At 46.4% G+C, this 72089-nt stretch overlaps 2 protein-coding genes across 2 annotated transcripts in view; one reads left to right on the top strand and one right to left on the bottom strand.

Annotated features, from left to right (window-relative positions):
• The window catches only part of LOC139055776 (putative nuclease HARBI1), a 2141-nt gene extending 1984 nt beyond the window's left edge, over positions 1-157 (bottom strand). The window contains exon 1 of the mRNA XM_070533322.1: positions 1-157. This exon is cut by the window's left edge and continues 37 nt beyond it. Coding sequence (XP_070389423.1) covers positions 1-157 — 157 coding nt within the window.
• A 12646-nt stretch (positions 158-12803) lies between these two features.
• LOC135917722 (uncharacterized) lies at positions 12804-30495 on the top strand. Its single transcript, XM_065451291.1, has 7 exons — positions 12804-12987; positions 15324-15393; positions 17637-17683; positions 21172-21289; positions 23492-23553; positions 27494-27569; positions 30171-30495. Exons 1-7 carry the CDS (start codon positions 12871-12873, stop codon positions 30398-30400), a joined length of 720 nt encoding a protein of 239 aa, XP_065307363.1. The 5' UTR covers positions 12804-12870; the 3' UTR covers positions 30401-30495.
• Positions 30496-72089: the final 41594 nt, after the last annotated feature.

Raw genomic sequence — 72089 nt, 5'->3', positions numbered from 1 at the left:
GCAGCTCCTGTACTAGGTGGTGGTACTCTCCACACTCTGGACGCTTGTCAAATATATCCCTTATGTACAGAGACCTCTTCCTCTTGCGACGCAGACGACGCACCAACAAAGCGAGAATAATGTTTCGTCTTGCCAAGTGTGTCTGCGTCCGTGCCATCACCGAGCAACAGTCCGTTCCGCAGTGGCGATCGCGCGAAAAGATTTGTTTGGATGTTCCCCGACAGGCGGCACGGAGGGGCGCGTTGTTCTGCGCATGCGCTGCTCCAGCTGCGGCAGCTGCGCGGCGTTGTACTGTAGGGGGACGGACATATGCCTGGCGCGGTGTAGCCGACCTGGCGTGACGTAGCGCAACCACCGCGCACGCGCGCGCCGGGTCACGTCGAAGTGTATTGGCGCCTTTAGCTTCTGCTTCGGCGGCACGCACCTCTGGATTCTGACGGCGACGGCGCTGGGCCTCTGCTCTGGCAGCTCGTTTAGCAGCAGCAGCAGCAGCAGCAGCAGACGGAGGACTTCCATCGGTCGTCTCGCTCATGGCTCAGAAAGAACTGGCAGATAATTTCGCAGTGGCGAACGGCAGCGGCAATTTCGGCTCGGGCGGTGCACATATACAGATCCGCCGCCACCGATCTGGCTCTCTGATTGCCACCGCACAGGGCGAACGGCAGCGGCAATTTCGGCTCGGGCGGTGCACATATACAGATCCGCCGCCACCGATCTGGCTCTCTGATTGCCACCGCACAGGGGTTGCATTGGAGGAGGAGCGAAGAAAGGAATTAAGTTCGAGCCGGCGCTTTGACAACCGGAGACTCGCAGGAAGAGGGGGGAGGGGGCGGCGTGTACACCCAGCGGCAAACGATGGGGGCAGAAGCGCGCGCAGCAAGCGGACAACACGATAAAGGGAGGAGGGAAGAGATAGTAGCGACTGACTGATGCCGCTGACGCGGATAGTGAGTCAACCCCAGCTGCGGAGTTGGTTTCAGGGACAACGCCGCCGATGCCGACACAAACAATATGATACCCTCGCTTCCGCAGCGCTAAGAACCAGGTCTAGCCGTGGGAAGGTGGTCACGTATTCGTCGGCGTGCCGGGGCCTACGTGAAATAACCGGCGCGTCGGCAACTGAAGAGCACCCTATCCGCCACACAAGAACAGGGGGGGGGGGGGCCCTTTCCTCCTCTTTCTGCATGGCGGCGACGGTGTTCTATGCAGTCACGTTATCTTGACTCTCTAGCGGCGTCAGCGGCATCCAGCGGTATCAGTCGGTCGCTGCTAGCGCTGGCGGGATGAAAGGGGGGCGGAGCTGGTTACGAGGCCGACGACAACGCCGACGACGACGCGAAACCCAGGAACGGACGCCAAAGAGCTGCGCTCTAATAAAGACGATAACAAACATGAAGTTACGTGTATGTGTCGTTATTCAATCAATATAGCAATAACCATACATATCAATGTAGTTGTCTATATAGTCCTGCCAATACAGCTCCGCTGGTTATCCTCCTTGACAGAGTGGAAGGGCACTAAATTTCCTAATTTCTTCCGACGAAAATTTAAAAAAAGGTTTTGCGTATAAATCAACTTATACATTGCGACTTATTTTTCTTGCGTTACCAGCTATAAGCCAATGACGCGACCGATGCACTCGCGTGCATGAGCCAGATACGCCACCGAAGTGAGCGAGGCCGGCTGCGTATGTGAGCGTGCGCCTGTTAGGCGATCCGCCTTACTTTAAATGCGCAAGCATTTCTGTGGTCCCCCAACCCCAAAACCTGTCCGTCCTTCCTTTCTTCCTTCGCGTAAGACCATCGCTTTTCACGTGGAGCCAGCCAACTATTGAAGACGACGACGAACGCGCGAGCAGTGGCACGAAAATTTGACATTGGACCAACTTGGAAATCTGGGGCTAGGCCAAGTTACACTAGGGGGTAGGCCAACTGGAACACTGGGGGTTGGCCAACTTGAAATCTGGGGGTGGGCCAACTACAATTTGCGAGTAAGCCTTCTTAACTTAAGGGGTGCGTCTACATAAGTTTGGGGGTAGGCCAACTTTTCATTTGAGTGTGGTCCTACTTGAAAATTTGGGGTGGCTCATTGTTGAATTGAACGCTGCTGAGCATCTTTCGAATTATGAACACCTCGCGGGCAAGCCAGGGCGTGGAGATGCTTGGCGCGTTTACATGGGGCTCGCCTAAGTTGTTTGTAGGTTTTGCGAGGTTATGCTAGGTTTTGCTAAGTTGTTGATAGGCTTGGCTAAGTCGTTTCTAGGTTTTTTTTAGGTTATGGTAGGCTTGGCTAAGTTCTTTCTAGGTTTTACCAAGTTATCTCGGCGGGCTTGACGCTGGAAGTTTTCGAGCAGTCGCAGGCCGGGTTCCCTTTCTAGGCGACTTCGAGCGTTCAGGTGCCGACTCTCGCATTCCCTGGACTGAAACTTGGGATCCTAGACTCGGCATCGCCTCTTCTCAGCCGCAGTTTCGGCGCGGTGTTCCGAATCAGCTCGGCGGCGACGCATCGCTTCTCGCTTGGCAGTGTGGCGCTCTTCCTGGTAAGCCTCTTCTTCGGTCTTACCATGGCAGCAGCACGTAGGCACGGAGTAGAGAAGGCGAGAGGTGTACCGCAGCGCTGGCCCGACCTTTTAGTCGCATGTGACGTCATGACTCCGCCCTACGCACGTGGGGTGCGAGGAGGTTACGTGGCTCGGTGCTCTCGCAGGTGAATGCTAGGCCACACGAGGTGGCGCACAGCTGGGCTGAGGTTTCTGGTAATACTCCACGGCGGAACTAAATGCTTAAATAGCTCCGCTGTTAAAACGAAGTCACAGACGAGCCAAACAATGCTGACGCTTTAGTATACAAATTCTCAAATTTTCTCTAGTTTATTTTTTTTTTGTTCTCCCAGGATATGCTTGCTTTCCTTCGGCCCTTCGAAACGGCAGCACTGCGGTATTGTACTACGGCAAGGTGAGAAATTTTGTTTGACAGCCTGCGTAGTATTTCAAGCAATTTAGGCGCACTGCCCGGCCCCGAGCTTTGTGTCGCAGTTAGTGAAAAACAGCTCGGCTGTTGTGGTCAGTTAACTTGGCGTGTACTGAAGCGTACTGGGACATGTTTGCGAAGCTTTCTAAGTGCTCCAACATTATTGTATCTTATTTCCTTACTTTTTCGGCACGTTCGTCGCACCCGGCCTTGTGACAGGGAAAAGCAGTTCGGCTGTGGTGATGTAGTTAGTTTCACGTGTAGAGTGAATCTTACTGGGGCAAGTTTCTGGCGCTCTCTCTTACCCTCAGCATTATTGTAATTTCGTTTCATTTTATGGTACTTTTAAGGCACGGTGGCCGGACCCGGCGTTTTGACGCCGTTAGCGCAAAGTAGCTCACCGTGGTGACACAGTGTTTCACGTGTAATTAATAATACCCAGACAAGTTTCTCGCGATTTCTCTGACCCAACGGTTATTGTGACTAATTTCGTTACTGTTTTAAGTGGTTTCTGTAATAACGTCAAGTGCATTACGTGCTGCTTTGTCATCACACGCACTGATATCAACAGCGGATAAACAACTGCTGCCTATAAAAAGCGCGTCATAAGAATAAACGCTGATTCCTTGTTCTGCACCGGCCACTGTTCATGGAGGACGGCTTCTCGGTTGCCGCAGTCTACTACAGTGGCGATGAAGACTGGAACGAGGCGGCTTGCCACTTGCTGCTGAGGATGACTACTGCGTGTCGGGCGCTGCAATGGCGAAGGTGGAAAAAATTTAATTTTTGACGAAAGGAGTCATAGCTTCGAGTCTTACTTGCAAAGATATGAGCTTTAAGTCTCGGCAAATGAGATGGCTGAACGTAAGAAGCTAGCTGTATTGTTGATTGCCCTCGAGTATATGAGGTATTGAAGAACTTGCTAATACCACATTTCCCATCAAGCGGAACGTATAACGAGGTAACGGTTCTGCTGAAAAGTCGCTACAGTCCCTGAAAAACCGTGATAGCGGAAAGGTGCCGATTTAACTGGAGAGTGCAACTTGAGCAAGAGAGAGAAATCGAACTTGCGGTTCAGCCGAAGCAGCTGGCCAGAAGTTTCGAGTTTGGCAAACTTATAGATGAAGAGGTTAGAGACAGGCTAATCGCCCAGTTACGCTGCGCCGATGCAGCGTGAGCTGTTTTCAGCTGAAGAGCTGACATTCGACGAGGTATGCAAAATCGCGTGAAACCTGAACTAGCCTCCACACAGCCCTGGCAAATGACGTTAGAAGAGAACCAAGGTAGTTCATAAAGGCGCTCCGGAGTAGAAGTTGATGTTCTGAGGCAAGGCAGTCAGGCTAGGAACCACTATCGAGTCAAGAATCGCTATCGAGACTAGAGTGTTTCCATTTGCAGTAAACATCATACGGCGGAAAGTTGCCAGTATCACAAGTTTAAATGCCATATTTGCGGTGAGCAAGGTCACATGAGAGCAATGTGCAGACAGCGCACAAGCAGAGCGAAGGCACTGAATGCAATGATAGCCCGGCAGACGGTTTGGACTAAGAACAAGAAATTTACAGTATGCGATTAATAATTCGGCGTACTATGTCACTGTTCGGATGGAAGGACAAAGGCAGATAGACATAGGTGCTTCCGTCAGCGTCATGCCGAAGTCTGTTTTTCAGCACAAATTTCCACAACTGACTATCAAGAAAGCAACTGTTCCTTTAAGGACATGCACGGGGGAACTGGTGCCAGTCGCAGAATAAGCGAGCGCGCGAGTCGAGCACGGTGATCAAACTCATATTTTACCTGTGCTGACAGTAGATGACGGTGAAAGAAGGTTGCCATGTCTGCTTGGTCACTACTTGTTGAGAAAGCTTAAATTGAACTGGCAAGAAGTTGAAGCTGTAGAGCAAGACGATGCCGTGGATGAACTAAAGAAGAAATTTGAGGCAGTGTTTTCACCGTAGGTAGCGTTCATAGTGGGCTACAAAGCACAAATTCATTTGAAGCCAAACAGTAAGCCAGTATTTTGAAAGGCCAGTCCTGTGCCTTTTGCATCGAAGCAAGCTGTATCTGAAGAACTCTACGCCTTATCACGGACTGGGGTATTGAAAAAAGTCACCAGAAGCGACTGCAGGTCAATCGCGCTAGGTATTAGTGCGGGATAGTTTATTTAAATAAAATTATTGCCAACCATCTTTACAATCCTCCATAGAACCTGTGCCACGTGCAATTTCATAAAGTAGGCGAAGAACCCGTTGCACCAGGGACGTGTTTGATGCCGTTTGTGGTTACACACAATCAACAGAACAAATAACTTTTTTATTGTTCTCTTGTAATTTGTTTGAATTCGTATGTCTCCTTTTTTTTCTCATTGAATTTGTAACGCTCCAAAAGAATAGGTAATCGTTTTAGCACGCAATTCTTGGCCAATCTCCCAGTGTGGGTATGAGTCATAACATGAGGCCATCATCATCATCAAATGATCTGTTTACTTCGCTCTAAATGCTCATTCCGGACTTTTTGTGCCTTTATCTAACGCTGTGGCACCAGGTAAGCAGCAGTAGTTCCCATACGAAGCTGCACCAGACGGCATCAGCTGAAAAAAATAAATTACAAGCATGTGTCATTTTGGTATTTAGACCTTACAGGAATACTGCGTGTAGGGGGGAACATGCGAAAGTGGAAATGGGCGACATTAAAAACAAAAGCAATCCACTTTTACGTACATGGCGTCGAAATTACCCGACTCATTGCAAGCCATACTATAAATTCTGAAGAAAGCATCTGATTTCTAAGCGTTCCCCAATTTCCGGGAATTACTTCCTGCACTTTAAGAGCACAAATGCGCGGGCGACTGCTCGTTTCCAAAACAACTTGGCCTAAGCCGACGCGACAGTACGCTACATACAGAGGTAGCCACAACACAGGCTGCCAGTCATACCAGGCTAGACGCTCGCAGAATACCTTCTACTCGCACTCAAGAGAAATGCGTGGGTGCAAAGCTTGTTTTCAGTCGTTCAGAAGACATAATGTTCTTGGTTTTCGAGCTCCTCGGCATTATCTGTTGCGCGTTCTGCCGGCGCAAGCAACACACGCCAGTTTTATCACTCTTGGCAAATCGCTCGTCGCTTCTTAGACAAGCGAGAGTACCGAAAGAAAGTATATGTTACAGAAGTATATATATATATATATGTTACAGAAAGTATATATGTACAGAAAGCCTCACAAACTTGTCTCACTAAGATACAGTATACGCCAAAGTAACTGTCACAGTAAGTAAAGTCACAAATCCAGGCGCGGCAAGCGTGCCTCAAAAGTATCCCAGAAAGCAAAGAAATTATTTGCAGTCATTTTCGGGATCAGACAATGCGTCACGAAGTTGTCCCAGTATGATTCAGTACATGCGAAACTAACTGCGGCACACTGCCGAGCTGCTTTTCGCTAACTGCGTTTCGCTAACTGGTCAGAGAAAGTGCCACAACATGTCCCGGTAACGTACAGCACAAGCAAAACTGCATCACACGGCCTGTACCTCGGCCTCGGCCGAGGTACAGGCCGAGGCCGAGGACTGCGTCACAAAGCTGGGCGCGGCGAGCGTGCCCAAAAACTACCGAAATAAGTTAATATTGGAGCTCATAGAAAGCCTCGGAAACATCTCGCAGTACGAGTAATTACCTCAAATTAACTACCCCAGGACGGCCAAGCTGGTTTTGACTAACTGCGTCACAAGTCTCGGTTCCGTACCTCGAAAGCTGAAATTGCTTGAATTGCGTTGCAGACTGACAAACGAAATTTCTCGCCTTTCCCTAGTGCAGTAGTTTCACCGGTGCCGTGCCGGAACGCAGAAGGAACGTCAGAAGACGCTGGGAGCCCAACAAACATGCTACTTCCAAAAGATAGGGTCGCCGAACAGGCGAATTTCACATGCGCAACAGCCCTCGCTTGCTTCGGTGGCCTGTCTGGCGCAGGACGCAGGCATCTGTCGCGCCTCGCGTGTCATTAGCTTGTCGCTAGGTGACGCAAAAAAAAAAATAAGTCACAAAGTATAAGTTCATTTATACGCAAAACGTTCTAGTTTTGCGAGAAAGTATAAAAAGAATAGAAAGTTGTCCGTAAGTTCACTTCGCATTCTTCTTTTCCGGTGCTCACGTCAACTAACCGATGGGATTAACACTAGGCGTGACGTGTTTCCTATTGCCAGTTTTTTGTGAGTGTACCCTCTTGTTGAATTTCTTTCTCTATGCCGATACCGTCACTGCTTTTGAAACTACGCCACTGACGGCTAAGGATGTTGCTAAAGCGGCCAAGTATGTCTGCACGCTTAGCAAGGTTAACCGACATAGAGTGCAAGGATGGCCAGCACAAGCCAAAGACGCTGAACTGGTACCGTACTATAAGAGGCGCGCGGAGCTTTCGTTAGAAGCAGGATGCGTTACGTGGCGAAGTCGTGTTATTGTGCAAACAACTTTGCAACACGCGGTGCTGGGACTATTGCACGCCGTACAATCTGGGGTGTCACACATGTTCGTGCGTAGCCTATTATGGTGGCCAGGGCTAGATACAGACATAGAGCGGGCGGTAAAGAGGTGCAGCATCTCCCAAGTGATTCAAAACAGTGCTCCTCCTTCCCCGCTCGAACCATGGCCATAGCCCGCGCGATGGTGGCAGCGAGGGCATTCGGATTTTTTTGTTTGTTTGTTTTTTACTTTGAAAAAACTGTATTCCTTTTGTGCGTTGACTTGTTTTCAAAATGGATTGAGGTGTTTCCCATGCGCTCTATTAGAGCCGTGAAGACTATAGCGCGGTTGTGGAGTCTATTTGCTTCTTACGGATACCCCAACAATTAATTTCTGATAATGATCACACTTTACATCGCAGGAGTTCCAGGACTTCCTCGATGCCTGTGGTATCCGGCACACGTTCAGCCCACCTTGCCTTCCAGAATCCAATGGCGCTGCCGAAATGTCGGTGCAAACCGTTAAGAGGAGCCTTCGCAAGCAGCTGATGCACGACAACAAGGGAGGGAACAGCAGATCGCTGGGGGTGAGATTGAAAGGCTTCTTGCTGGTTTATCAGACAACATCTAGCACCGCAACAGGCAAGTGTCCAGCCGAACTGTTTCTGAAACGAACGCCACGCACGAGACTGTCGTTGCTAAGGCCATAGTTTCGATAAGATATGCAGAGCAAGCAGGAAGTGGAAAAACAGCAGCATGACGAAGAGATATCAATTTTTCGTTCATTCAGGGAAGAAACTGGGTATACCTGAAGACTGTCAGGTAAGAGAAGGTGTCATGGACGGAAGGGCGCGTGGGGCGGCCAGTTAGCTATGTGACCTATCTAGTAGAGATGCAGAACGCAGTCCTGTACGTTCGTGTTGACCATTTGCGCTCGCGAAGTTTCCAGCATGCAGAACCAAACGTTGGTGCGGGAGCCGCAGGAAGACCCGGGACCGAGGTAGTTGTGCGTCATCGAGAGGCCCCAACCGCGCTCTGGCAGGCGCATCATGAAGCGTACACGGCAGCACCTCTCCCCGAGGATGCAATAACACCGCACCCGCCACCACTAGACGGGAAGGAAATACCACTGCCTGCTGCCCACAATGACCATCCTCCGACGCAAGCCGAAGCGCCTTCCGATCCTCCAACAGTGCTGCGAAGACGTCAGCGTGCCCGGAAAGCACCAGACCGATATGGGTCTCACGATTTCCGTCACTGAAGGTGATTAATGCAGACGATGATCTTGGGGGAAGGAATGTGATAGCGCCTAGTGCATGACGTGCTACTTAGTCATCACATGAACTAATATCAGCAGCGGATAAGCAACCGCTGCCTATTAAATGCATGCCAAAAGAATGAACGCTGATTTCTTGTTTTGCACTGGCCACTGTTGTTTCTGGAGCACGGCTTCTCGGTTGCCGCAGTCTACTACACATTAGAGGTACGATGGCTGCACCTGGCGTTGTGATGACGTAAGCGAAAAGCAGCTTTGCCATGGTGACCCAGTTAGTTTCGCGTGCATGCTGCATCTTACTGGGGTAAGTTTGTGGCTCTTTTTTTTTTGTGGCGGAACGAGGCTTTATATTGAGCAAAACAAACATTTCCTCATTTCACAAGGCGTATTGCCTCTAATTTATGAAATTTCACATTGCACTTATTCGATCAAGGCATGTAAGGATGACTCGCAGTCATTTACTTTATTATAAAGAAGCCACAGTCTCGCCCGAAAGACGAAGCATCGATTGCGATAGCAAACTAGTAGATAGCATACGAAGTAAGGATAGTAGCTTTATAGGACATATAAACTCGCAAACATTTGTTTATTAAGTTAAAAAGCATGGTTTCACGTGCGCACAGGCAAACATAAACACATCTCACTCAATGAGCGCGAACACATGCTGTGGAAACGCTTGGTTGAGAAGTGTGGCAGCAGCAGAGAGCGAATGGACCTTCGTGCTGCGTCTCGCTTCAACGCAAACAAAGCGCGACAACACAGCGCGCACGAAACTATGAGCCTCCGGCGAATCTAGACTCTGCACTCATCGCCAGACCGCTTTCAAGAGTGCGCCCGCGTCATACTCAGCAGCCGGCGAAGTAACACGTCCCGCCATCCCTCACCCCCCCCCCTCGCTGCCTTGAGTGCGAAGGAAGACGGCGCGCTTCCTCCGCGCTTTCCTTCCTTGCGAGCGCGAGATTTAGGCTCCATCGTCGGCTCTCCTTCGCACGGTCTCACCCGCACATACGGAGTACAGTGCGAGGCGACGATGCTATCGCCCTTGAACTTTATGCGGAACATCACGGCAACCCAGACGTACGGCAGAAATGCTCCCGTAGTGTCTCTATTTTTACTGCCACAATAAAAGCGACCCGCACGAAGACCGTGCGTGGTTGAGCAGTAGAAGCAATAACAAGTGGCGCGCCGATTAGCGTAGCCGGCAGAACGCGTTCGAGTTGAGTTCAATACGCGAGCGCCCAACAGCGAAACCGCAAGTGGACTTTAGGTTTCAATGCTAGTGCCTCGGTGCGCTACAGTCAATGGAAGTGTCCGCTCTTGTTGAATGTCTTTCTCTGTGGTTATAGTTGACTGACGGTGTGTCTAGTACTTGCGTCATTGTACACGTCATGTCGCAGCCATCAGTGTATAAAATTAAAAACATTAATGTCCAATCGAACGCCGCAGAGCTGAGCGGTCCTTCGAGTTACGAACTCCTCGCGCGCAAGCGAGCGCGCTGCGGCTCTTGGCTGACAAGGAAATTTAATAACCCGTAGGCACGCTTACAACTGTGGTATGAACGAAAAGTACAATATAAGGTACAGCACATGTAATACATCATACTTGATGTAAACAAAACCGATTAGCAAACGAAATAATAAATGGTGTCTGCTTGACACTGCCTTTGCCACACACAACAACAACAACAAAACTCATTACAGCGTCCACGCAAAAGCATTATTGTCAGCCTAGAATTTATGAAAGGTAGCCGGGGCATATACAGATACAGTGTGAACTCGGGCAACAGAATTGAGCATTATTCTGGCTGTAGAAAGACTTTTGGCGCGTTTTACAGCGGAACTATTTACCGCTACCCCCGACGGCACAATCGTGTCCGCGGACAGAAAAGAAATGCGCAAGCATTACGTATTACCCAGGTGGTGTTGAGCGGTCGTGCGCTGGTGTGTTTGGGATAACTGCGAGAAGGACCCTGAAAGAAGCGCGAAACAGAGAAACGTGGTTTCAACACCGAACTGTTAAGTGAGACCTGCACGAGACGACGTAGAAAAGACGAGTAGAAGCAATGTTCACTCGTATTATAGAGAGCCCGCAGCGGACGTGGACGTGGGGTGAAATGACGAGGGAGATGTACGAAATGAAGGAAATGAAGGAAATGCGTGCAGCTTTCCCTGAAATATCGGCATCGGTAGGCGTCGGCACGGCGTCGTTCGTCTTTTTTTGTTGCGTTTGGCACCGTGTTGCTGTAGTTCCCCATTCTGCGCAACGTCGTTTATTTGTTTCTAGCGTTATCTGTATTCGCGCTGATACTCTGCATTCCTGCGTTCCCGTTCGTCTTCTCTAAGCGGCTGCGGTTGTCTTGGCACCATAACGGTAAATGCGACAGCGCTTCGGCAACACGAACTGCTGAGGAAGGCGGTGAAACGCTAACTGCGGAGGCAAGCAAACTACTGCAGGTGGCGGCGCCAGGTGCGCTGATAGAGACCTAATCCGAAGCCGCGGCTGCACCACAGTTCTGGTGCGCGCATGCCTGGTTAAAAAAATTAAATTATGGGGTTTTACGTGCCAAAACCACTTTCTGATTATGAGGCACGCCGTAGTGGAGGACTCCGGAAATTTCGACCACCTGGGGTTCTTTAACGTGCACCCAAATCTAAGTACACGGGTGTTTTCGCATTTCACCCCCATCGAAATGCGGCCGCCGTGGCCGGGATTCGATCCCGCGACCTCGTGCTCAGCACCCTAACACCATAGCCACTGAGCAACCATGGCGGGTAACGCATGCCTGGTTGTACACTTCGCGTGGTCACAAAGACGCGCTCGTGCCACTGCTCGCGCGAACGTCGTCGTCTTCTTCTTCCCCAGCTAGCTGGCTCCATCTTGAAAGCGATCGTTTTATGCGAAGGAGGAACGGGCGGATAGTTTTCTCGTTGGGTTATTATAGAAATGCTTACGCATTTAAAAGTACGAGCAAAAGCTTTCATCAGCAGCAATGGCTCATGCCCCCCTAACAAAGAAAAAAATTCACCATGGAGAACGACATCTAGAAAACTGTGATCATCAATTGCACATACCCGCGGAAGCAATTTCTCATACCCCCTCAAGCAAGCAAAAAAAGCAATGGCTCATTGTAAGGACACATTGTATGTACCTAACAGCGCCCAGATCGGACATCGAGTGTTTCATGCGAATGCATTTGTCGGCACTGGCAAGTGACCCCACCACACCGGTCATCATTGTCGGTGATTTTAACGCTGACATTGCCAACTAAAAAAACTGGTGGTTTGTCCAGTTCGTCGCCGATGAACGTCGCCACTCAGCCAACAACCACACATGGAATGTGTGTCGACCTCACGTTGACAAAGAACGTTTCTGCGGTTAAAATTGAAAATTTAGCCGTATATCACAGTGACCACAAAGCAGTGGTGACGATTGTTACAAAATAAAATGTTTGCCAAAGTTTACTGTTTCTCTCGTCACTGTATCGTAGGTGACGGTCCCCCCACAGCTTCGCTGTCCATCCACCTTCACAAGATGGAATGGTTCCTGGTTATTTCTTTATTTATTTATTTTTGCCTTATTGAAGTGCATCCAGAATGCAAGCGAGAGCTTGCGCGGACAAAGAACGCGCGAAAAGAAGACATCTCACCAAAGTGATACTATTATGTTTTTGCATTCCTGCACGTGAGCAGTCTTAAGTGTATCTGCCATATATTAAAGCTAGCGCTGTTCGTAAGAGCAGAAGCCAGCTGATTATCGTGTCGAACATGTCATTAGCGGATTCGATCGACCAATGGCAAACAGCACTTAAAGAAACAAAAGGGTTTTTCCATCATTAGTCCCCAGAGCCTCATGCAGGAAATTATAGCAGCACGCCCACATGTACGCACACAGACAAAGCACACCCAGTGAGCAATCGCATTCGGTTCGGCGAGGTTCTACGAGTTTAGCGCGGCCATTCGTGATTTCGTTATTTTCGGTCCTGATTCACGTTTAGCATTATGTAATGACGTTACAGACCAGATTAGTTTAATCTTTTTGGTTTATTCCTCTTCGTTTTTTTTTTATAGTCGCACTACGAGAGCACTATACGAGGCGCCCGACAGGGTCACATTGGGAAAGACGACGACGACTATGTAGGCGCGCGGCAGCATAGGCGAAAGTCGGTGACTGGCCCTATGGGCGGATTTATTTCGACGCCATTGGCGCAGCTGGGCTTGATATCGGCAGAGGACGATCGTCCGGACTCCTCGGTGCCATCTGCCACCAGGTCGAGGGTCATGCAGATTAATCGTGTAAGTGGTCGCTTCCAGCATTATATCATCGCAAACGAACGGAACAAATGGAATGCTTCTCTTTGGGCCTAACAAACCTCTTTGCTCACGAAGCGCGTTCTGAAGAACCGACGTTCGTGTTAAGCCTCAATCCATGTAGACGCACGGGCAAGTGTGCAAAAAAGGCTTGTTAAGAGAACAGACATTTGGGCAAGTTACGCTTCAGCTTATGTAAAGCGCAAGTAGGCTCAACTAGCGCACTTGTTGTCTTCATTTCCGTCCGTGTGTTCCTGTGTGTGTACATAAGATGAACGCTTGGTAAGCTGGACCGTGGATGCACTGGAACGCTAGCACTGTTCTCGCTTTCCAGCGTGGCCGTAGCTGAGCCCGTTGAGAAAGTGTCCAGGATAGAACTGCAAAAAGCGTAACATGGCAACGCAGCAGGCCTTGGAGCACCCTTGCTCTGTCCCCTCCCTGTATTGTCATGCAAGCTCATTTCGAAATGCGTAGCTTACGAGAAAACCACGATTGCGTCGGGGAGACGACAATGACTTGCACGTAGGTTTCCATGATTTTGCTAGTTAATGTTTTAAAGGATCGCCCTATCTGGCAGGGAGTCGTCAGTGTAATTGACTGTTGTAACGTAACGCAGTATGTCCGCCGCAATAGGGGGCCGTGCACGGACACATTGTGCGCTGGTCAACTCAGACGCTATGCGGGCGGAGCGCGATGTGGTGACCCCTTGAAATGACAGCCACGGAACGTATTTCTGACCTATGTTAGGCGTGACGTATCCCCGCCTCTTTCAAGCTGTGCGATGCTTCACGCGTCATGAAGGGCGGGGATGGCGCTGCAAGTGCTTCCAACATAGAAGTATGTCTCAAACGGCAGCCGCTTTCAAATTTTCAGCATGGCATCTAATGGAATAGAGGCGGCGCCGAAACTACAATCAAATTACGCCGTATGTCTTCGCTGCCTTATGTTCATTGCTTAACCTAAAGCTAAGCCTGACCTCTCTACGTTCCTTTGCATCTTATGAACCACAAGCTTGGCATTTAAATTTTAAAAAGTTACCACCGCTTGCTACGGGAACAATGACCCAGTGATGCTAACGAGCTTATGTTCAATAGTAAGGACACTCGACACGCATTCGTTCTTTCGGCGCCGTCGAGCGGCCGTGCTAATGGCGGCAAATGTACGGCTCCCACGTGGACGATCGCAACACCTTCAGCGACGAGCAGTGCGTTTGGCTGCAGAAACCTCTAAGAGGACGCACCGTCATGCTCCGCTCAATCCGTTCTGCCGGAGCCAGGGCAGCCTGCTCTAGCGTCCACTGCTGACATGAGCGTTGTGCGTCACGCACATTCGCCTTCCGACTGAACAGCTGTGTGCGTACGTACATACCACACTGTATTGCATACGCTGGTCTGAGAGCAACGGGTAGTAAATGTCAAGCTAAATCTATCTAACCGTATCCTTGACAGCTGACAAACTCCGGCGGTCTGCCAGCGGTCTCATCTCCTGCACCTCAGAGCTGACGCGCGTAATGCAATGTAGATATATGCAGTTCCTCTGGATAACTCCTCTGGGTAACGCATAACCATCTTTGTTTAAAAAAGAGGCTTTGACATTTTTTTTCCAGATCCTAAGGCGAGCCCGTGTTCAAGCGCACTTGCTGTTCCGATAAGCAGGAAATGTCAGCATGTCAGTTAATCTCGACGGTGTCATGCATAGCAGACGTAACTTGCGCTTCCAGTTAACTTTGTGCGCATGCGCTACTTTTGCTGAGCCCATCGCTTCGCGCCGTTATCAGGCCCTGACCGGCCGGCCAGTCTACGCTGGCGCGGTACTGCGAATGTAAACTGTAATGTTCTACGCAGATGTGCAAGTTGGCTTTCCTGCAGTGAGTTTTTGGAGCTCACGGACGAACCAGCGTGACATAGAAGGCTTCGCTTTAAAATGCATCTGAAGGATAGTTGGGAAGTAGCAGCGCTGCTTTATAGTCGAGCCCATGACAACAGAATGACACTTGCGGAGCTCTCAGTTCAGCACCACAGCAGCTGTTACTGCGAGACTCGAAACGACGACGCAGAACACCCTTTAAGCTTTCTTAATCGTTTAGCAGAGCCGGCTTCAACAAATTGAGCATTGGTGAGCTTGGAAACACGGTAGACCAGGCAATCGCATGCAAAGCAGCATGCAAAGCATGCAGAGCAAAGCATCTCTCTTACCGTCTTCAAAATATAAAAACTCACTTAAAACTACACATTCTTAGTTTGCATCCACAATTTATTGCTTCTCATTTGGATCACGCTGGCGCAAGCTTAAGCTGTGCTAAATGCCCTATTCTTCTTTAGGAGACACGTGGTGGCAAGACGCGCACAAGAATAAGCGTCATCCTTCGCTCGACAAGCTCGTCCTCGTCCGGTAAGTTTCCAACTTTAATTTTTCCTGCCTACATTCTTTGAGCAATCTTCAAAAGAAACTTCGACGAACAAAGTTTTCTTTTCGCTTGTTATTGCACGCCGAGTGTACATTGCACGGACTCTAGCTCTGGTTGAATTCGTATACGTGCCTATAATTTCCTGTGCCATGCTATAGGCCTTTTCGTGAACTTGACGTAGAAATTAAGGGAGTTATACGAAGAAATGGTAAAACAAGTTAATCAGTCAAGGTGTGGAGTGAATCGATCCCTGAAAAAAGCTCGAAATTTGCCCTACGTCAGCCTGTATACAATTGAATAATTTCTGAAATGGTTCTTGCTAAAATTACTAGAAGGAACTCTAACGTTACTGTGCATGAGCGCTCCAAGCACGGCGACTCAGCCAACATGAGGATGACTGCTAGCTGATGTCTAAAACTTGTCTTTATGGCTTCACACGGCTTTGTGGATTGCAAGCGAGTAATTTTCAACACTGCCCTATAAATTGAACAGTGAGGCACAATAACGCATGAGTGAAGGGGCTCATTGCATTGCAGTGTTTATGAAATTATGACTGCTTGATATTCAGAGAGAAAAGTCGCAGTTTCGCCCGAAAGGTGAAGCACCAATCACGATAGCAAATTCGTAAACAGCTGTACAATGTAAAGATAATAGTTTTATCGACCGTACAAACTTGTAAACATTCGTTTACTAACTAACAAGCACAGTGTCAAGCACAGGTAAACATAACACATCCCGCTCGTCGACCGCGGAAACTCGCTGTCAAAACTCTGGAGTGAGGAATTGCGGCAGCTGCAGCGAGTGAATCGACTTTTGTGGATCTCTCGCTTCAGCGCGAACGCAACTTCGAAAGGAAAGCGCATGTGAAGCTGCCGGCTCTACGCGCACTCTGTAAGCCTCGCAGATGGCTTTGAAGACGAGGCCCGCGCAGGCGCGCACTTTAGCCGCGTCACAGATAACCATTCAAGATACGGCGCCCGCATGGCCGCGGCGTAAGCAGCGGCCGCCGTAGAAGCCTCCCTCACCTCACCTCCCCCCCCCCGTGTCCCTCGCGCTCGACAGACGAGGTGCAGGCGATATTGAGCCGCGTTCACTGGCTCACCATGGCACGCTTTTACTCATGCATAGCGCATGCGGCGATGATTTTATCGCATTTGGATTTTATACGGAACATCACGGCGACGGCGACGGCGACGCTAACGGTGACAGCATGAATTCTCCTGGAGTGCGCATATATCGCAATAATAGACTGCAATTACTAACCTAACGAGAACATTTGAAGCCTCAAGCATGAAGATTAGACATATACCCATGTGCTGTCATTTTCGTAGAAGCACCCGAGTTCCTTCTAGTAATTTTCGTAGGAAACTCTATTCCTTAACACTGCTGCAAGAGCGTTGATGGCCGCGCGTGGCAACGCCCTGAATGGGCAGACGCAAAGGGAGGCGTACTAAAAGGTGGTGAGGAAATTCGGTCAGCAGTTTCTGGCTCCCTGCAAGGGCCAAAAGTATTCGATCAGTGCGTTGTGCCACATTACTATAACCTTTCTCTGTACTGCGTCTGTAATTGTAAGCCCTATAGGTTAGCACTTTATAGTCACAAGAACTAGCCAGAATAGTGATGTTTACTACTTTCTTCCACATCTTAAGGACATATCATACCTGTTCGCGATAACCATCCACGAAGTCTTTTCCGGTAACTGAAAGAATTTCCGCATTTCGTGCATGCATTTCATATTTGCGAAGTCAATAAGAGACAATAATAAGTTCGAGTTTTCATGCTGGTTGCTTTTTTTTCGTTTTAGGCGAGAGATGTAAAAAAGTGACATAAGTAAATTTTCAGCACGCATAATCAATTTCTGTCTGAATGGAAGAAGGATAACACGCAGACTCGACGATGACAGGTCCACCTAACTCAATGCCGGCTTGCACTCTAAAGGCACCACCTGATATTGATTCAAAATTCGAACGTCATTCAAGTTGGCTCATCCATATTTCGGTTTGCTCAGCCATACTCTCCGACCTACTCCTACCAGTAAACTTGGCTAACACTAGTCGAACAAAGAGGGATCGGAAAACTGAAGCTTCGCCTTTAAAGCTCGTTATTTTTTTTTTATTGCCGACAATTAAATCTTTGACAACGCAAGATCACGGCTGCTATACAGGTATTCAGTGTTTCTCGGTGTTGTTCGTGCGCTCAACCCCATATTGCTTCTTTCTTTCTGTAGACACTACCATGTCAAACGAAAGCTCCCAATCATCTGAGTCCTTTCCGGTGAGATTCGTTTCCTCTATTTTGCAGAGTGGCGTCAAAATATGTTTTCGCACTTCAGCGCAAAATGTTATCCGTTTCTACCCAGCTAATACGAAGCACTCGTATTAGCTGTTGCTGCGCCGGGGGCCCAGTAGTTGTGGGAGACGGACGCATTATGATGTAGTTTACTGCACGTGGCATATCATTTACAGGCTGGGCGAACCTGATAATACCTTCAGTCTTGATATCGGGTGACGAAAGAAGCAACAGCTGATTTTTTTTCTTTTTCTCACGTTGACGTTCCCTCATCGCTTCACGCTGTGTCTAGATCCACGGCCCTGAAAGCGAAATTAGGTGCCTGAGGGTGTGGAATTTGATCGTCAGTATTTTGGGACAGAGGTACTCCGGGAGAATCAAAGTGAAGTTGTGTTAAAGTAAGATTTTCTTGTCATTTCAAATATAAACATTACCGCATTCGCTATGGAAGAAACATACATTAAAAAGGGTTTTGTTATTTAGTCGTTTGATTTCTCTGATTATTCGAAAAGCTAGTGTCTGCCAAAGCGCATAAATCACCTTTGCAAACGTATTTTGCGTAGCTTCCATCGACTTTTTTTTTTTAATACAAATACTTCAACTTGTACACCAACTATATGCCACGCAGTGGCTTAGTGGCTATGACTTGTTGCTGCTAAGAGCGATGTCGCGTGTCATATTACCGGCCGCAACGGCCACATTTGCATTCAGGTGAAATACGCAAGAAATGGTCGCGTACTTGGACTTGGTGCTCGTTAACGAACCGCCAATTATAAGTCTTGCACTACGATGTTCATCATAATCTGGTCGTCTCCACTCCAGAAACTCCAGAATTTAGTTTACATACGTACATCTTACCTATATATTAGATTTATGCATGTGCATACACATAAGCATGCTCCACAATCTTTTCATTCTTAGCGACATTTACACGCGGCATCTGCCACACTTTTTTTTCGACATCACCAGTGCTACCTCTAAACTGAAAACGTAAATTATCATCCGCCGGACTGTGACACGAAACTATAAAGTACTTACGGGCTTCTGCAGAACGTATTTGCCATATTCAAGGTCTTTGTGCTTCGAGTTGGCAATCAATTTCGGCCGAGTGCTGCCATCTTCTAGGCTCACATTAGTTCAGATGGCAGAGCGGCCGCCCCGAAAAGGTGCCTGTCACGGTTTCGATCTCCTGAATCGGGACGAATTTTTCGACCTCGAATGCTCCTTTCAGGCAAACCCAAATGTGTTTCCTTTGCAGATTCGTGCCACACTCAGGTGAACAATCTTTTCCCATCAAATTTGTTCTATACGTCTTTACATGACTGTGCGCATAAACCGCTGTTAAATTATAGCATCTATTGCACTAATGAAGCCACTTCCAATTCACGTAAACATTTTCTTATTAATTTCGGCGTACCCGCTTCAAGTGTTTTGGAGCCACTGCGAATAACATCTGTCATCGAGACCAGTGGGCAAATTATTGCTCCGCGGTGGGTGCTCAGAGTTCCAGAATAACGAGTCAAACTGTACTATAGTCAGACTCCGAAACTTTAAGGCAACAAAATTCTCCAGTGCAGTAATTGGACGATGCTTGGGTACTGCGATGCGCAAGGCGGCTTTAAACATTCTGTAAATTGTACACTGTACACGTACACGTACGCTCCGGGAACATTTCTGGTACCCTTGTTTCAGTAAGTGCATGTCCAATATTAAGCTGCAATTTCGGCAGTTCTCGCATTGTCCGGTGCTGTTTGTTCGGCCAAAGAAAGTTCGTTCTGATTCCCTCCCCTGCCCTAAGAGTTTTCAAGTCACGGCAAAAGAAACGGATGCGTTTATTTCCTAAATAAATCGTTCTGTTCAACGTCACCATAACTGCACAGTTTGTTACATGAGAGACGCCTTACTGGCAGGGTATACGGCTGCCAAAACCACCGAGAACAGTTGGCTGTCAAAACCGGCCATCCACCGGGTGCAAGAGCGGGAGACCATATTGCATTAGCCCGGGATGCGCAGGAGGTATTGTCGGTTTAAAAAAGCTTTTCCAATGTGTCGCGATAACCAATACGCGATAGACAATTTAAAAATGTTGTCAGTAGTTGACAGTACAACGTCCACCTGGATGTGCACTTCCTCCCCAGCTGTGTGTGGAGTGGCGGGCGAGGAGGACATCGAGACACCCTACAACTGGGATGTGCCGTGATTTTAACATGGACGTGGTTTTTGCTTGCGGTCTCCCACAGACTTCCGTTTCCCGGAAAGCGTAATCGCCCAACATAGCTCCACCCAGGACAGCACACATATCACGTGTCGACGTGTATGTATAGTCATTTGTAGTTCCCTTTCAGATGCGGTGGTTGCCGGCTCTTTTCTGTACGGAATTGCACATCGAAATAAGAAATGCTACCCAAACATCCTAGCTGCAACAAATATAGACATTCAAACGCATCATTGCTATTATAAACGGAATTAATTTCTTTTGCTCATTCGGTCGTTCTAAGGCGAATAGCTTTCCTTTGTTCTTTCACCCGTTTTCATGCCGAAACTAGTGCCTTCGTCGTCGAGTGCTAACATGCGTCGACTATAGCCACGGACAACTATCTGTGGCAATGACGGTGACGTCATGGTATTTGGTGGCTTTTATGCGGTCAATCAAGCCGCAAACTTTTATTGCACTTGACGACATCCCAGGTTTCATCGTACGAAGGTGTGCGTGTTGGACCGTCTTGTGCACCTTGCCAACTTATGCTCAGAGCGAACTGCAGAAAATTGTTGTTCTTCAGGTGCGCACGTGTGGTGACAGTGAAAAAGTAGAGAACTACACAACAGTATCGCTATTTACTCCGTTCGCCAAAGTTTTAACATAGGGGAGCCGGCCGCGACCTCGCTCTCATGTGCACAATGTCATAGCAATGAACCACTTTGACAGTCCCGAAATGTTGTCGCAAGTGAGCCATCGGGTCGCTACGTGATTAGGGTATTTTTCGCCCGCGACCAACCTATTGCTCGTCCCAACTCCTGAACAAGTGACAAAATAGACTGGAAATTCAATTTTCTCGCGTCCTGAATGCTGAGAAAAATATTGTGGCTTGCTTCAAATGCAGTCAAGCACATGATAAGCATTAACTGCCTTAGAAAGTTCCTACAGCTCACGCTTTCTGCTTTCACTGTATGGTTTGATGGAATCAATGACCGCTTATAAAGAATGATAAGGAGAAGGAGGAGGAGAAGGAGGAGAAGAATAATGGCTTTATTTTTGTGTATACAATGATGGGGAAGAGATTTAAAGAGCTCGAAATGGCTTTCCCTGGGATAAAAACATGCCCACTTTTTTTTTTTGTAGTGGCGAGCTGTGGTTACCGTGTTTCACGTTCAGTATTGGAGTGAGCAATAGTAGTTAACGATAAATACAGCTGTTCGTCCAATCACTTGCTATTGACGCAGTTGTCTCTGTCCATGCGTCTTGGCCCTTTCAGTCTGATATCGCCAGTGAGAGCGGAAGCAGCAACTCTAACCTCAGCACCTTCGGAAGCTCGTCCTTCGTTTCTTCCTCGTCTGACTCATCGTTTGGGCTAAACATCATCTCCAGTGCCAGTAAGTTAGTTGCAAGTCTCAAAGCGCACGATAAAACTGAGACTGGTACGCGAAAGCCTTCGACTAAAGCTCTCTGTGATCCGACCGCATTGTAATTTGCATGTAACGTTGCCGAAGCTACCGAAGTAGTTGGGTCGTAGAAGTGTCACACCGCGTGTGTCGCTGTGCAGGCTTATTTCTTTCTTTCCTTTTCTTTTATTCGGTGACGCTTTCTACAGATGTACTACTTCATGTATGCCAACTACAACTTGTGAACGCAAGGAAAGATCAAACCGTGTGCTTCGAGTATGCGACGCACTAGGGTTTTGGTCGCGAGCGCAAGTAGAGCGATGTGGTCGCTGCTCCTAAAAAAAGAAACGTGTCACTCCGCTTGTTCGATAGTAAATTGGTTGAGATCTGCGACGGCTTTATTGTAAGAATTACGCCATTATTAGCAACACAAAAGTATAAGAAATATTATTGCGTCGAACTAGACGATGCATGCCGGTACCATTCTTTCAAGTAAGCATACTGTACCAATCTTTCCATTGTTTCTTTCCTTTTTTCGTAGTTTTGAATGTTAGTGTGACTTAAGTTTCTCTAGCCTTCGTACCGTCTATTCTAATTACGAACTCGGTTTTAATACGGAACATACGTCTGTGTTCCCAAGATGCGTAGAAAATGAAACGAGGGTTGAATAAAGAAAGAAAAGTTCCCGCAGCGGATGTCTCTGGAGTCATCGTTTCCACAAAGGGACTTGTTTTCTTCAAGCCGATGAAAAGAAGCGCCCTTGCGTAAGCGTTGTCTTTAGGCCTAGGCGTCCTTTATTCAGCCGCTGTTGATCATATTTCGATTAAAGTACTTAGAAAGAAGAATAGGAATAGCTCGGTCCGGTGCAATGCTTGACCAGGGGATCTTATAATATTTTGATATTTTTTTTTCATTATATTCTCACGGCGGCCGCATTTCGATGGGACCGTAATGCGAAAACACCCATGTACATAGATTTAGGTGCACGTTAAAGAGCCCCAGGTGGTCCAAATTTCCGTCCTCTGCAGCCCTTCGCAGGTTGTTTATCCTCACGAACAATTGGTTCTCGAAATACGCGGCGGAGACATTCCCTCATTTTTTTTTAGCGGGCGTCGTCAGTAACACTAGGAGCTCACTCAATGCGCGCGCTATAGGAAAGGGTAGCGCTGCAGCATACGAACACCCGACGTGCAAATTCATAGGCCGAAAACTATCCAATGACAATGGAGAAAGCGATGTCTAAACGCCCTATGTGTGATCTTCTGACGCGGTGGAGCCTGGGCCGCGTATAAACGCGATATCGTCGCGGGATGCCAGATCCGATGCCGTTAATACAGGCCGCGCGACCTTTACCGTATAAACGAGGAACCAAATTACTGCGCGCCCTGATTTGCCTGTCAGAACACATGTATTCGCGAAGCTGCTGCTTGGCCCAAGCGCTGACGCCTTACTGTGGCCCCAGCCAAATCCAACTATAGCCAAAGGTTTGCCGCCTTTTATAGCTTTCCTCGTCAATAAAGTAATTGGTTGCATGTAAATAGGTAATGAAAAAACGTTATTGAATTTCAGTGAGCGTTAACGAGTAAAACAAAAGTAATCGATCGAATACAAAAATACCAATTAATGTAATCGATTGCAAGTAATTATCTACATATATTTTGTTAATGTATATTTGTATAAATCCGTAAGGTATACCTTTCTACCTTTATGCCACTATCGGAGGCACAGCAACCTTGTTTCTTTCCTTCGATAAATATTGCCTTGGTGGAGTTCCACAGAACTGATTTTCTTATAGGTTGGAGGTGAATGAGAGCGTGAATGTGTATATAGCTGAACGCAATATGGGTTCTCCTAGTTTGACGCCAGAGGTCACTTGCGACAGCCACCAAGGTTATTTACGTGTCTTCCTTTTCGCGTTCTCCGCCGTCTCCTTCATGGAGTGAAATTCAGCAGAAAATAAACACATATCGGTCTGTTTATGTTACTGTCAAGGTCGCTAAACGCGCACCATCACCCCCGGTATGCCACGTCGTCTGTGTACCTAATACTTCACGGAATGGTAAACACATAGTGCAGTAGGTCTGTTTCCTCACTTTTAAGGTTATCACCGCGCTACCATGTTCCATTCGGTTCACAAAACCTTGGGGAACGAGTGACCTATAGCACATGTGCCCTTTCATGTTTATCCCACAGGCAGCAGCAGCTCCAGCAGCGTGTCTTCGGATGAGATGGCCACAAGATCTCCTCCGAACAAGGTCCGTCTTTAACAACAATTTTTTTTTTTGCTTACCATTGCGTACTTTCATGATTCACGTCTCTGATCTCGCGTTAGCTATTCGAGATATTATATTTCTCTGCCACAACGAAGAATATGCGGATTGACAGTCGCCTTGGACTTCCTAATCCCATGCAGAGCGGTGCTTCAAACCTAACTCTTCTAGCACAAACCGAGCGAACAATTTCTTGTCTGGTTTTGAAACGTTTCCATTGAAGTCATCAACGATGAACACATGGGTAGTGTCATCCCGGCTAAACCATCCAAACTGCGTGGTCATGAACGTCTAGATATCACACTTGGGTGTGCCTGGAGATGTATACACAGTGAACATCACAATTACATGGTTTTTTTTTTTTGTTACGGCGCAGACATACACCCAGTCGGTGGCATTGTCCTCTTGCGAGACAAGGGTGTATGGTTTTACATACATTTTCTCCTCTGCATATATGGCAATCCATTCTGCGTCGGAGTCCATGTGCTGTTCACAAACAATTCCAGCATATCCATCGACTTGAAACAATGCAACTTGATTGATTTATTTCATTTATTATTAGTAGTAATATTATGGGCGGAGTACTTGAAGCGTGCTTCATCTCCACCGTGGATCGGCCCGGTATTGCACTATCTCCGGGATTTGCCCACGCTCACTTTCTTCATTTTTGACGCACGTACATGCCAATACATGGAACCCTAGCCATATACCTCTTCGCTGTAAAAGAAAATTTCCACGGTGTTGTGTACAGAGTTCGGGGACACGATTGTAGGGCAAAGTACATTGATAAAACCGGACGCTTCAAGTGAATACTAAACCACCATCAGAATGAAGTGGCTTTTATATAAAGCACTGTTCCTCTTATGTCCTGACCGATCACCACAGAATTATAAGATTAATTAGAACTCAGCTTCTGTCATGGTCAAAGAAAAGCATTGATCATACTTGTTTTCTTTAGGATCAGTACACATAACAGTTCACTGCGCATGCCGCAACTGTACTGAAGGGCCCTCTCCCTGACATCTATTCGAAAATATGCATGCATATTTCATATTTTTCATAGGTGTGTGTAAGATGTTTCTGCGGCAACTAAATTTTTTTTTTAATTTCCGTGGTAGATAGTAAATTTCTAGTCATTGAGTTGGCCTTGTCGAAAAGGCGGGTATTAGTTGCACGAGAAATCAAAATACATATTCGACTAATCCACAAGAATTCACTAATTAAGGCTTAACTAATTATCTGACGGTGCATATTGCAATTACAAATTGTAATCCGTGAGCCTGTAAGGAATATTCCCTTGAATATAATTCTTTGGGTGGCATCATTCTCGAGAAATGCGCCATCAAACATGCAGTAAAAATGCAGTGTCGTACCCACTTAGGATTTTATAAAAAAAAATTAAGCACAATACCATTTTACGCATTGGCGCACTAAAGTAACAGAACTGCCAAAGTATTTATTTGCAAATATCGAGAATTATTATCCCGAAACTGGTGTCATCCTGAGAATTGGTTTCAATGGAATCTGCCTTGCGAGCTCCCTGGCTACCATTTGTAGATTGCGGCCTGTGCCGTGAAGTAATCGGTTACAAACTTAATCAATAAATGTTGGTAATTATTCGATCATGCATTTCGATTTCGCGCGCAAACAGTGTCCGCCTGTTTGAGCAATACAGCTCAAGGATTAGAATTGTGCAATTCACCTCACAGGATTATTAAAAAATGATTTAAATGTTCGCCGAAACACTGTATATCCGCTGTTGCTATCCATGTTTTTTTTTTTTTTTCAAAGCAACTGTATGACGCCGATTATGTTTCATATTGAATTGGCTTTATCCTGCTATACAGACTTTTTCAGGTTCTCTGGGCTCATTAGCCCCCGGCTAATTATCTTTCATTAAGCCGTCTGCAACTTCAATGGTTATAATGACTCTATAGAGACCAAATTTTATCATAGGCTAAGGGAGCCTTCGTTAAAAAATATCGCTTACACAACGTGCTTTGACGGACAAGAGAGAGAGAATAACTTTATTGAATTGGGGAAAGGGGTATGGGGAATTAGGAGCTTGATGGGTGGCGCCACAAGTCCAGGGCTCCCCTGGCTTCTGCCGCTAGCCAAACGTGACCAAGAAGAGCCTTCTGCACCTTAGGGTCTGAGCTGGCGAGTTGTGCCTCCCATTCCTCCAGTGTGTTGGCTAGATTATACCTAACTAAGTAGGCATTTAAATTCGGCGGTCCATTTTGGCATCCGCATGAGATGTAAAGGTATTCAGAAACCTGGATTGGGAAGAATTGGGGATAATAGTTAATGGAGAATACCTTAGTAACTTGCGATTCGCTGATAATATTGCTTTGCTTAGTAACTCAGGGAACCAAGTGCAATGCACGCTCACTGACCTGGAGAGGCAAATCAGAAGGTGGGTCTAAAAATTAATCTGCAGAAAAATACAGTAATGTTTAACAGTCTCGAAAGAGAACAGGAGGTTACGATAGGTAGCAAGGCACTGGAAGTGGTAAGGGAATACATCTACTTAGGGCAGGTAGTGCCTGCGGATCCGGATCATGAGACTGAAATAGAAGAATAAGAATGGGCTGGGGTTCGTTTGGGAGGCATTCTCAGATCATTAACAGCAGGTTGCCATTATTCCTCAAGAGAAAAGTATATAATAGCTGTGTCTTACCAGTACTCACCTACGGGGCAGAAACCTGGAGGCTTACGAAAAGAGTTCTACTCAAATTGAGGACCACGCAACGAGCTATGGAAAGAAGAATGATAGCTGTAACGTTAACGGATAAGAAAAGAGCAGATTGGGTGAGGGAACAAACGCGAGTTAATGACATCTTAGTTGAAATCAAGAAAAAGAAATGGGCACGGGCAGGACATGTAATGAGGAGGGAAGATAACCGACGGTCATTAAGGCTTACGGACTGGATTCCAAGGGAAGGGAAGCGTAGCAGGGGACGGCAGAAAGGTAGGTGGGCAGATGAGATAAAGAAGTTTGCAGGGACGACATGGCCACAGTTGACATGACCGGGTTAGAGAAGTATGGGAGAGGCCTGTGCCCTGCAGTGGGCGTAACCAGGATGATGATGATGATGGTGGTGGTGGTGGTGGTGATTATTATTATTATTATTATTATTATTATTATTATTATTATTATTATTATTATTATTATTATTATTATTATTATTATTATTATTATTATTATTATTATTATTATGTGGTACAAAGACGGTGGCAAGTCGCAACACAACGGACAGGCACGCCCGTGCATCGTTGGGAAAATTTTGCTCAATCATAATAAATTTGGGTAGACCACCGTTTGAATCCTGCGGAGATCCACAAGTATCCTGACGTGGCTCAAAGCTCTGTTAAGCAACGTTGCCCTTTACTAATAGCGGCCACGTGGTGTTGGGCTGCTCAGCGCAAGCTCGCGGGTTCAAATCCCGACCGCGGCAGCGGCATTCCGGCTGGAGCGGAATGCAAACACGCTTTTATGTGATGCGTTTGGTTCACGTTAAAGAGACCCGGGTGGTAAAAATTAATCCGAATCACCTCTACTAGGGTGGTTCTCATAACCGTCTCCACAGCTTCGCGACAATATGCCTCACAATTGTTTCCCGTGTTAACTTCAGTAAAGCCTGATTTCCCTGTTCATGGTTTCGCATTATGAGCCGTTGCTGGAATCTTCAATGATCGTCGACGATGTGGCGCTCGCGTTAGAATTTTTTCGTAGCTGCAGGGCGGCCGGCAGTCATCGTCGGTGCTTATATGGACGGTTCGGCGTAATATAGCTCGAGCCAATGGTAACTGGGTAAATAGCGCATGTCAAATAGGGTGACGCGTGCGTGCTCACACATGCGCAGATCGTGCGCGTTGCACTGGATTCACAAGTGTCTATGTATGTCTATTGGTCTCCTTCTAGCGCCCGCGGCGTAGGTGGTTGTTCAGGTCTCACCGCTGGAAGTCCTCTCGCACCGTAGGCACTGACGAGCGTACAGGTGAGAAACTGCAATCCGCGTCATTTCCGAGACATTTCATGGATTCACAGATGGACTTTTCGGACGTTGGCTTAATACTATCTTCCCACTACACATAATAATTGCAAACTAACTCGTGAAGAAATTATTCTTGCATAAAAAGCTGCTTAACTCTTGATTTTCTTTTGAGTTGTCTGGCTTGGTTTCGCTCGTCTACTTTATGAACTATTACAGTTGGAATTTATTACGATTAAATTCTGCAGTCCCATGTATATATATAAGTGTGTGTGTGTGTCTCTAATCTACATAAGCGAGAGCTCTAGCTCAGGATCTGCTCCGATTTTTCGGAAATTTAAAATGAAGCACGAAATATTAAAAATTCATATCTATGCACGAAAAACAGATATCGCAGTTCTGTAGAATGCTCCTGTTAGAGTACCTTAGCCGAACAAATTCCATGCATGCGCTTACGTGAAGTTACTGTTTCCGCGAGGGTATTGCAGAAGTTGTACTCACAAATTTGTAGTCTATATATATATATGTATGAGTTCTGCATAATACATCTATTTCGTTTGCTTCGTATGCATTATTTGGCGTAGTTTAACGAATCGTGATGCCATTTCTTATTGCAGAATTAGCGTGTTGTAAACTTGATACTTGAGCTCTTTCTTTTGATTTTGCAATTTTCAACCATTGTAGGGGAAAAAAAAGATTTCAGGGCCTGAATAAGAAGTTTCCTTCCTATATCACTACATTTTAACTTTTCCTTTAAGTAAAACAAATTTCATCAAAATTAGTTTTCTGGTTGCCTAGGAAATCACATTCTGTTTTCATATATATTGAAATCAAATCAAACAAATCAAATCAAACATGATTATTTTGCAGGAAGAGTACGAAATTTCCCTGCGGGAGGCAAAGACTAAAGGCGAGAAAGCCTGATGAGGTCTTGTCCCCCTGATTAACAAGACAGTCTACAGCAGTTGACACGACTCAATATACGCTTCATTAAGTACAATGCATCTGCTTCTCTACATCGGATCACATACGTATTTGTTTATACATGTATATGCAACACGCTCTACAATACATTATACATTTAAAGAAAGGTACATTGAAATGGTATCTAACAATTTTGTTTAAATTTTCGCGATTTCCGGCAAAACAAATTCATTTTAACATATACAAAACATAATTTGACAACATTTCTGGATCGACTATGAGGGTAGTAGTCAGAAGGAATGATTTATGATTGCGCTTGAGCTTCTTGGCTTGTAATGTAAGGTCACTATTCGATTCATGGAGGTTTAATAATTGCACTGCTCTATATTCAATGGCCTGTTTGCCATAGTTCATGCGTATTTTTTAGTTTTTCGGCTAGAGCTTCTGAACCCATATTTCGTGAATACAGTGGTTGGGAAGGCATCCTGTAATTTGTGTTTATGTATATGTTGCATCAACTTTAGATTATATACTTTTTTGCGGATAGGATTTCGCGTTGGAGAAAAAGTGGTTCAGTAGCTAGGTCCTTGGCATGACCTTTATATTCTTCCAGGATACGAAGCACGCGCTTTTGCAGGATTATTAACCTATCATAATTTGTTTTAGTTGTTTTTCCCCACACCAGCATTCCGTATAGTAGTTTCGAGTAAAATAACGTATAGTAGAGTGATTTAGTTAACCACGAAGGGTGAAGGGAAGCGATTCTACTGAGACATCCTACAGAGTGAGCCAGATCCGTTAAGAGATGTTTCACGTGTGGTGTCCATGACAGGTGTTCATGTAACCAGACTCCTAGGAATTTCTGTGTGTTTACTTGCTCGATGCGTTGGTCATTCTAATAAATTATTACATTACCGCGGGGCGCTTAGACAAACGTCCGATTAAACAGCTTCTTACTTTCTGTCTATAAGGTATTAGTGTTTTCACGTTTATTGCAGAAGACCGGTAGATACAAGATATACTACGTGATATCCCTGCTTGTGCGTCAGGATTTGTGAGCAGGATTTGAGGCGGCAGTGGGGCAGCAGGAACGCGCGGGGAGTGTCCATGTAATTGTTGTCTCAATAAAATTATATTGTGCAACCTTTGGAAACGATATTTCCTTGAGGTTTCAGCAGGCAAACGAGCGCTCCCTTGCCTCTGTGCTCCTTTAAACTAGACTTACTTTGACGCGCACATGTGACAGCGCGCGCTTTCCTTTGAAGCGAAGGATCTTTGGTTCATAGCGCTTTGAAAGTGCTTGTGTTACATGTGCATTAAATCGATTGAAGTGGAGGGCTGTGATGCTTTCCTGGACAAACAAGCTTTCTCATAGCCCCAGGACAAGTATTTCTAAGCGTCTTCAAAGCGGTTCGTGACGTACGGCAACATGATGGCATCAATACTTAATTTTTAAATATTTCGAAGCCCTTCCTGCGGCTTGGCGCTCGGTTACAGATTACAACCACGAGTTCCAATGTGAAACTTTCTTGAAAGTTAAACGCTCTTACATACTAACGCGCTAATATACTAATATTTTTGTGTTGTCTGCTAAATGAGCAAGTGTCCGACACTGCCTTTGTAAGTCGTCTACTCTTCCCAAACAACTATTTACAAATCGATGCCTCCTTTCTGTACCTTCAGATGGTGGAGAGGCCAGCGCGAGTGGTGAAACAAGTGTTCCCGGCAGCAGCGCCGATCTGCTGTCGAAGCTTCGCGAGATGGAAGAGGCTTTGACCTGCGCCATCTGCATGAACCGGCGCCGTAACATGGCGTTCATGTGCGGCCACGGATCTTGCAGCAGATGTGCGGCCCAGATCGACATCTGTCACATCTGTCGACGGCCCATTGAGAAAAAGATCAGGCTTCATTAGGCTCTTGAATTGTACCAACTCGCCCAACTTTCTATCCCTTTTCATTGGGCTCGCCTTCATGCTGGAGCGGCATAATTAAAATTCCTTTCCTTATACATGCTTGTTTATATTTCTCTTCTTTAATTTGCTATGATTACTACTTCTTTGTGGCAATGTAAGTTCGACTAATTCGCGCGGAGTGTGTCGGGAACAGTTGGCATTGCGAGTCGAGCATAACACCTAGTTTAACACAGGGTAGCCCAGCACACTTTAGCCAGTGTTTAAGCCACAGTGTTTTCTTTTTTCGTTCTGATTAATTGCATAATTAGTCGATTATTAACTATCTTCTCAAGCAACAAAGTTAGGCAGAAAATTCCAATCAGAAAGTTGCAGGGCGCTTAGACAAACGTCCCATTAAACAGCTTCTTACTTTCTATCTATAAGGTATTAGTGTTATCACGTTTATTGCAGAAAATCGCTAAATACAAAATATACTACGTGACATGCCTGCTTGGGCATCTTGATTGCAGGGCTCTCAAGCGTTTTTCGTATAAACGAACAGAGCATATAGCAAGGTGTGCTGTCGCTTAAAAGGCGACAGGGCAGTGACGCAAACGTTAGCTGCGCGATTTACGCCACGGATGTGCTTCGCTCACGGCGGTTCATGATGGCGATAAGCATGCGCACCGGCAACACATCCGGCTAAATGCTATGTTCGTTTGTACGCGAAGCGTTTGGCAGCGCTGAAATCAGGGCGCGAAGACGTGTCATGTCATGCTAAATGTCGTCGTCCTCAATAGGCTGAACGGGTACCTCGAAGACAACGAGGTTTACAGGTACAACATGATCGGCTTCCACGCGGGACTCTCGACGCAGGATGCAATGAAGCTAATAAAGTATAACTGCGAGTCGGCCTAGATGGAACAGATTCATCCTATAACTTTTTGTGCGCAAACAAACAGTGACGCAGAATAGGGGCAACACAAGGACGAACGCTTTCTAACAACTGGTTTCATTTTTGAAGAACTACCTGCTTAAATACCCACAGATCTGCACGATCTAGTCCACAGAGCACGCCTATAGCGCATATGATAGCCGGAGATCTGCGCGATCAAGTCAAGAGAGCACGTCAATAGTACATATAACACTTGTGATAAAAAGACGTGGACAAAAGCCACCCGGTCAACACAAAAACAGCAAGGTGCATAAAACAACCACTTGCAATAAAATGCGTTAAAGATGTTATGATAGAAGCGAATTTTCGTTATCCAGCAATGAAACAGAAGGATGGCTGATGCATTTTTCTTTTTGTTTTTCAATCCTGTGTGCTTCCACAATTTCCCTAGTGGTTTGATTCTTAAGAATCAAACTGGCATAAGAATCTAACCGCTAGGGAAATTGTGGAAGCACACTGGATTGAAAAACAAAAATAAAAATGCACCAGCGATTCTTCTGTTTCATTGTTGGATAAATTGATAAATTGGATAAATGGGATTTTTGATGGCGATGAGATAATGAAACTGCAACGCTATGTAGGCTATCTCTGGACAGAGATTAGATAGTTCCAGCATTCGGTAATCCAACGATTTCGTGCATTAAGGCACACCATTCGTCGGGCGTGGCCGATTAGAATACTTTATCCGGACGTCCCCTTCGCCCGCAGGTTAAATGTAGCAAGCCGATTGTATTTTCGAATACTAATATAGTACCTCCAAAAAAAACTGGGCAAGGTACAAGTTGCGCAAGTTGACATTTGTTAGGGCGGCAACTGCCCAGCGCTAGGCGTGCTCTGCAACGCGAGGGTGTATGGCGAATCCCGCGCGACATCCGAGTTCTGAGAAGCCACAAAAGACAGTCCTCGCTGTGCAAGCAGGGGATGCGTAGTAAAGAAAAACATTACTTACGTGACCACCCTAATAAGAAAATTTTTCTTCAGCTGTAGTTTTGTTGGACTTTCCAGAGTGTCGCCGAAAGTGCCTGCTTTCAGAAGTGTGTGGGGGGCACATGACATACTTTGCCCCCCCCCCCCCCCCTTCTGACAGTGAGGGTGCCAGTGCGCCCCTTGCCACCACCCCCCCCACAGTAGATACGCCTATGCGTAGCAGCAAGAACTAAGTCGACTTTTTGAGAGATAAAACAAGAAGTGGGTGGCATCACGGGATGCTAGGTTGGAATAGCCGGCAGCGTGACGTAGTGCTCCTAGCTCATTAACAACCTGTATGTGGCAACGTTATCGCATTCCGCAAAATTGTGGAGAGTTTCGGCTGCCTCATTTTCTCCCAAGCTCCTATTGGCCTCGAGCTCCACCACTGGAAAAGTTGGCGCCACCGTCGGCGTGACGTGCTAGGAGGGATCACGTGGATATAGCGGCCGCGTCGGCTGCTTCGGGCGCGCCGAAGCGAGCTGAAAACGAGTTTAAATTCCCTCGTACGCTGCGGTTTTCATTTAGTGGCGAAATTTTCCCGCTTCGAGTGTCTCCTTTACAACGCTTGAAAGCACTACAATAGGTAGTGGCTGCCTTTGAAGGCGCGCAACATGGTAGGCTACTGCTCGGTGCCGCAGGGCCGGACGCACGTAACGGAGGCCGGTGTTGGCCTTATTCACACGTAGCCGCAGGACAAGAAGCTGTGTGAAGCTTGGCTCGCGAAACATAAAACCGGCAGTCATCGGCTACAACTCGGGTATGCAGCAAGCACAGACGCGAGGAAGATTTCTGCTACGGCGCCCGGTCTGCGATGTTCTCAAAACGCGCACTGAGACGCTCGCCTGAGTCCGCTGCCCGACTAATGTCATGACGGCTTGGTCTATGAACTTGTCGATACTATAGATACTGCCAAGTTCAGTGGAGTGGAAAGGCAGCGGTGAGAAGCACATTTAAAGAAAGCATGGCACATGGTCATGTTTGTGTTGTGAATTAATGCACTGGATTACAAAAAAGGAGCAGCGGGAAATTGCACGCTGAGAACGCCGATAAACATACAGTGCGACGCAACTCGAGAAATAGTATTGAAAGGTCAAAGAATTTAGAAGAAAAAAAAGATTGCATCGTCGCGACGGCACATCACAGTCCCCGTAGGCGTCGAAGTCTCTACAATGAAATTATTTTTGAACAGCTCTGATAGCGCCCACGCAACAATGGTTGCCTGTATACTGTCAAATGCTCATATTCTGCGGGCTAAAGCTCATGGCACGGTGCGAAAACGCGCGCGCGGAGAAAGCGAAACAGTGCGCGGACAAGCATGCAGACGCGCAGTCGGTCGCTGCGAATCTGCGCGATCGCTGCATTGAGGCTTCATTCTATTACGCTCCATTTAGTTATACAAACACTATAAGAACATATTTCACATAGTTTGCTCTCGGCGTTTACCTACCTTTCACGCAAGAAGCCGGTTCGGGAGACTCCATCGCGGCGACCGCGCGCAGTGGCGTTCACTGTACGTATTCGGTAAAGAGATAGCGGCTGTAAACGATTGTGTGCTTTCAGCTTGCCCAAGATTATTATTTAGACAGTAAGAAACTTCTCTCGTTTCGAAAGTACTTACAAAAATGTCCGGGAGAGCTCGCGCGTGGTGTTTTCAGTGAGCGCTGACAGCAAAACCTATGAGGAGCGCGTCACGTGATCCCTCATACTACGGCATCGAGGCGCTTCCGATAGAGGGCGACTCCGTAACTCCTCGCCGCCAATAGATGACTTTAGCTAAGCATAGACTCCGAGACAGCCAGCGCCGCACATGGTCGCGAGGCGACTAAGCGCCTCGAATCGAAGAGGCCGTAACAACTCTCGCCACGCTTTCGCGCCAGCCGACAGATGGCAAAGTTATCCTGCAGATTTCGCTTGCGCCCAGGGTGGCCAGGTTTGGCTATACTGGCCAAATTGGGCTACAGGGGAAAAATAAGGTGTCGACTTGGGCGAGTTGGGGCTATGTTGCTATATTTGGGCTAATGAAAATCTGTGACTTGGCTTCATTTGCGCTATAGGGTACGCCCTCATCCACGATCCAGAGACGGCTCTCATCGAGTAGAAACAAATCTCGAAGGCTACGTTTTAGCTGGCTGAATCGGCGGCGTGTCTGTGCATGTGTTCGTGCACGAAATGCCCCCACGCAGGAAAAACTCAAGCACAAACCCCTTTTCCAGCTGCCGTTTGAGGCCTGTCTCAGTTGTGAGCGGCGCGCCACGCCCGGTCCCTTGCAACACCATCCAGATGGCACTCGCGGCAGTGGCGCTTGGGGGGAACGAAAAAAAAAACAGAAAGCTCGCCTTCGTGCATAGCGTTCACCGCCAGTCTTTGCCGGTAAACATTACGGTTACATAAGCTGCCGTCGCCGAGAAGCGTGAGAAGCTGTCAGGCATCTTTGAATGCTATCGCGTTCCACTCGTGAAGGCGAAACTTAAAGGAATTGAGAACGAATTTTCATGGTACCCATCTTTTAATGCAATGGAAAGATTAGCGATCAGAGTGTCTAATCATAAGATGGTAACGCGGAAGAAGCCATGGGACATTTTTATAAGGATTTTTTTATCTGCATTGAGGATGTAGTCGTTCACTGGAAGCATGCTGAAAGCGGTGATAGGTGAGCGCGATAGCGAATATACCTCGGCATTCGTGGGAGGCAGACGACAAGTGTGGCCGTAACTGTGAGAAAGCATTATTTTGTCTATCAAGTCGACACTCCTGTGATTCACGTTTTCTGAAGTGTCAAAGTATTTCTGCGATAATAGCTACGTGTTCTCGTTGTTTCCCGTCCTACTGCTTTGGTATTTAACCAGTCAAAACGAAACCAATTGGGTCGAAAACGAAACGACGCCTTTACATGTGATACGCAGTTCATTGTGTGGCCGTAGCCATGCGTGTGCTTTTGATTTCCGAAGCAGAGAATAAAGCGCAAGTGTCTAAAATTATACCAACTGCAGTTATAAACAGTAATTATGTTGTAATTAATAACTGCCGACTTACGTACAGTAATCTCATAGACTACATACGAAGTACCAATATTTCACTGCCAGACCTCGCCACTTACTGGCTTTTCAGACTTTCTTTGTTAATTTAAAAGCACGATCCCTACATCAATCGCGTTCCCTTATTTGAAGTCTCTGTCTTCGCAGCAGCTCGTCACTTACACTGTGAGTTAGTTAGTTAGTTGGTTAGTTAGTTAGTTAGTTAGTTAGTTAGTTAGTTAGTTAGTTAGTTAGTTAGTTAGTTAGTTAGTTAGTTAGTTAGTTAGTTAGTTAGTTAGTTAGTTAGTTAGTTAGTTAGTATCGTTTTTACTGATGTATTTCAAGTGTATATCCACTGCTTCTCTCTGGAATTGGTGATTACTTGGAAACCTTATCCTTGTATTTATCACTGCATGTTCTCCGCTACACCGTGCAAAAATAACTTCCCGCATGCTCTTCCGACCTGAAATATCGTACCGCGAAGCTGACCGTTCCCGCGGAACATATTATTCCGCTGTCACTTCGCCGCGGCATATTGCAGTATCGGGTTCCATAGTTCCCTCCTATATCTTGCGAATGCCATCTTAGTGGCTTCTTTTTATTTTACACGCACGTCCTTTATCCTCGACACTGCGAAATTTTTATTACCTATGACGTACTGCTGCCATCACTTATGGCAATTTACGTCCACGTCACGAGCTTATTAGCCAAGCCGAACGCTTTCGGGGCCGTTATCAATTATCCCCCCCCCCCAAAAAAAAAACTACGAAAGCGTCGCTCGCTATATTCGGTTGGTTCGCGAAGCTGAACTCTGAAGTCATTTTGTTTTGCTCATCGGCGATGTAAACGCTCTGGTTGAAAGAGTGCTTCCTATCCTCTAAACAAAAGTGTAGTCAAGCCATGAGGGATGGGGCGAATGAAAAAGTGAAATGATCCTGTAAAATTTGAACCTATACAAAAAAAATTATAATAATCAGGAAGAAAATGGCTAGAAGGAGCCAGTACACGTATCAGCTATTCGTTTTCACGTCTGATTAGAGAATACTTCATAACATTTTGATAACAGTGACTGAAAGAGTCGTATCAGGTGTACCAGCGTGAAAGGACGTTGAAGAAATGAGGTTATGGACGGCGCAATTGCAGCTCGCTGCCAGCAGCGCTAATTGGAGGGGAATTAATTAATGTTTTGCAATCACTAACTTGTTTCCGTGTGTGTGTGTGTGCGTGCGTGTGTGTGTGTGTGTGTGTGTGTGTGCGTGTGTGTGCGTGCATGTGTGTGTGTGCGTGTGTGTGCGTGCGTGTGTTTGTGTGTGTGTGTGTGTGTGTGTGTGTGTGTGTGTGCGTGTGTGTGCGTGTTTGTGTGTGTGTGTGTGTGTGTGTGTGTGTGTGTGTGTGTGTGTGTGTGTGTGTGTGTGTGTGTGTGTGTGTGTGTGTGTGTGTGTGTGTGTGTGTGTGTGTGTGTGTGTGTGTGTGTGTGTGTGTGTGTGTGTGTGTGTGTGTGTGTGTGTGTGTGTGTGTGTGTGTGTTTAGCTAATCAGCTCAAGCGTCAAATATAGAGGCACGGCACCTTGTGTTGTACAATTTTTTCCCTTCTAATTTCTTCCCATATTTTGTGAACCTCGACGGTCTTTTTGTTTCCATTCTTTGCATCCAATGCGCCGTCTCTGTTTCTCTCTTTCGAATGAATCCTGGTTATTCGTTTGCCCTTTCAGTTAACCTGTACTTGTTTACCAACTTTCTTTACCACTTCTTCCATTTTGTGGCCACGCATTTCAGGTACAGATGTTTGGCCGCTCTAACCTCCCATTTATTTTGATCTATGATCCTGAGTTTTCTTCAAAGTTAGTTTCGCTTTGCGCCTCTCTGACTTCAAAAGATGCCCAACCGAGGTTACCCCGCACTGCCTGATTTTTGGTTTTAGTGTGGGCTCTCCAAGACAACCGCACTACCCATCTGTGGTTAAGTTTCAACCCAAACAAGATATCTGATTTGAAGCACGGAATCGCATTTGCGAACGTTAGCGCTGGCGTCATTACTCCTTCCCCGATTCCATGCACCACCTCATATACACTGTGACCCCAAAGTGTTCTATGTTTCATTATTGCTGCATTCCGCTTCCCCTTTGTTTTGAGGTTATCTTGGTGGGTGCTTGAGAAAGTCTCTCCTTTGTTTATGTATACGCCGAAGTATCTATACTGCTTGAATTGTTTAACTGACACCAAGTGGTTACCCGTCTCGTCATTAAAGATCATAATTCCCAATTTTTCCATGCTAAACTTAAGGTCTACATTTGACACTGCATTGCCACAGATTTTTACAAGTGACTGCAAATTTCTTGCATTGTCCACTAATAGCACTATGTCGTCTGCATACATCAGTCCGACTACCTTCTGTTCCACCACTTGTTCACTACGAATGTGGGATAAATTAAACCCTCATTCACTGTTTTCCAGTCGTGTTTCTATACGCTTAACATAAAGCTTGGGCAACAATAGAGTAAGAGGACATCCTTACTTCAATCCTTGATGATTTTCCACCACTTCATCACATTTTCGTCCATCCCATAAAATATCCGACACAGGCCGCCTGTTGTAGGAAACACCTCCATTTTCTTCTCTGCGTTTTTTTCGGTCTCTGTTATATGGTTTTCATTCATCATCATCATTCCATTTCATCAGACATTCTCACGCTGTTTGTTCATACTTTGCGTTAGTATCTCTCACAAATTTTAACGTTAAACGTTTATGATCGCTAACCAGGCTATTTTATCCATGTGCGTCAGTCATCATTTGGTCTAGTCGTTCCTAAGCCATCTCTTAGACAAGGACGCAGTCGATACATAACTCCCTGTTTCCACACTGCCACGTTACCAATCCACGGCACTTATTCTCCCTGTTAACTACCATAAGGTTCTGTTCATCGCACTGATGAACAGAACCACTAGAGAACTGTTGTAAACCGTATATCCATCTGAATCCTCCATGAGCGCATTCCTACGAAAACCACCTGGTCTGATTTTTCGAACTCATCAATATTGCTTCTAATGATATCAGTCAATTCTTTATTTTTATCTCTGCCATCACTTCCAACCCATAAGTAAGCTACTCCAAGACACGTCTTTTTGCATTCCCATTTGCTACTAATCCATGAATGCTCCTTACATGTCTATTTTACCCTTTTCCACTTCATACCTCACCTAATTATCATGCCTCCACCTCCGCCTTTTCTTGATCCAGCCATTCTGTTGCAACCTTCCCAAACAAAATTGTCGATAACAGGTAGCTGCTCCAAATCTCGCATGCATGCGTTTCCCTTAAGACATGTGTGCTAATAGGTTCGTCATTCAGCTGAGTTTCAATTTTCAGACATTTCTTTCTCCTTGCAACCACCCTGCATGGGCATGCAACAAATTTTACTATATCTATACTTATGTTTAGTGCATCTTTTCTTATCGCTTTGTGATCTAATTCTGCCCCTTGCTTTGGTGGGTCGCTGAATTCCGCACTTAATCTTTCTACCTGATTGCCTGGGGCCCGCTTAAGAAAGCTACGGCTCTTACCGCGAATCGACGTCCAAGCGGTGTTGCTACACTAACGCTAAATTGTATCTCGTCACGCAGGAAAGCACCTTCGTGGTCTGCTTCAAGCTAAATATGCCTGGTAGTAGCGAAGCTTCCACAGGAGCCCATGCGCTCAAAACATGGCGCTTCATCGGCGGTTAATGAGGCTTAGCGCTATCTGTATGTGGAGGGAACACTTTCGGCGGAAGAAAAAATAATGTAACGTCATATCCGTTAAAAACCGAAGTGACGCCATTTTGTTTCCGAAGGCGCGAAATTTGTTTTATTGGCCTGCCTTTAGAGCTATATATTCCAATCACCCATCATTCGACTTGATGGGCGTTTCGAGCTTTCAGCGTGGAAAGCGATGCAGGAAAAGGCCAGCAGTACGGTTGTCGAAATCGCGCCCCTGCACAGAACATACTTTCCTTGGAGGCTGACGAAAGCTTTAGGTGTAGAGTGCTGGTCCTATCGTCGGATACCAAGACCGTTGGCCAGCGCAGTCACATGAAAACAACTAAACAATTACCTGGCGGTCGTAACTCACTACTTTTGATTGAACAGGTTAAGAAGCCATGAAGCTACCCGCGTCACCAAATTCAGACAAACGTCGACAAGCAAAAAAGCACAACGTGTGAGGGGGGTGTATTTCAACTGCTGAAATTTACGAGCGCACCTTTCTTGTACATTTCAAGAGCTGCATTGCATTGCGAGTGATAGCGGCGTCAACGTTCCCTGTAAAGATGGGCGCTGAAAATAAATCCATTTATTGTAATAATAAAATTAAATAGACTTGTAATTTCTTAACTCGTCACGAATATATAAAATTGATCAGGCAGTTTATTTTCGTTGAATGAATCTAACTGTGTCTCGCTTGAATTAAAAAACGCTTTATTTTCTTTCCCAATGTTTGTTCCCTCCAAACATAGTAGCGCTTCGATCGCTGCTCCCATAACCACCCTTGCTGATGCCAGTGACAATTTGTACTGAACCGCTTTTCACCCTAAGCTTCGCGACCTATTATGGATCGACCTTGATCTGCTTCGTGCACTTCTCGGTTGGTGCCAATTACCGCAAAATTCGTTGCTTTAGCTGGCGTTCAAATTTCACTGTGGTGCCATCTACTCGTAGCGCCTTGTTGTCGTTGTATGAGGAGTCGCGCTGTGCGCTCCTCATAGTTTGGCTGACGGCACTCGGTTGAAACACCGCGCCCTCGTGGACGTTTTTGTAAGTATATCGAAAAAGAGGGAAGTTAACTGCCGCGTTATATGTCCCGGGCAAACCGAACACAGGGAATAATTTATAGACACCGCATCTCTTTTTACAAAACACAGTGCACGGCCAGTGCGTGCCTACACCTCGCAACATGAACCGCATTACCGGCTTTTTATACCGTTTAGGATTCTTTGGAAACTTCACCCGAATTGCGGCGTGTTTATCTGTCTGTCCGTTTGTCCACGCCTGACCTCTTTCCGACGTGCTTGGGTCACTGAGTTGTCTAAGATTTAATTGGTAGAGTATCTTGTTGCTGTGCTGAGGGAATCGTGTTCGAAACCAGCCGTTGGACCAACTTGGGTCACCGAGTATGTGACACCCAGTACGAGCCGCTCTTACATGAACCTGTTTCCCGCCAACTTAGGAGGTACAGAAAAAGTGCCCCTTCTTTTCACGCATTATTCCTGTACATATTACAGCAAAATGCATGCACTGAGAGAAAACGGCGAGATTCCGTTTATTAAGTCACGTGCGTACGCACTGTCTGAAGAGGGAGGAGGAACGGACGGAGCAACAGGGTGATAAGGCAATGGTTTAAACTATTGTCGGGGAGGCTCGCTCAACGCACAGGCGCAGTTTTTTCCGCCGCCTGCCACGACACGCCTGGGCTTCACTACAGCAGATACACTGATGGAAGCGTTATGCACCGTTTATGCCCTGTCTGCTCTTCGGTGAGAAAGTGAGCAACCGAGAGCGCAAGTGGTGGTGGCAAGATATTTTCTTTGTTTCACCAATTGTGTTTTCTACGCGTGCCGAACAGCTGCAGTTGGGTGAGTATGGTTTGAGTTTGAGAGTGTTTTGAGAGTTGCGCTAACTTGAAAGACTTTGGCGCCAGTGAGTTTAAAATCAATACTTTTCACTTTTAGTACAACACACGTGCTTGCCCAACTGGACGTTGCGTGCCTCCAGGGCATCGTTGCCGGTGAGGAAGGCGTTATCTGACTGCTGCGCTGTGTTATCGATCGTCCGCGTGGAGCAGCGTAACTGTTTGGCGTTATCTTGTTTTTGTTAAATTTCCGTTAAACTGCACTAGCACGTGCGCTCGCTCCCGTTTCTTGACTTTACCTACCGCTGTGCTTAGCTGCAGGCACGCATCTGTGATTTCTTGTATTTGTCGTTCATGTCACCTGGAGGAACATCATGAAATATTGCCAGTTTCTCGTAAACAAACTTGTGGGAGATGCTCGCCAGTTCGAGAATGAGGTCAGTTCCGTGAAATATATCTTCCACTTGCGCCGCCCGTTTTCCCGAAATTGTGGTTTATGCTGCTTTAACGTGTCATATTTTCTGCATTCGTAGAAACGAAGTTCACGACTAGAACGCATTTAGACTCGAACATATATGATCGTGTTTGCGACAGTGACAACGGGTCCATGTTATTGGAAAGTTTTTCACCTGCAGGGAACTTGTGGTTTCGTTCGTCTTATCAGAAATTCTAACTTCACTATAGCAGTGGGAAGTAAACTAGGTCCCTCAGTGTAGCTTAACCAAGGAGTTCAGCGTAGCAATGCTTGTTAACAAAGAGGCCATCCGTGCATGTGTTCTTCACGGCATCAGCTGTCGGTATTTCAATGAAAACGCGTGGTGCCTGTCATGCGCATTGTTCATTTTACTTCGGCTTGACGTGCATGAGCTGACCACTTACCATATTGCAGCCTACTTCACAAGTTTAAGAACTTCACTTTGATTTTTCTTTTCTGTTTGATTACACTTCTCCAAGAGCACTTCTTACGATCAATTCAGATCATGGCACAAAATGAACGCCAAAACCACCGCGTCAGCAAAAGTTACTAAGCCTTGAATCAGAACATAGAAGCTGACTGTGATATTTTCGTATATGTTTTCTACCTCAAGCATCTTTCTTCGATTGTCAAATTTAAAGTGAGCTGGGGCTATTGAGAGCGTGCTTCGAAAATATTTTCATGCTCCAGAACTAATGCACTGCGTTCATTTTCAGACCTGCAGCTGAAGCATATATTCTGCAGCGTGGACTTAACCAATGTTGAAACTACGGCCTACAATAACTTTTTTTTCTCCAGTACTGCCATAAAACTGATTGGCGCAATAAACCACTACTTTCTACCCTCTCACTTATTTGACATGTTGGTTTTTTGTCAGCAGCAATAAGGCTGATACAAGCGCCATTCACCAGTATTCCAAAATAACCTGCTTGTTCACGCTTTCATTGCAGCTAGTATTTAGGGCATACATACCAAGCCTACTGTGCGCTTTTATTCTTCTGTATGCTGTTGGGTCGTGAAGTTGTAAATTTACTAAAAAGAAAAAACTGGAGGACGCTTAAGCTTCGCCTTCAAGAGTGGAACGCGACAGCGTTCCCGTCGACCCGCCAAGGGATGTAAGACAATGGGCTCCGGCGCAGCGACTACGCGCCCCGCATTGGACGCGGTGAGCGTCGAGCAACGCAGCGTTCGGCGCGGCAACGAAATGTGCGACTGAGCAAGCGACGCACGCCTGAGCCTTAGAAGAGCTCGTTTCTAAGGCAACACCGCATTCACTAGAGGCGCGTTTGTACCGCTTTGAAGCATGGAACTCGTGGCTCAGTGGTGAAAGTGGAAGACTGGTTTTTGTGGATTTTTCCTTTCTGAATGTAGGTTGGCGCGTGATATGTGTCTACGCCCCAAACACTGAAAGTGAGCGTGTGGCTTTCTTTGAAACAGTAAATCAGCATTTACAATGTGACAGGAAAGTCGTATTGCTGGGAGATTTTAATTGTGTATGTTACGCGGCCGATCGAGTGAAAAACCTCCCAGTGCGTGACAAAAGTGCTTTACTTTTAAACACACTAGTTCAAGAATATAATCTGGATGACGTCGGTAATTTCCTGTGTACTACCGGCACGCCTGCATTCACACATTTTCAAGGGCAAAGTCACGCAAGGCTAGATAGAGGGTATGTCGCACTGGAGCTTGTTCCGATGTGTGGCAGCTATAGTGTGAAACACGTCTCGTTCAGCGATCACAGCCTTGTAACTTTTAGTGTAGGTACCACAGAAAGAAAATCGAAGTTTAACTGGAAGTTGTGGAAGTTCAACGATGGGCTGTTAATGAACGAATCCTTTTGCGAAAGCGTGAAGCAAAAGTTAGATAATTTGATTGAAGCCGAAGATGGCAACGTGCTAGAATTATGGGAGAACTTTAAACAAGGCGTCAAGATCAGTGCTATAGAAGAATCCAGTAAAGAGAAATTTATTAAAAGGAAAAAAGAAAATGAAATGCAACGTGAGCTTGATTTTTTGTACACCGTGGAAAGCGAGAGACCCGGGAGCCGAACAAAGGAGATAAGAGAACTGAAAAGCCAGCTTGAGCTTATCGAAGAAGAGAAGTTCAAAGGAGCAGTTATAAGGGCACGAGCTGAAAGGGCTTGGCTAGGTGAGACACCGACTAAACGAGCCTTATCTGACGAAAAGGCATACGCGAGGCGAAATGAAATCAGAATGATTCAATACGAGAACGATATCACGAGCCAACCTCAAAAAATTGAAGAGGCGTTTCTTGATTATTATAGCAAATTATTCGGGACTGTTAAAGACGTCACAGAAGAATTCAAGACGGACTTTTTGTCAAACATGCCGCAATTAGAGGAAGACATTCAAAAACGTCTGGAGTGGCCTCTGAGCATCACCGAAGTGGAAGGAGCCATAGATGATTTAGTTGTAGGCAAGTCTCCGGGACCTGATGGACTCGGAGCGGCCTTTTATAAAGCCTTCAAAAGTGATGTCAGTGAGATCCTGTTACGGTTGTTTAAGGAGGCCTATGCGCAGAAACAGGTTCCCCCTTCTTTTCGGACATCGCACGTAGTCCTGATACCGAAATCAGAGGACCCAGAAAAATTGTTAGCTGTTGACGCTTACCGGTCGATATCACTAATGAATGTAGACTATAAGATATTTACAAGAGTGCTGGGAAAGCGATTACAGGGAGTGGTGACCAGAATAGTAGGGTCGCATCAAACATGCGGCATTAAAGGGAGGTCTATCTACACAAACATTCATATTGCCAGAAGCATCTTAGAATACTGTAATGACCTAGGTGAACACTGTGCCATGTTACAGTTAGATATGCAGAAGGCTTTCGACCGTGTGGCCCATAAAATTCTTTTCAGTATTCTAGAACACATAAAGGTAGGGGATTTGATCTTGGATGGGGTAAAGATGTGCTATCAAGACTGTACCGTCAGCCTCATTATAAACAAGGAGGTTACCAAATCCTTTAGTGTCCGGTCATCTGTGCGCCAGGGGTGTGGTTTGTCGCCTCTTTTATTCGCAATTTACCTAGAGCCGCTTTGTAGGAAAATCAAGAATGACAACAGAATATCGGGTTTCAGAGTGCAGTCCGCGGAGGTGAAAGTGCTGGCATACGCGGATGGCATCGCGTTGTTTTGTCGGGATAAAGAAAGCATCGAAATCGCGGTCGCAGAGGCTTTATCATACTGCAGAATGACAGGCAGTGCTATCAACTTTGATAAATCCCTAGGGGTATGGATCGGCAACTGGGAAGACCATCCGAGTACGTTTGCAAATATCCGCTGGACAGTCACGCCGGCAAAGTACCTGGGGGTGCCGCTTGAGCACTACCGTGATGCCGTTGATTACTGGAATGCCGAAACTGAAAGGGTTCGTGAAGGTACACTTAAATGGGGAGGCCGCAATTTCTCTATGTTTGCTCGTGCGACAGTGTGCAACCTGTTTGCCGTTGCCAAAATTTTTTACGTGCTCCAAGCGTTCTGCATGTCAAGGGCTAACATACAACGTTTACACAGAGTACTTGCAGTGTTTGTATGGGGTTCAAGCTGGGAGCGCACCAGTCGCACTAATCTCTTTCGTTCGGTTAAAAATGGAGGATTAGGTCTGGCACATTTGTTCATTAGGCAGATTGTGTCGTGGTTTGTTTTCTTACGGGACCAAAATGACCCATTTTTATTAACTATGTTTCAGACAAGGCTGAGCGAAGCTATACCTGAGTTTATTGTATCGTCACATCGGTGCAGTCAAGGCAGAGCGCGTGGTTTCCTAAAAGAGGTAGTCTTGGCGTTTCAGCTGTTAAAGGTTCGGTTCTCCATGGAATACCTAAGTAGGGTACCACGAAAGCGCTTATATAAGGACCTGGTAGACACAATGTTGCCGGTGCCGTTGTATCGCTCGATGTTCTGCATTGGACCTGAAAAGGACGTACTAAAAAGAGTAAAACGAATGCCACTACGCCCATCGGTAAAGTCCTTCTTTTTCCAGCTCCACACCAATACTTTACCTGTGAAACCGTGGCTAGATGAAAAAGGTCTTTCCGTGCCTTGGAGCGTCAACTGTTTACTATGCCGGAAACCCGAAACAATAGAACACATTTTTCTAGACTGCTGGGATGCTGTGTTCCATTGGGACATATTACAGAGAACACTAAAGAAGGACTTGCCGATTACACCATACGGGATTCGTTTCTTGCCTACTCTAAATGAAGACAAAGTACCCTATGACATGTTCATGCTGGTGTCCTTACATAGCTTATGGAAAACTAGAATGGCCGTGAGACATGCCGAAGTAAATGCCCGGCCTGTTAGAGAATACTTCATTGAAAGCATTTGTCATATTAAGAAAATGTATAATTTGCAAAAAGAAAAACCAACATGGCTCAGTGTGATGACTGAGCTAGCGAATTTTAAGCGATTTTAGCCCTGTGACTGCCAACCAATGGCAGAGATGTTGTCGTGACCGTTGTCTATTGTTAAAATGTCTTGTTTTGTAGCCTTGTTGCCATGTCGGTAATAAAGACAAAAAAAAAACTCGTGGCTCAGTGGTAGCGCCTCCGTCTCACACTCCGGAGACCCTGGTTCGATTCCCACCAGCCCATCTTGCAAGTTGTTTTTTATTCATGAAGGGCCTGCTGGGATTTATCGCTCATGGCCAACGCCGCCGACACAGACGACACCGGCTTTTCTGCGACACGAGCTCCTTAACGCTGTCGCGTTAAAAAGCAACAATCCAAGGCATTTTTCAACCACGTGGTTTCAGTGTATTGCTGGGCGAGTTGTAGAGTCGCGCACAAAATATTACGGAATCCGCGAGCACCTCCCACACTGCATTCTTGCTCCCTTTAACGAAGCAAGAGTCTTCTTTCGATACGTGGCATTGCGCATGCGCGGCCTTTCATGCTGGCGTGCCTGCCACTAGGCCCATTTTTTGTAAGCCTGCTATTGGAATCGCGATGATTGAAGAAGATCGTTGCGCTTCGTAGGCGAGCTGCTCTTTGGGAGTCCTAACCACGCGTGGCCTTCCCATCTCAACTCATGCTCCTAAAGTTAAAATTAAACTGTAGCGTTTCCCGTGCCCTAGCCGCGATCTGATTATGAGGCACGCCATAGCGGGGGATTCCGGAAATGTGGACCACCTGGGGTTCTTTAACGTGCACCTAAATTTAAGTGCAAAGTTGTACTCAACACTACCCAACCAGGTTCCTTATGGAGCCGCGCCAGAGCCTCGACGAAACCAACCATTGTTTCCTCCGATGGCTGTTCTCGATATGCTGTTCTGTATGTTGTATCCGCGATCCCAAAAGAGTGTAAGCACCGGTCGCTTAACTTTGCTGAGTGCTTGGATGCGGATGCCTTACGGGGCTATGAGCCGCTGCATTTATTGCTTGCTTACGGGCTATGAGGGCTTACGCGGGTATAAGCCACTGGTGATAATAGTTTTTGCGTGCGGACACAAAAACTCTGTTACCCTAGCCATATACAGCTCCGCCGTACAAGGTTCATTGAAATGCGGCGCATAGCCAGTGGCACCCGCCCAGAGAACAAAGTTGGTCCAACTGCTGGATTTCGACACGGTTCCCTCAGCACAGGAGCTGGATGCTCTACCCATTAGACTGCGGCCTACCCAGCGACACAAGTTGGCGGGAAAGAGGTTTGGCGCGGACAAACGAGGGACGTCCGCATAATAAACACCTTCTGTAGATTTTCTATGCCGATCTATGCCCCTTAGTTAATGGAGGCCAGTTTGGGCCACGAGCGCCACCGAGGGCGTCGAACTCACCAAATAGACAGACAAACAAACACTTCGCAAACAGGGAGAAGTTCCCCAAGAATGCTAATCGTATTACAAAGAGAAGACCACAGCCCTCTAGAGCTCCATGGAATGTACCCTTTCCCGTGACCTAGCAACCCCAGTCATGCAACTGAACGAGTGTTTATACAATAGGCACTGGTCATATTCCCCTCCAAGCCAGCAAACTTGAATGGTGGTTCAGCTTGTCAGTGACGTGGTGAAATTTGTAGTTATTCGGCTCATCGCATGCATGAGTCAGGAACAACTTTCCCAAAAATGTGTACCTCGGCAATGCAACAAACAGTATGGATTGTGGCGGATGCGAATTTTGGCGGGGACTTTCGTTTGACCACAGGTATGTGGTGTGCATATGCTTCAGGTACAGTAGTCTCCGAGGCGACCATCGAAACAACCTACAATGTGGCGTCATAAGTCTAGGAAATGTTGGAGTGTGTTAATACTATTCAGAATTATTTGCTTGATAGCGTAGCTCAATGATGGTACTGATGGATATAACAATTATGTTCCAATGTTTTTCTCTTTTTTGGTGTGTGCTTCGTGAGTGGAACGAGCGGCGCTTTGCACGCGTATCAAAATCAGAGTCAATGTATTCAGCATCAACATCAGGGTGATATCATCCGTCTCCGAATTATTATTATTATTATTATTTGTTTTGCACACATATACACATATACACAGGTAACAGGAAAGGGAAAGCGAACGGTCTGTAATAAGAAAGGAATGCAGGCGAGAGAAGGGAACTCTTACAATGTGCCGGCCCCCACTCTGGCTTCCGTCCGTGCAGTGGCGTCCTCCTTGGACATAATGAACTGTTGGCTTTTTTGCATCAAAACTAACGCTGCGGCAAAGCACGCTTTACAAGATAACGCTAGGCAGTAGTTTTCAGCTCGAGTAGTGTCAGGATTGGGGGCTCAATCCCATCGTCCGTGGTCCTTTGCCAAGATTGGAGTACGGCATGAATTCGAAGGTAGCTGGCCCATGCCGTCGTCCAACTTATTTACGCTGAGATCGTTGATGAAGTGAAGAACTGTTTCTCATCGAGAACGAGGAAAAGGGTTTATTTACAGAAACTAAATCAGTCTAACATGACTGCTTGAGAAAAAGAGTATTAGTCCAACAGGACTGCATGAGAGAAGTGACTCAGTCTAACATGACTGCTCAAGAGAAGTGTCCTCAGCATTCGCACCACCACAGTTTTTATACACTCGATGCGCCGGTCCTGCGACGCGGCGACTGTTCGTTTACTCATCACCAACTCGCCGCTGCTCTGCAGACCAGTTTACGTACACAAAGGCAACCGCGCTCTGTACACAGAGGCAACCGCGCGGGGTGCCGTTCCGGGAAACTATCGGCGCCGATCGAGGGTCGCTCGTTGTTCCGTGCTAGGCCGAAGCGTGAGACGCTCCAAAATACGTCGTCCCCGCGGCAGCTTGTCCAGGCGTGTCAAATCAGCTCCGCGTTGGGGAACTCCGGAATCATTGTTCACACACCGAACTAGTTCCGTCACAATGTCGAAGGGGCTGGAGTAAGGCGGCGGATTCCAGCGCAAAGGCCGCTTCTTTGAACGCCTCCCAGCTGCAGCGACGGAGAGGGAGAGGTGCGCGTCGTGTCGCCCTGTCGTAACTGTGTGGCAATCTTCTTTCACAGCTCGCCATTCTTGACAGCGCCTCCATGGCCCGGAAAGTCTCGACTGTCTAGCGCTGACAACCGCTAGGCAGGAAGAGAACGGCTGCTGGTCAGGGGGGGATTGATGTCTTGGCTCGCAGCGACCACTTGTGCATTGATGTCACCGCCCCAAAACATCCAACAAGGACAGGCAACTGCAAAATGAACCCCACAACACGGCCCTGCGCCGAGATGACGCGCATTGGCTCTCACTTTAGACTCGCTAGGCTTCAAAAAAAACAACAACAACATAAGTGCAGAAACAAAAAAAAATGCTACATTTCACTATGCCAATTTCTGAAGCAAATTCCTGCTGACAAATTCAGCAATCATGGAGGGAATTCTGCTAAATGAGAGGGGATTTTCTTCGCCTAAAGAAAAGCTAACACTAGTAACCCTAAAATTTAGGCGGGACCCTCAAACGCAGAATTCAAATTAGCCTGCTCAAACCATCCGCATTGCTATGTAACTTTCCCTTCTTATATCTAACGGAGAAGTTGTACTCTTGGAGAGTGAGGCTCCATCGGAGCAAGCGGCCGTTTTTGTGTGACATTTGATTGAGCCACGTCAGAGGACAGTGGTCGGTCTCGAAGATGAACTTCGCTCCGTACAAGTAACACGACAACTTCTGGGCGGCCCAAACCAAACAAGCGCATTCCTTCTCTGAAGCGCTGTAGGCTTCCTCTCTTACATTTAGTTTACGGCTGGCGTAGAGGATAGGATGCTCCTCGTTATCGTCGCCGACTTGACTAAGTACCACGCCCATACCTCTGTCGCTTGCGTCGCATTGAACTATGAATTCCTTTGTGTAGTCTGGCGCGCGAAGCACAGGGCGAGAAACCAATAGCGTTTTCAAACTTTGGAAAGCGTTCACTTTGTCCTTATCCCAGTGTACGTTACTCGGTGCTCCCTTTCGGAGGGCGTCTGTTAATGGACTTGCCAATTGCGAGTAATTCGGAATGTACCGTTGATAGTACCCCACAAGTCCCAAAAATGAACGAAGGTCCGTTTTCGGGCGCGGCTGAGAAAATTCTCCAATCGTAGCTATTTTAAGCTCAGCCGGCCATCTCATGTCCTGACCGACAACATGGCCCAGATAAGTAACCTGCGAACAACCAAATCTACACTTTTCTGCTTTCATCGTTAAGTCGACTTTAAACGTACGAAGCCTCGCATTCTTGTCGTAATAGACTTTGGCGTTCTTTTGAGCTATTGCCATGTTCTTTCCGACTAGTTCTCGGGTTGCGCTTAGACGTACCAGTAAATTTAGCGCGTATTCAACCACGGTTGGACTCTCCCCTCTTTCCTCCCACATTTCTCTTAACATTCTCAGTGGAGACCGGAGTGTCCTCCCATACACTAGTTCTGCTGGTGAGAACCCTGTCGCCTCATGTGGAACCGTTCGCAAAGCAAACAAAGTTGCCGGCAGACAGTTCTCCCAGTCCTCCTTGTGCTCGTAACAGAGCGCACGCAAAACTCGCTTAAGCACCGAATGCCACCTCTCTACACTGTTTGACTGAGGGTGATAGACAGAACTGTGTATTAACTTTACCCCGCACTTTTGCAAGAATGTGGAAGTCAGTGCGCTCGTGAATACTGACCCTTGATCTGCCTGAATTTCGGCTGTAAACCCAACTCGTGCAAACACTGTCAAAAGCGCGTCTACTACTTCGGTGGAGCTGAGCTCTTTCAAAGGGATTGCTTCTGGAAACTTGGTGGCCGGACACAGCATGGTAAACAAGTACCTGTAGCCTGATTTTGTTTTTGGAAGAGGCCCTACCGTGTCTATTACCAGTCGTCTGAAAGGCTCTGTTATTAAGGGCACTACCTTCAGTGGAGCTTTCCATGTCTCTCCTGGTTTACCAGAACGCTGGCAGGCGTCGCATGATCTTGCAAAGTTTTCTACATCCTTGAAACAGCCAGGCCAGTAGTATTCCATAAGCAATCTTTCCTTTGATTTGTTTATGCCTAGGTGGCCGGACCACCCATTTCCATGACAAAGACTCAAAAGGTCCTCCCGATACTTAGTAGGTATGACTAACTGATCTAAAATCCTACCCTTTCGATCTCTGTAATGCCGATACAACAATCCTCCTCTCTCATGTATCGTTACGTTGCGCCTAGCAATGCCTTCTTTAGCTGTGTCATGTAATTTTGCTAAGCTCTCATCATTCTTTTGCTCAGCTGCCAGTGACTCTCTATCCACGCGTAAGAGTTGATCAAAGTTCTTTGAGGCCGGTGATAATAACGACCCTGTCTCGCTTGTGAGCGCATCTGCTTGCTCTTCCTGCAGGCTAGAACTCTGACACTCTAGTGCTACGCTCTCATTGAGCTGGTCAGCTGGCAGGCTCTCCTCAACTGTTCTTTTGTCCCTCGGGCCTAGCTCGGATTCGGGTATTGAAGCTATCCCCTTTTCTGCTTCCGCTGGAGGAGCTTGAGCATTTTCAGCCGAAAGCGCCGCGATCTTACGAGCTTGGCCTCGGGTCAATGCCTGTACGATGCCCTCTCCCAGTTTGAGCCCTCTGTCACGCAGTAACTGATTCGAACGATTCGAGAAGATGTAGGGATACTGCAGTGACAAAAATTTTGAAACTGCAGCCTCAGTCTCTAGCTCCCCGAATGGTCCACTGATTTTGACTTTGGCCATGGGCAGACACACGCTGTGTTCTTCTACAACCTGTTTTATCCATGCTACTTCTCCGGTGAAGTCATCTACCATCACGTAAGACGGATGGACAATGTCCAGCGTGGCGGCACTGTGTCTTAGCACTCGGCATGGTTTTCCATTAACTTGCAGGTCGTGGAGATATGGACTTAAAAGTTCCATATTCTCATCTTTTTCCTCCACGTAGGAAAAAACTACGCTAGACTTCTCGCAGTTTACAGCTATATGTCCCAGTTTGTGGCATTTGTAACAGCGAATTGGTCTAAAAGATCCGAACTTTCTTTTCTGTTCTTGTGCGGTTTCTCCGTTAAGTTTCTCCTCGCTCTTTTCTGCGGGCTTTTCCGCCATGTCTACAGGCTTCGATCGTCTAGTTTTCGCACCCTTTTTGAACGGAAATGGTTTCCGCGGTCCATTTCGACCGTCCCAGTTTCCCTCCTCGGCGTTCAATTTTCTACGGGTTGCGTACTCTTCGGCTAATTCAGCCGCCCTTTCCACAGTGTTTACATTACCTCTGTCTTGCACCCACAGTTTCACAGCTTGGGGGATGGTTTTGTAAAACTGCTCTAGACACATGCATTCAATGATCATGTCTCTGCTGTCGTACGCTTCCGCGCTTTTAAGCCACTCGACTAGGTTGGCCTTTAAGCTATACGCAAACTCCGGATAGCCCTCGCTATCTTTCTTGCCTGTGCTCCTAAACCTTTGCCGAAAAGCTTCGGCTGAAAGGCGGTATTTCTTCAGGAGACTAGCCTTAACTTTTGCATAATCATATGCATCCTGCACACTCAATCTGGCGATTACTTCCGCCGCCTCACACGGCAACATAGACAGCAACCGCTGTGGCCATGTACTCGGGCCGAAGTTCATCTTCTCGCAAGTCCTTTCAAAATTGCTTAGGAACAAGCCTATGTCGGTCCCGACCTCAAATGGCTTTAATAGCCTGTCCATGCGGTACGATTCTGCCTCACTTGATCGACCCAGAGCGCCTTCACTTCCTTGAGGCAACTCCAAACGTTTGCTTTCAAGTTCAAGTTGCATTTTCCTTAACTGAAACTCGCGATCTTTATCGCGTTCCTCTCTCTCTCGGTTTTCTCTGTCCCGTTCTTCTCTTTCTTTTTCCCGTTTCTCTCTCTTTTTGAGAAGTTCCAATCCCATTTCAATATCTTGCTCACTGGCCTGATTGGAAATTAGCTCCAATAATTCTGATTTGAGCATTTCCTTGCGTACATCTAGGCCCAGTTCCTTACCAACAATCAACAACTCGTCTCTCAGCAGTGTCCTTAACTCCATGACTGCTGCTTTACTGCCTTGATTCTGCTCTCTAAATCTAGCTAGTAAAACACAACCTAGCTAACACACAACAATCTAGCTTCCCTACTGTTCTAAACAGAACAACCACAAAATGAAGCCTAGAGAGTCAAAGCAAAAACCAAGCACTCACCGCAGATACAGCACCATGTCGCAAAGTCCATCTCACCGCTTTCAGCCAGTTGTCAGGATTGGGGGCTCAATCCCATCGTCCGTGGTCCTTTGCCAAGATTGGAGTACGGCATGAATTCGAAGGTAGCTGGCCCATGCCGTCGTCCAACTTATTTACGCTGAGATCGTTGATGAAGTGAAGAACTGTTTCTCATCGAGAACGAGGAAAAGGGTTTATTTACAGAAACTAAATCAGTCTAACATGACTGCTTGAGAAAAAGAGTATTAGTCCAACAGGACTGCATGAGAGAAGTGACTCAGTCTAACATGACTGCTCAAGAGAAGTGTCCTCAGCATTCGCACCACCACAGTTTTTATACACTCGATGCGCCGGTCCTGCGACGCGGCGACTGTTCGTTTACTCATCACCAACTCGCCGCTGCTCTGCAGACCAGTTTACGTACACAAAGGCAACCGCGCTCTGTACACAGAGGCAACCGCGCGGGGTGCCGTTCCGGGAAACTATCGGCGCCGATCGAGGGTCGCTCGTTGTTCCGTGCTAGGCCGAAGCGTGAGACGCTCCAAAATACGTCGTCCCCGCGGCAGCTTGTCCAGGCGTGTCAAATCAGCTCCGCGTTGGGGAACTCCGGAATCATTGTTCACACACCGAACTAGTTCCGTCACAATGTCGAAGGGGCTGGAGTAAGGCGGCGGATTCCAGCGCAAAGGCCGCTTCTTTGAACGCCTCCCAGCTGCAGCGACGGAGAGGGAGAGGTGCGCGTCGTGTCGCCCTGTCGTAACTGTGTGGCAATCTTCTTTCACAGCTCGCCATTCTTGACAGTAGGCGGTCCTCTTGTTTTTCGGACGGCATGTGGTAAATTTTTCTGTGGTAGTGGTCTGCAACTGCTACCATACTGCACTTTCTGAAATAAACGTTTCCGTCCTACATCCTGCGCTTCCTAAATGCAAACACTGAAATTGTGCCTCATATATTTGGTTCGAACATCACTGCTGCTGCGCAGGGTGAATCTGCTTGTTGGTCGGGTGGCCGGCTGCGAAGCGTTCGCTGCAGCTACCTAGAAGCAGCTGCTGAGTTCCAGATTTGCTGGTTTCCAAATGCGGCATGACCATGAGTGGTCCCATTGCGACGTCGGCCTGTACCCTTCCTTCGTAAAATATGGCGGCCAAATCGGCGAATTAACAACTCTAGACAAGTGCGATTCACATTCTATGCAGTTACAGAAATGTAGGGAGCTATTATTAAGGCGAAATGTAGGGTAGCAAACTGGACTCAGTCTGGTTAACATCCCTGCCTTTCCTTCTTCCCTTCTCTCTCTATTAAGGCGAAAGCCGTAGATGGCTCATGGGTTGAAAATTTGACCGTCCGGCGTTACGGCACCAAAATTCAATGGCACCAAAATTAGGGGTCGGACCAACAACCTTTGGTGTTAATTATGGCAACGGTAAATAAGGCACCGTTCATTAGGATGGTTAATAAGACACACAAAACCACTACATTTAATGGGACTCGAACCCACGACGTCTCGGGGTAATTAAGGTGAAATAGGGTGCAGTTAATTAAGATATCATTAATTAAGTCAGTCGAGCCCATGACCTACGGAAGAAGTCGAACCTACCACCTTTGATATTAATCAAGGCAATAATAAATCAGGTACAGTTAAATGAGGTATATTGATTGTAAGCACGAGAACCCCTGCCTTTTGTGGTAATTAGGGAATGTTAATTAAAACACGATTAATTACGATATAGGTAATTAATGCACCCCAACCCACAGCCTTTGGTGTGTGTCGAGCGTGTGACATTCGTGTTAGTTAAGGATCAATTAATTAGGATGGAGTTAATTACGCACTCGAGCCCACGACGAAAGTAAATTAAGACGCAGTTCATTAGGATACAGTTAATTAATGCTCTCGAACCCACGTCCTTTTGTGGGAGTCGCACCCTCTAACTTTTAAACAAAATTATGGGGTTTTACGTGCCAAAACCACTTTCTGATTATGAGGCACGCCGTAGTGGGGGACTCCGGAAATTTCGACCACCTGGGGTTCTTTAACGTGCACTTAAATCTAAGTACACGGGTGTTTTCGCATTTCGCTCCCATCGAAATGCGGCCGCCGTGGCCGGGATTCGATCCCGCGACCTCGTGCTCAGCAGCCTAACACCATAGCCACTGAGCAACCACGCCGGGTCCTCTAACTTTTGGTTTTAAATGAGGCGTATTTAATTACGGTTAATTTAGATATATTTATTTAACACACTCGGAACCACTACATTTGGTGGGAGTCATACCATCGTCCTTTGGTGGGAGTCGAACCTGCGATCTTTGGTGTTAAGACAACAATAATTAAAGTACAGAATTAAGAAAGACACTCGAATCCACGGCCTTTGGTGGTAGCACCATTTGCATACGTTTCGCTATGAACTTGAAAAAGCTCGTTGGTAAATAAAAAATGTATATAGACGCCCAGAATTGGGCTCTAGGAGGAGGCGGTTGTCAGCTGTGACGGATCCAGCGTTCTTATTTACCAGAACTATTTTGCCCAAGAGATTTATTGAAATCAGTTTATAAAGCTAAAGCATATAGGTACGTAGCTGGTAGTGCTCCCTCTGGCAGAAAGAGCGAGAAACAGATTAAGGGCGAAGGGGCCAAAAGAAAAAAAGCCCAGTTTGCTACCCCACACGGGGGCGAGGAAATTAGATTTAAAGAGATTGAAAGGAAGAAAGAATAAATAGGAAAACGAAAATCTGTGCACAATATTCCCAAGCTGCAGTCTCTGTCGCAGTCTATCTCGCAGGTCCGGTCACCTCACGACGCAAAATTGGCGCTCTAGCTACCTTTAGCGCATATAGCCGCTGTGGCCACTGTCCTAATAGAGAGCTTTAGATTAGAGGGACGCAAACGTTTGGGGCCCCCTAGCGCTTGCGTTCGCCTAATCTAAAGCCCCCTAATATAGTTCGTTCTGACAGTTGCCAGCTGTTGAGTGTTCTCTAGCATGGTACATAGCACCTGCTCTTCCGTGCGACAAAGTTGCGGAGGCACACGCACACGCACTCACACGCACATACACACAATGTGAGCAAACCATTAAACGTACTAGGTCGAAAAGCGACTATCACGGTAGTGAGGTGAGCAAAGTGTTCTTTATCACGTCATATTGTCGGTTTTCTCTAGCCATTCCAATGGACGTATGTTTTTTTACGGATCACTCTGCATTTGCCCTCGAGCATTTCTTTGGGAATGAACTACAAGTCACGCAACGTTGCTAGCGCATGCGCAACACGTGCACTGACATTACATTACCTTGCTCCTCTTCCCGCATAATTTTGACAACCATAACTTTAACTAGGTCGCACGTAAACGAGCTAGCGAAACACTCTATATTGTCCCGCCTGTGTAAGAACGTTAAAACGCAGACGCAAAAGAAAAAGAGGGCCGCAAGTGAAAAGGAAATGACATAAACCGAGGGAGGCAGCTGCGACCTGGTCTCAACTTGATTATCACTCGAAAAAAAAATATTCGCCTGGTGAAGCACTGGCAACGCCCTAACGCCAGAGCTTTAACTACGCTGACGCGAAGCTCTCGCCAGAAGTGAGTTAAAGTGCTCTTGCGTAAGAACCCGCTATATCTCGCCGCAAGCATTCTTCCTAAGTTAAGGGCTCCCCGTGCGCGAAGTTTGGAGCCCATTTCCTCAACAGAACTTTCTGTTATGAAACAAAGTGTCGTAATGCCTTGCTAGGCAGGAAAGGCAGCGAAGTTAAAATGTTACCACTCGAGCAACACAACTGCCAGCGTTGTGGTGTTGTGCTTGCTAGTACAAGCGCATTAATTCAACAAATAACACATTAAGGAACAATTTGTTGCCTTCATCTTCGTTTTTATTTCTTAGTTTAACAACGGGGCCTGCTACTCCTGCATGCTTTCTACTATAAATACTGGTTCCCGCTTCCCTTTCTTTCTCTTTCTCTCTCTCTCTCTCTCACTGCGACCGTCGGCGTTCTCGTCCTACATAACTTAAACACTGAAAGAGCGTCTTCTCAAGCTTCATGGAGATTTGACGAAGTGCAATAAACCTACTGCGTCTGTGACTGGCATGCTTTTAGCAGAGCCCTTCTGCGTTTTCTTTTTTATTATTATCATCATTCCTTCACGTGGCCAAATACATTTAAATTAAAGATATTAAAGCGTCATGGGTAATAAATTGTTCCCAAAAGCGACTTCTGGCGCTCTTATGAAAGCTCTTTCATATTTTTCTTATCGAAACAAGTCAATTTTCGTTGTATATTGTGCAGCCGTACGGCCCAAATGTGCGTGTCTTCAAATTTATCGTCCAACTCAACAAAACGCTAGCCGCGAATAATATTTTTACAAAAGCAGTCTGTGTGCATTGAATCAATTGCTCACTGCGAGCTTAGGCGTTGTCGGTTGCCCTCAGTGAGCTCTGTTAGGCGTGCAGCACAAGGAACCAGACTGGTATATCACGCACCTGCTTCACAGACAACCCAGCAGACGAACTTTGCTGCTCCTTTTACTGCGGATAATTCGGGAACAGATAAAGCACGTTATTTACCTAAATATCATTTTTGCTGGCAAGATCCCCAACAAAAAGAAACCGACGTACCGTGTATTTTAAACGCCGCTAAACCTTGTTTTACGAAGTGTAACGTCACCGAGAACCTTATTTGTGCTGGCAAGGCCGACCCAGCGTGCTGTTATCATGAGTGCAGAAAACTCGCGCTCGATCATTCTCGCTGGAGCATCTAATCAGTGACGGATTTATAATCCATAGGTCGAGGGTTCGTAGCCTTTTTGGACAATCGTGGGGTAACGCCAACGCCGGATTTTCCGCCCCGTAAGCCATACAATGCTTTCGCATTAAACTGTGCTGCTGTATTGGCAAGCTAGCTTTCTGCAACACAAAAATGAGACTCCTGATGAAGGCTTGGTCAACCAGAAAACGCGCAAACCCGAAAGACCGGTAGTGACGCCGCCTCGAAGTTTCCGCACCAATCCCCCATGACGTCATAGATTCTCCCGGCGTCATATCGAACTAGGCTTTCTTTTGTAGGGAAAGATGGGCTACAGTACAATCTCGTTAAACAAAACCTAGAAGGACCGGAAAGGTATGTTCCGATAAACATAAGTTCGCTTCATCGCGAAAGATGTGCAGGGTTTCCAGCACCGTACGTTATACACTCTGTTGACACTGTTGTCCGAAATGCTGAGTATTAATAAGTGAATGCAGCAGCTAGTGAAAAAGAAATGAAAACTACAAAGTCTTCAGCCCGTATTCTAGAGCCAGTGCAGTCAGCGACCGATAATTTGGACTCTGCAGGGACCGCCTACATGTCGAAATAAACGAAAATACAAAATTACGAATTTGCCATGCCTAATTATTCACCAAGCGGCAATAAAAAGTATATATATATGAAAATGGTTAACCACCGAAGCTGAAACATGTGGCCTCGGTGTTTATCACTGGGTTAATCTTGACGGTTCATCAAACGACGGCTTAGCAGAGTGCCGGATCCTCAGTACGCAGTCGCTGTTTGCACTCGGCTGCATCAGCCTGTTCTTGTGCCCGGGCTGCAGTATCGGTACGACGTAGACGAGATCGTTTCCGGTTCTGCTCACGGCATTGGAGATAGAGAGCTGCCTGCTCCTCAGGAGTACGTATGACGCGTGGCCTACCCATTTCGGAGCCGGAGAGAAACTGCTGCGCACGCACTCAGCTGCGACGGAGAGCAACGACGTCACTACTGGCGCAGCCAATCGTGCGCCTCTATTTCTGTAGTGGGAGAAGAAGCCGCAGGCAGCGGATGCACCTCACGTCGGCTCCGTATTCCACGAATGTCTTTATAGCACAATTTGCCAACAAACCACCAACAACTGCACACCAACGGACTCGGTTCGTTCCCAGGAACAAGTGTATACAGAATACCAGGTACGATTCCCATTTTTCAAGCTTCTACGACAACTTCTTGATCTGACATCGTAGAGGGAGAGCCGTGAGGCCGCGCACCGTAGGGCCGGCTTCCTCAACGATTACCGATGATTCTCTCAATATTGGAAGTCATCGTAGAGGCGCACAGCATAACCCAGGAAGAAATGGATATAAGCAAGGTATGGAAGGAGGTCACGTACAGAAGATCAGACTGGCAAACCTCCCAACATCGCGAGAGCACCTTGTTCGCGACGCGACACAACAAGCGCAACAATAACCACAGGAATGCAGGCTAGAGCTAATATGCAATGCTAGCAGAATGCCATATTTGCCAAGATGGAATTACATGATTGTGATAAGACCTCATGAAGGACTCAATATTTCTGGGGACGGTATAGTTCACCTAACAGCGGCGGTTCAAGATGCGGCAGACGTTCCTAGAGACGAGAGGGATGACGATATCCTGTGCCCTTATAATTATGAAAATATTCTGATCATTAGTACATCGGATCAAGAGCATGCAAACTAACATCAGGAAGTTACACGTGTCATGATTCAAAACAAGTTTTACGAGACCAATGCGTACGAGACAGCACCGGACTTGATGGCCAAAGCAGTCATCAGAGGAATCCCACTCGACGAGGGCCCTATAGATATCATAGCAGTGGTGGCTACGAGCGAAAACCCAACGGCGATAGCAGCAAAGAGCCTCAGTAATAATACCACAATGATTGTGCTCTTCCAAAGAAACGAAATGCCAACGTACGTCCGATACAGGGAAGCGCTACTCCGATGTTCCTGTAGAGGAAACAAGGGGATTTGTGTCACCAATGCAACATACTTTGCAACATACCAATCCTGCTATAGCGCTTATTGCGCTGCAGGGTGTACAAATAAATAAAACAGAAGATGTATGTACCAATACCAACAACAACATCAGTGCAGGATGTGGAACACCAAACCTAGATAAAGTCCATAGGCGCCAAGCTAAATGCCAGTTATGCGGCGAGGACTACCCGACTGCAGATAAGACGTGCAAAGTCAAATTCAAGAAGCCCAGAGACAATGGCAGAGACCGCAAGGAGAACATAAAGACGTTACACCAAGGGAAGACAGGGCAGGGCCTTGTGGAAGGCCTGTCTTCCCAAACGCCAGGGAACGATGCTCCAGATCGAGGACAATGTTTTCATTCACCACCAGATCCTTATCCCGGTCCGGCTCCAGGACACCAGGGACACGAGCTGGATCCAGGTCCAGGTCCAGAACTTGGCCATTCTCTTCAGCAAACGAGACAACCACAATGAACTCTGCAGACATGGTCGATGGCGCGCACCCGGGGCTTTGGGAGGACACTGCCATTAATAATGGGATTCAGGAACAAGAAGGCGCAGTTGAGCATTATGCTAGCATGTATGAGCGATGAAATAAAAGTCATAAGGCAGGAAAAAGCCAAATCAGTCGGGTAACTCCCGCTCCACGCGCGAGCATGAAAAAGGCGACTGAAATCACAGACAATAAGAAGGACGAAGGAGATAACCCCGCTCCAGGCAACGCAAGGACCAAGCCAGAAAAAATAAACAAGGTAGCAAGGCGATAGATAAAGCATTAAATGATATCCAAAGGACCCTAGTAGAGATACAAAAGGCAAATGAAGAATGAGGCGAAATGATGAGCCAAATGGCTACGGCAATAGAAGCAATTATGAGTATATTAGACATCCTAGAGGGAAATCAATCACCAGGTAATGGACTCTCCTCTGGTGCATCAAAAACACCACAATCCTTGCCCACTTCTCAACCACATAATTATATAAGGTCAGCTTCTCTCCAACGTCCCGTCTCCCTCCCGTGGTCGCACCCGAAATTAAGCGCGCTAAAGAAGGGTTCAGATATGGTAACGGAAATGCAGAAGTTAGGGAAAATAAAATATCAGTTTTGCCCCAGTAAATAAAAGACAAGGATACACCGGACGTCATAATCCTGCAGGAAACGCATGGGATCGCAAAGCTAGCAGAGTACAGTTCTTTTGTATATGCCGAATGGGAGACCAGGGCATTAACCACGCCAGTAAAAAGTAACGTACTTTGCGCGCAGTGCAACACAGGCGCAACTCACATTGACAGTATTCTATCGGAACTGATCCCGCAAAAGAAGACAGGACGTAGCTTATTTATTCTCAACATTTATAGCAACCCGATGCTACATGAATACAAGTTCAAGAACCTAATCATAAAAAACTCAAACTAGCTGCAGAAAATCCGGTAGTTATAGGAAAAGATTTTAATGCCCCACACATCACGTGGGGATATCTATATTTTACACCAAAAGGAAGGGACTTATGGAATGACTCGCAAGAATCAGGCCTCCCGCTCGTCACAAACCCCGACGCTACAACCAGAGTAGGCACGGCGCTAAACAAGGGCACGGCCCCATGCCTAACCATTACCAAGAATATTGAAAAGGTGACGTGGTGCAACCCACTGGAAGATTTGGGCAGCGACAACCGCATATCGGAGTTACATGTCAGAGAAGAGCCGAATAGATCCAAGGGGGGAACAACAGATCAAATTAATAGAGTGAAAACTACTTCGTAGAACGCGAGACAACACAGCAACGGTCCATCATAGACAAAGAACAATGGACTCACGAGCTCAGAGATGACGCCAAAGCTGCCACAAAAATAGCACCACCTGAATCTAACTTGCAGAAATGCGACAGCAGACTCCTCCACATGTCGGAAGCTAAGCAGTCACTTCAAAATTGACCTTAACGTCAGAAGCATAACAGAAAGTTAGGAAAGCGCATAGTGAGCGCATATCGCCCCTCAACAAAAAAAAAAGATAGATGAGTATGCGAAGCAATTGACCAAACAACTATGGGACGAGAAAACCAAGTCACAGGCAAGCCAATGATAAGTTACTATGCGCATATGAGGGCACAGCGGATGAATTTTTCAATGAATTAGAGCAGAAATGCATAACACAGGCACCCCCTTGAAGCCATCCTAGCTACGACAGGAATATAAACGCAAAATTAGACGAGTAATCCGCGGCGCCCTACAGAAGTTAAACACCAAATAAGCCCCATGCTTGGACTCTATAACCAACAAGACTCTGAAACTTCGATGATGAATCGACCGCCAAACTAGCAGAATACATGAACGAGTGTTCAATAAAGGAACAAGTACTAGCTCAATGGAAGAAAGCGACGATAATGCTCATTCCAAAACCTGGTAGGAAGCTTGAGATAGAAACCTCAAACCAATCTTCCTAACATCCTGCGTCGGAAAACTAATGGAACATGTAATTTTAAACAGAGTAGATAACTTCTTAGAGGATAATAAGGCATGCCCAGATACAATAATAGGATTTCGCAAAAACCTTTCGACACAAGATGCGATACTTCAACTTGAGCATGAGGTAATCGATTATAAAACGCGCTATACAAAGGCCATCTTGAGCCTTGATCTTAAGAAGGATTTTGATAATGCCAACCACGCAACCATATTAGAAAGCATCGAACAAATAGCACTAGGGCAACGGACGTATAATTACATCAAGAGCTTCCTATCAGACAGAAAAGCAGTCATCTCATTCCGAGAGCTCACTTCGCCCGAGATCGACATAGGGAGGGCTGCTACGCCGCAAGGCGCTGTCATCTCCCTGATGCTGTTCAATCTCGTGTTGATGAGACTCTCCGAAAAACTAAATCACATAGAGTCCCTGAATCACGCAGTCTACGGGGACGATATTGCTATCTGGGTCTGTGATGGTAGCGACGGATCAATAGAACGATTCCAGACCCCAGTAAGCACAGTAGAGGAACACCACATAGAAAACGGCCTCACATGCTCTGCAAAGACGTCCGAACTTCTGGTTTACCGCCCCGCACTTAGGGGCAGGCGTCCCAAGGATACGACAGAAACAAAGCTCGCGAGGAAATCAAGCTACACACCAAGAACGGGCGGAATATCCCAATAGTGAACCAGTTCAAGGTTATAGGCGTAGTAATAGAGAATAAACGTACAAACGGGGAAGCCATAAAGTTAGGCACAAAGGGAACAAACACCATGAGATTAGTCAAACGAATTACTAACAAGCACCAGGTTATGAAGGAAGAAAGTGTCATACGGCTGACGCACTCATTCGTAATCAGTCAGATACCATATATAGCAACCTTCCACAATTGGTTTGCGGCTGAAAAGACCAAAATTAACAGCCTGATAAAAAAAGGCATGCAATCTAGCACTAAGGATTCCCATCAGTACGAGCACGGATCTCTTGCTAACGTTAGGACCCCACAACACACCGGACGAACTCATAGTGCAACAAAAGAAGGACTAATCAAAACCAAAATTGGACGGCATATACTACGCAAATTGGTAATGAATCACCATAGTATATACGGAGAAAAGAGGAAAATAACGAGAGAAATTCGTGACAAACTCCTAGTACGAAATATATCCAAGAACATGCATCCAGGTTACAACGAGGGCAGGCGCACAAGTAGAGCTGTGAAAATGATTCAAAGCTACGGTTCCGACAACAAAGCAACCTTCGTAGAGGCGGCTGAATACCCACACATAAATGCCAAACATTCCGAGACACTGGAGGACGTAGCCATTGCAAGCACTGGTCTCCGCGAATGCTCAATACATCATTAGGGATTTTTAGGCGGCCATCAGAAATTATGCTAAGGGTAGGATATCTCCTGTGGTGTGGTACATCATCAGAGTCAACAAAGCAAAATTCTCTAACCCACAGAACAAAGGCATTCTGGTTCCCAGCGCGTACTCCAGGCATTCCCTCGATCAACCCCAACGAGGTAGAACACCTCGAAGCTCGAGGTGCTACTCGCCGAGCTGAGCAAGGAGTGACTTCCATCGGTCAGGAGAACGCGGAGGAGGAGATGTCGAGAGAAACAGACGGATTAACCAGATTTAGCGATGTTACCGAATTCTATCAAAATCAGAGGCGAGTATTACCACCGCCTCACACTAAACTGAGCAGAGCTGAGTCCGTTGCCTGGATGCAATTACAAACGGAAACCTATACGAGTCCCGTGTAGTTAAGGACTTTCTGCCCCGAGATATAGGACAGCGATATATGCAAGCTATGCAAGTCTGCTAGAGCCACCCTTCAACACATGTTGTGGGGACGTAAATATATCAAGATAAAATAGCAGTCTCCCCAGAAAATTTACGGGCGTGGTGGTCGGCCGCGCTGCTCAGCTCAGAACTCCATGACCAACTTTGGGCCATGCAGCGAGCCGTGGAAGCCGTACAGAAGCAACATCTCCCAGTGGCCATCTAGGCGGCCCCATGCCCGGGTCTCCCAATCGCCGGATTCCAAATAAAGTGATCTCACTCACTTGATTCTGTAGCCATGGTTATAGAGTTGCGACCGTTTGGTTCCGATCATATATATATATATATATATATATATATATATATATATATATATATATATATATATATATATATATATATATATATATATATATATATATTTCCTGCTCTTACCCTAAGCTAACCAATTGAGAGCCTATTGTTTCGTTGAAGATGCAATTCCTTTTCAGCTATTTTCATTTACCGACATTCTACTTGATATTGTATTTCAATGCACCCAAGAGCTACAATTAGCAAGTTTTGGCAACTTTTCGAGCACTCAACAGACGAAATACGGCAACAACTGGGTTGAAATTTGTGGCGTCACATTCATCTACCGGTGCTGAGATTTCGGAGCAAACTTCTTAAAATGGGAAAGTTAGCTCTTCATTTCCTCTTCCGACAACCAAGATCCTACCACAGAATTAACAAAGATAGTCGCCAAAGCATACTTCGTAGTATTAGACTCGTACTGTCTTTGTCCGATGTTCCATTGAGCAACGCAGCTGTTTCGGTTGGTTGGCTTGTCCTTGTGAACCTGTCAATTCGTGCGTGTTGGTACGTTCTAGTAACAATGCATTCACACTGTGCATGCCCTAGTTCCCTATGGATAGTGACTATGTCGCGCCATATATTTACGTACATGCTTCACGTTTCCACCGCTTATTCTGTGTAGCGTATACGCTATTCAATATATCGTGGAATTCAGGGGGTATGCTGCCGCCACCACAACTTCCTGCCTTTCCTGCACTGCAACATATTTTATGGTCAGCAGAGACGTACGCACTCACAGTATAGAGAGCGCTTTAATTAATTACTGCATAGCGACAAAAGGAATAACTAACCAGAGCAGCTGGCAAAGCAGGTTTAAGATTGTGCAATTCGCTTGACCATTAGGACGCTGCCACTCCGCGCAACAGCTGTTACTCAAGCGCAGCAACATATCTGAAATGTTTTTTTTTCTTTCTTCCTACGCCGTTCGACACAGATGTGTTGACGTCCATAAAACTTATATTTCGTAGTGAATTGATCTTCTAATAGTTTACACTCGTTGCCGGAAGCGCTGATGCAGCACTGTTTTTAACAACTTTTAAGAGCCGATACGCACTTGCACCTGAAAAGGCAGCTGAAAAAACTATTCACTGACTTTCACATAAGGAAAGCTAAGAAAAAGTTCTGGAACGTCTCGCCAATTTTTATCGAACACCGATTCCGGCGCAGTCGAGTATGAAATTTTATTTTTGAGCAACAAAAAGCATAATCAAAAGCAGTATTCCTGCCAGATGCTTTCGCTAGGCTTTGCTTGAGCAGCTTCTCCCTCTATTCTAAATCCTCATTATGATCGGTGCGCAATCCCTGAAAAGAAAGAAAGAAAGAAAGAAAAGAAAGAAAGAAAGAAAGAAAGAAAGAAAGAAAGAAAGAAAGAAAGAAAGAAAGAAAGAAAGAAAGAAAGAAAGAAAGAAAGAAAGAAAGAAAGAAAGAAAGAAAGAAAGAAAGTTATTTCTTGTGTACATATTATCGGCCCTGAGCTTCTTATGCCACTGGCTATGTCATTGTGCTTACGAGCAGTTTCTTTTTTATTTTATTTTTTGTACGACGAGACCAGGGAGAGCGTTCTGACGTCGCCGCCGAAGCTCAAGGTCATTCGCACAACGCGCCAAACGACCCGCACAGCTCACAAACCCGAACAAACGCTTCATTCTTTTGCCGAGTAAAATGGCCTATCGTTTCCTTCACCCTTTTCGCACACTCTAGCTTGTCCTGCAAACGCATTTTGACCGACTCATCAGCGCAATTCCGTGCCTGTCTCTATTTCTTTTCTCAGCCGCATCGTTAGGTCGCGACCTCAGCGGATCTCACCGCTTTCTCCTCATGCACGTAAGAAGACGTGCGACGGAAAACGAATTGAGAATTGCCTCCAGCACAGGCTTTCGCTAATGACGGCAAAGATTAGCACCGATGGTTAGCGGGCGACCCCTCCGCGATAGTGTCAGAAAGGACACAGGTTCGCGAAACAAAGAGGAAAGGTTAGAGTGCGTCCATAGGGGAGAGTGGGAAGAAAAGAAAATTAAGGCATAGGGGGACGTGTACGGCGTTTACTATAAACGCCATGTAGCGGTAGCTGCGCAAAGCACTTCGGCGCGAAATAAAAGCGAAGATTGCGGTGGTGTGCAGTGCTCTCGGCGGCGAGGTAATGGTCGCGTGGTGGGTCATTGGGGCAGAATATTGTCGTCGGGCCGCAAAAGTGCCAACTACATTGGTGCGGAGAGAGCTATGGGCAAGGCACTGGGGGCGATTGGAGAAGGGAATGGTGGGAATACGGGAGAAAGAAGGGGGTTTTAGGGAGCACCTTGGCGACAATGTGGCCTGCATATTTCATCTGCCCCTTGCCTGGGCGGGGCTGGCCTGTCAGGCGCGCTGGCTTCATCTCTCTCGTTTTGTTTCCTTTCCCTTCCGTGCACGAGGTAGCAACGAAAGCTTAGCGGAATCGCCCTCCCCTCTTAGCTCCCTTGAGCGTTTTCGGGAGGATACCCGTACGTTTCCTTGCAGCCTTCTGTGCTTGTTTTGGCCCAGCCCTCCGGATTTCTTTCTTCTTTTTATGCTTGCTCACCGTTTGGACATGATGCAGCGATGTAAAGACTGGCTGTCCCAAGGTCACCGGGCGGTTTTTAACAATGGAACCATACGCCATTGCGCGCCTGTTGGTAGTTTTGCTTTTGAGTGCGTGGGAGGGGAAGAATATTGTGAAATTGAGGTCATTCTTCCCGCTTTTCTTTTTTCTGCTCAGACGAGCACGAATAATTTAGGGGCGGTGGCTTCCTCAGGCATTGTTTTGATGTCATCTTGCAAGAGATTTAAAAAGGCCCGCGAAAAAAAAATAAATTGCACGTGAGTGGCTTCCCGTTTTTCTTTGCTGCGCGCACTTTCAGTCACAAGGGAAAACGGGAGCAAGGGCGAAGACAATAAATCGCAACTGCGAATTTATTATCCGCATGCTCACACACACCTAGAGCGATTTGGTGTGGCCGTGTTGTTCTTCGTGTATTGTTGTAAAAGTAGCACAGTGAATCAAGACGACAATTTATTTATTTATTTATTTATTTATTTATTTATTTATTTATTTATTTATTTATTTATTTATTTATTTATTTATTGTGTTACGTTACTGCAGGGGCTACTTCACACCGCAGTTAATGCTTCCGAATTAACTTGTACTGCATAGGGCCCTTTGATTAACATGTTTTGAAAGTTCAATGCAGGAGCGTTCTTGCATACAACCACATTGGGAGGTGACTGCCGTGGGCACAAGAAGAACCTGCGAACTCGAGCTCGGCAGCTTGACGCCATAGCCACAGAGCCACCGCGGCGGCTGAGCCAAAATGAACCTCTGCTGAAGTTTTGCTGATGCCGACTTACTGACGTCCGAGGATGTTCGATGTCCAGAGAGTGGTGGTGGATGATAGAACAAGTTTGACTACTTACACTAGTTTTTAAACCCATTTAAACACTTCTCAGCGTGGCTCAGACTCCCTGAGGCGGAAACACTGTGGCGAAGAGCTTTATCCTGTCTCTATCCTGGGCTTCCTTAGAGATCCAGGATGGAAGAACTGATCTCTAGGTTACATGCTTCTCTCTTTTCTTCAGCACATTTGGGAAGCTGAGATGAGAACGACGCTAGACGAAGGGAACGTGGAGACGCAGTACACGCGCAGGCTTGTCTGGTTCGTTCAGGGGACCAGGGTTCGCTTCGAACTAAATTTAAGCTCAAACATTGTAAAACATTGATGTTTTCAAGACATAAATATGTATCCTGCGTGTTGAACGCGCATATTATTTCGCGATTCTACTGTACATGAGGCATCTAAAACACCAAAGAAAGTTTGATTTCGGGACATTTCCGCAGAACTGAGAGTCAGTTGAGAGCTTCTCGTATTTTATCCAATCTTCTACAACGTGTTAAACTGTGCTGTATCTGTTCATTTATTTTTGAAAGCATTCTTTTTTATTCCGCTTCACCTGACTCACACTATGGCTACCGCCATCGTGCATTGTGTGTAGCAGCGAAATGGTGACCCTTATTGGCAGGGTGATTTACATCTTGATTCCTCCATCCGAGCCGCAAGCACGGTTTGAAACAATCGACCCATTTCTTCCCTTTCTCCAACGCCACCATAATCGATGCCAGCGCTTTCAGAGATCAGCGACCTAATGGAATTATACTAAGCCCCTTGAGCGTATTGCGCAACAAAGTGGTGGTTGTCCTTTTGACAGCTACATGCCTTAATGAGCTTTTGTATGTATGTGCTTGTCCGTGGGCGTATGTGTATTTTCTATAGTCTCTGTGTGCTATACTGTATCGACCAAAAAGCGCTGAATCACTGCATGCTAGGCCGTCAAACTGGCATGCCACATGGCACCCGTCGTGGCGCTCTGGCATGGCAAATCTTCGCATGCCATGGCACGCGTCATCAGCTTCTCAATATCAGCACCTCTCTATCTTTCTCTCTATCACCTTGCTCTACTAATTCACGTTAAGATTATATTTCGATATCTAACTAATAATCATTTGCATATTCAAGGTAGTGCTTTTCTCATATGCCTAATCCTTAGCACCAGCGGCATTATCGGCTCGGTTTAATTCCAGCGCAGCACAGTAACCCAAGTGTGTGCGAAGTAACTCAAGTGTGTCGGTCCTGCGTCAAGCGAATGCACCTTACACCTGCAAAGATGAAATGTCATACGCCTATGTAATCTGCAACAGATAACGAATTATGAGGTTACCAAGTCACGAAACTGCAGATCTTAACAGACGTTCACTCTTGTTATGACAAAACCGTATTTATCAGCCCTGCAACTTGACTTTTTCATTCATAAGCGAACCGCCTAGAAGACTGAGCACGTTCCGTTCTCGCTGAACTTTCTTATCAACGTGTTTAGAACGAAACGATTGTAGAGAAATACTCATGTCGAAAACCTCGTTGACATTTCCATATCGCAAAACCACATACATTATTGTAGAAGCCAGCGCACGATTTTGAAGGCATGTCAGAACTGGCGTGGGAGTTTCCACAACTGATCTACAGTAACAAAGGGAAGAGGAGAAAGAAACGAAACAATCTAAGCACTTCGAAAAAGAAGGAAAGCTTTGCTCATGAAATGTATCCCTCAGTTTGGCACACTTGCTTTCTGTACAACATTCTTTTGCTGCGTGGAAATGACAAACCGATAGCGTGAACTTAGATTCAAGATATAATAAAGAAGAAGAAAAGAACTACAACGTGGGTGAAACAAAAAATGTAATCTAAGTGTGGCGCGTGCTTCTGTTTGAAACGGCAGTGATGCATTTAGATGGCCTGATTTACGCGCTCTCGAAAGCTCCCCATCTTTCGTCTATAGGCGCGGAAATTGACGACTTCGGGCGTGCATAGATCCCCGGTGGCGTCACAATAATGCACGTCGACCGTTTTAGCTCCGGAGATGCGTGTAATACGACGCTTGGCTCTTACTGCTTGTTGTTGTTGTTGTTGTTGTTGTTGTTGTTGTTGTTGTTGTTGTTGTTGTTGTTGTTGTTGTTGTTGTTGTTGTTGTTGTTGTTGTTGTTGTTGTTGTTGTTGTTGTTGTTGTTGTTGTTGTTGTTGTTGTTGTTTTCGAAGCGATATAGGCTGGGTACCTTTGGGGCAGAGCGCGGCATAAGCAGGTGTTCGCAAACATGTGCCTGCATCTGCTATTTCATCACAGTCATTTCTTGCAGTAGGAGCACGTAGTTGGGGAAGGAAGAATTTTGGACAGTATTTATTTATTTATTTATTTATTTGTTTATTTATTTATTTATACCTCAAGCAAACAATATAAGGACATTACGTGAAGGGTACTAATATGGAAGGCGGGATTGATGATGACGACGTCCCAAAAATCTGTTGTTCACCCTATCGATACTGAGTGAAATTTGTTTCGGAAGGTCAATTCAGTCTCGGATGATTCGGAAAAAAATACCTGCGGGAACGTAGTTGTGTGCGCTTGACGCAGGATCACGGTGTTCGGATGTCCTGCGCGATTCGATGATCTGCGCGAGTTTAATCGGCTGGCTGGGATGTGATATCCCCATCGAAAGCTCTCGTATGACGCAATTGTCGTATTCATACGAAGCCAACAGACAATAACGTCAAGGAAAGCACAGGGTAAAATACTTGGCTTTGTTTAAGTTCAAATTTATAAATTATAAGTAACGAGAAATGAGAGTGGACGAGAAACAACTGGTGGCAAGTGGGATACGAACCCGCGTTTTCGCATTACGTGTGCTGTGAGAGCATGCGTAAGCCGCGAAAGCGTAGCTGTACGACGTTGAACACGCAAAGTTTGAGGAAGAAAGGAGCTAAAAAGTAGGCTTAAGGAACAAGAATAGATATTGCTTGTTACGTCTCAACACGGCCAAGGGCATCAATTAGACGCTTTCCAGGAGGCAACCCCACCCATGCATCAGCGCCTATCCAGAAGTCAATGCAGCGTTGACGCCGTCTGTTGACGGGTCAAGAAGGACCCGTCTACCGAAAACAGACAACCTGAACTAACGATGAACAGGACCAACATCGGATGCTACCGTGGGAACGGCTTCGTCTCGGATTCCCAGGTTCCTAAATATGAGGGGGGCGAAGGTACAACATCGGAGGCGAAGTTCGGCGGAATGGTGCGATGTCACGGGCAGGATAATGCAACCGATACGACGATTGTGATTGGCCACGATACAGCCATCAGATTCCCTAGTCTAGTCACCTAGGGAAGACGACGGTACTAAAAGCGGACACTTTTTGCGTCAAGGTGGTGTTGACGCGTGCTGATGTAACTCTGATTTTAATATTTTACAGCATGGAGTGGGCTTCCACATCTGGATCCAGTATAAATAATGTAAATCAACCCTTTTTCCTTCCTTCGTACTAGCGGACGTACTCGTAAATGGGCTTCATGGATTTCTTACCCAAGCGCAACCTCGATCTGCAACATGCTTTCTCTTTTTCGTATACAATACATACTGAGACTACACGCAGAGACAAAGCAACAGCGCGCGTATGCGATCCCATAGATGAGATGAATACATATATATAGATATGTATCAGTCATAGCTCTCGTAGTATAGCCTTCTGAGCCGTTTCCTTTCTTTTTTTTTTCTTTGAAGGAGCAGGAGCTATGGCGCTTGAAAGCAACCGGTGGCTTGACGAACCAACCGACTGAGCTACCTTTCCGGGCAACATTGATGGGTCACGAGTTCGAATCACATATTATGTTCTTTTTTTTCTTTTTTTAATGTCTTTTCCTTCATTTCGTCACTTTACGGAAACCCTCCTAAAAAAATTATATCCTCAATTATGTGTGGCCACACATGTGCAGGTCATAAATACCAGGTTCTCTAGCCAAGTGCCATCCATGCGGTATAACCGAGCTCAGATTCGTCCACCTTGACTGATCAAATAGGGCACCACTGTAGGTTAAATGAGGCGTACAACTCCTGCGGAACCCGCCGTAGTTGCTCAGTAGTTATGGTGTTAGACTGCTGAGCACGAGGTCGCGGGATCGGACCCCGGTCACGGCGGCCGCATTTCTATGGGGGCGAAATGCGAAAACACCCGTGTACTTAGAATTAGGTGCACGTTAAAGAACCCCAGGTGGTCGAAATTTTCGGAGTCCTCCACTACGGGGTGCATAATCAGAAAGTGGTTTTGTCACGTAAAACCCCATAATTTAATTAATTTAACTCCTGCGGGGACGGTAGA

The sequence above is a fragment of the Dermacentor albipictus genome, chromosome 2, assembly GCF_038994185.2.
Source record: "Dermacentor albipictus isolate Rhodes 1998 colony chromosome 2, USDA_Dalb.pri_finalv2, whole genome shotgun sequence".
Classification (NCBI taxonomy): Eukaryota; Metazoa; Arthropoda; class Arachnida; order Ixodida; family Ixodidae; genus Dermacentor; species Dermacentor albipictus.
Note: the sequence above shows the minus strand (reverse complement) of the source record. Positions and strands in the feature narration are given on the sequence as shown.

Coding starts and splice junctions, on each gene's coding strand:
- LOC135917722 (XM_065451291.1), top strand. CDS start 12,871: ATGGGCGGATTTATTTCGACGCCATTGGCGCAGCTGGGCTTGATATCG. Junction 15,394..17,636: donor GACAAGCTCGTCCTCGTCCG/GTAAGTTTCCAA, acceptor TTCTTTCTGTAG/ACACTACCATGTCAAACGAA. Junction 27,570..30,170: donor AGGCACTGACGAGCGTACAG/GTGAGAAACTGC, acceptor CTGTACCTTCAG/ATGGTGGAGAGGCCAGCGCG.